The sequence below is a fragment of the Hydra viridissima genome, unplaced genomic scaffold, assembly GCF_058129835.1.
Source record: "Hydra viridissima isolate aposymbiotic clone 2 unplaced genomic scaffold, HvirCarnegie_v1 scaffold_13, whole genome shotgun sequence".
Lineage (NCBI taxonomy): Eukaryota > Metazoa > Cnidaria > Hydrozoa > Anthoathecata > Hydridae > Hydra > Hydra viridissima.
The window spans coordinates 11,197,309-11,260,214 of record NW_028324312.1 but is presented as its reverse complement, the minus strand read 5'-3'; the positions used below and the strand labels follow the sequence as shown (position 1 = coordinate 11,260,214).

The window sequence follows — 62,906 nt, the reverse complement described above, 5'->3', positions numbered from 1 at the left end:
AGGCACAAGGTAAAACTATGAAAGGTCCTGAATCGCCTATTCTTTTAGATTATCGTTTGAACAGTGATTTTGCTTTTGCTTATACAGGAGTTGACTTTGTTGGACCACTTTACATAAAGAACATCTATTCAGACACCAACACGTTGCATAAAGCCTTTCTGCTTTTATTTACAGATGCAATTACAAGAAATGTACACCTGGAATTGACCCCAAGTATGGATGTCCCTACTGTTATTTTTGCACTTAAACGATATTTTGCCAGAAGAGGATATATCAAAATGTTTATTAATGACAGTTTTTCTACATTTGAATGAAGCAACTATAGAAATTTTTATGTGATAAAATTATAAATTGTAAACTTATTTTGCTGTTTTCCCTATGGTGGGCAGGGTTTTACGAGAGGTTAATACGTATAATTAAAGGAACCTTAAGAAAAATATTGGGGAAAACCCGACTGACATTTGATCAACTAAACACAGAATTAGCTGAAGTAGAAACGATTGTAAATAGCCAACCTTTGTGTTATGTGTCTGATGAACATGACGTGGAACCATTGATCCCTTCACATTTGGTTGTCGGGAGAAGGCTTCTTAGTCAAGCAGGGTCGGTTTATACAGAAGATCCTGACCTGATTGAAATTAATGCGCTGGAACCTTTTGAACATTTGAAGACCTCAATTGAATATTTTAAAACAAGATTTTAAAAGGAATACTTAAATGAACTACGGGAACACTGTTTATAATCGTCGGAAATATGATGTTATAAATAATATTCAAATAAATGATATGATAAAATAACAGGAAGCGATGGAAAGGTTCGGGAGGCTTTACTACGCGTAATTGGAAAGGATGGGATTACCATTAAGATGAAGCCTGACTTAAAGCGCTTGTTTCAGCAGAGTCAAAGATGAAGCAGACCAACCAATGAGCTCTAAGGTGGCGAGTGTAGAAACTATGTAAATAAGACTAGGACCTAATTAGAATGGAGGAGCGTGCGAGCACGTTTAATAGTTTTAGAGTTCGTAGTTTAATAATGGCGTAATGTTTATATTATTCAAGAAATATATTAAGGTTTACACTTGTTCATTATTGATATGATTGTCATTTATTAAAGTCCATAAACGTGGATTTTAAATATGTGTCACATTTTATCTTCACAATATTTATATCAGTCACATAATGTGACTGATATAAAGTTTAATATTTAAATGAAATGAATTTAAATAAATTCGAACTTAAAAAGGTTAATTTTCTAAACTTACCAAAGTTCTTCTCGGTAATTATTCAAAAAAAACTATCAAAGAAATAGGTATATAAAGATTTTGTAATTTGCAAAAATGTGAACTTCTTATTTACTTTTTGATCCTTCGCCGCATAACTAAAAATTTAAAATCAAGAACTGAAGAACTAAAAAATGTTTAACGCATTGCTTTAAAGTATACGCACTTATGATTGTTTCAAAAAAGAATAAAATCAACAACCCGTAATTACAAACCTCCTGGGAATTTAAAAATGAGTCAAGTAATAATGAGAAGATTTTCATCAAAGAGTTGTAAATGAATCAAAATTTGACAGCTTTACTTTTACATATTAGGTTTTTACTGAAACAAAGAGTTTCAACACATGATAGAATAAAAAATATTTTAAAAATAAGAAACAAACGTTTATGAATTTTTGCATATTTATGATCTGAAATACGACAATGCGATACGTCTCAAAAATAGTTGCATTTTAATATCTACTTAAATGTTGTAATACTTTCAGTAAATCTTTCTTTATAAATCAATTTAAAAAAGAACATGAAGTATAAAAATATTGCTAAAAGTAATAAGTAAAAAAACAACCATTCAAATACCGAAATACCTGTATTTAAGCCTTTTAAATACCGCTATTCTTAACTTGACAAAATCGACCGAAATCCCGGTATTCGGTATTGCAGTATACCGGTATTGGATTCCCTAGTTTGATATGAACGTTCAAGAGTTGTCAAAATAACGTCCCCATAACGCCTGCAGTGAAGGTAAAAGCAACGTTCGCTGTCTGTTAATTGAACGTTCGATGCGAACGTTCAAGAACTGTAAGTCGTGGTTCACAAAAGTTGATTCACATTACGTTTGCAGCGAACATTAAACGAACCTAAACGAACGTTATGACAACGTTTCCTGAACGTTAATTGTAAACTGGGTTCTGCCATCAATTGAGCATATTTCTGTCCGAACCAATTGTTAAAAATCAAATAGAGTAGATTTTTCAAACTCTCAGCGCAAACCATTGATTTTTTTTGATTTTCAAAAATTGCAAGGTTTGGTGGCGGATTGCTGTATTCAGCTAAAACACTATGTGGAGGCGAAAATTATTTAAACAACTGGAAAAAATGAAAAGTTATGTAAATATTTAGAAACAAAAGCTCCACTTCAGTTGGATGCGCAATTCGGACATATGAAGTAGCTGGTCAATGTTGTAACTCACCTGGCATTAACTTCTCGACCGCATGTGTCACAACTTCGTGAATTCAGGTGAAGATATCAAACAGTATTTTCTTCTGCTTCATCCAGCTTTGATCTTTATGCTACCTGTTGTGCCGATGATGTTCTTTTGTTTGCTGGTGTTTCATTTCTTTCTAATTGACGTTTTTTTGATTGAATTTGCTCTTTCCTTCAAGTTGTCCAATGTTTTGAGTATAACATCATGCTTTTTACGCCTGACGTACATATTTTCAGGCAACGTTTAAACAAAGAATTTTTGACCGCGAATAGATTTTCTGGCTGGTGCTTCCATCTCCAGTGGCGCAACTTATTTCAGTGCATCACATAGACATGATATTGATGTGCCAAACTCACCATGCTTCCTGATGAACTGGGTATTGGAGAAAACTCAGATGTGATGACATTTTCATGCGCAGCAGTTGAGCTCACTAAATCTTGATCTGTTAAAACAGATACGGCGCTGGCTTTTCAGATCTTATTCTTCATTGCCAAATAGATTTTCGCCACTTAATTCGGCATCTATATGATCACTTTTGGATAAAACATTTGGATTAAATCCATAATTATATTCGCAGCTTGTTTGGGCGTTTTCTTCCAACGAAGGTGGATTTTTGACGCCGATCTTTTTAGCATATTCATATACCAAAACCCTTTGTTGCTCAAATCATAATAAAGCGAGCAGACATGCAGAAAATATTTCACCAGTTCCTTTTCTTGTTGAGTATTCAATTCCTGATTCAGAAACATAAACAAAAATAAATTATTTTTTCATAAAAAAAACTATACGTCAAAACATGTTTCAAGTAAGAAAAAAAAAAAACAATTGAAAAAAAATTAATGCTGACTGGTTTTGGAGCAATTGCAGAAAAATCAAACATAATATTCTTCGCCAAATGGTCATTTTCTTTTGAAACATCATCATTTGCTTAATCGATTTTACTCCAGTATCTTAAGGTGGATACCGGAATTCCATCTTCCATGATTTTTTCTCACTTTGATTGCCTCCGACTTTTGGTCGAGGTCAATTGTTTATTCTTATTTTGCTTTATGTGAAATATCAAAAAAATTGAAACGAAAAAAAAAAAATAATAATAATAATAAAAGATTAATAAGAAAACCACAGATTATGTCATTATTTTATAATATACACTTCTGTACACAAAAAGTGATCCACCACCATAACGTACAGAAAATCCGCCATCATACCTTACAAGCTAGTGTTGCTAACATGTGATGTCACTTTCATGCGGTGCGATTCGGAAAAACTTAAAATCAGCAAAAATGTTCTTGAAGGCTTGAATATACCTTCCATAGATTTATCTGATTTATTTTTTAAAAACCTTCACTCTGGCGCTGCAAACACCGATATCCAATGTAACTTTTTATGTTCTTTTTTTTTTCACTTCCTTTTTATTCTAAATTAGAAAAAGTTACAAAGCACACGTCAAATGATGCGATTGCTGCATTATGGCTGTGGGTAAAAAAATAACTGGAATTTGTTTATAAATTAAAAACTTTTTATTCATTTTTCTAAATTCATTTCATTTCCCTCAGTAGTCCCCACCGAATGCAATACGCTTGTGCTAAGGTTTTTTCTATTTTCAAAATATGTTGCAAACTCTTCATTCCGTGTATAGCCTTCAATTCCTCCTTCGTTTCGGTTTCTTTCTCTTCTAACAATTCTAAACGGTGTCCACGGAGCGGTTTCTTGACTTTAGCAAATAGCCAGAAGTCACTTGGTGCTAAGTCAGGCAAATACATTTGTTGCGTAAAAATATGGGTAGGGTTTGCGGCAAAACAATCACGATTTAGGAGAGCAGTGTGAGAATGTGCATTATCGTGATCATAGCAGCCAAGAAAAATTTCGGGCCCCGGGGAAGTGTTCTTAAGGGGCCCTCATTATGATCAATTATAAACCCAGGACCAAAAGAAGCTTGCTCTGGTCATTGAAAATTAAAAATAAAAGTTAATTAAATCTTTTAAAAACGGTTTGTACACGCACGGGGCCCATGGGAACCTTTCCCGTCTACCCCCCCTCCCTCTGGGCGATCATGATCGTGATGCAAACACCAAGAATTGACTCTCCGCAAATCCAATCTTTTTTGACAAAGAGCATTACGCAAACAGCGTATAACACCTAACATATATTCTTTGTTAACAGTTTGGCTGGTTCGAAGGAATTCATTTTTAATTGATTATCCACCACACTAGGATAATCAATTAAAACTGTCAATATTATCTTGATTTTTGACTTGCTTTGATATGGTTTTTTCAGTCTAAGCTAACTTTATTCACCTATTTCAGTCTTGGCTCACGTAATTCACCCAACTTATTGGTTTTTTCATGGTCGTAAACGTAGATCCAAGTCTCATATTCAGTTATGATGCGTTTCATTTTGTCTTGATAGTCGGAAAGCATTGTTTCACTCACTTTAACGCGGCGCTGTTTTTCCGTGAGTTGTGCGTTTTTGGCATGAACCAAGACTTCACTTTTCTGAGACCCAAATGGTCAAAATGGTTTTCACTGATCCTTCTGATATTCCGACCAGGTAAGTACGGTCTCGAACTTTCAATCGACGACTTTGGAGCACTAACTATTTGATTTTGTTGATGTGTAACTCATCATTTGATGTTAATGGTCGTACTGACCGTGCCTTGTCTTCAACGCTTTCCCGACCCTCTTTGAACATTTTTTACCATTCATAAACTCTTGTTTTCGATGGAGCTTGGTCACCGAAGGCCTTTTACAACATTTTCAACATTTCGGCAGCAGAAATTTCATTCCGCCCACAAAATGTTATGGAACTGCGATGTTGAATATTTTCAGACATTATTATAACGAATAATTCAGTTTTCGCTGTTTACAAAGGGGCGCTTATCTCAAACACTAATGAATATTTTGAGGAGTAATTTGGAAAAGATGTTGGTGACAGTTGTGCCAACTTAAAAATAAAAACATTTGTCCCAATCGGAATCAAAAAAAAAATTTAATTCAAGTTTCTCGTTATTTTTTGCTATCAGTAGTTTAGTGTCATTACCATAAAAGACATCGACTATAGTGATATGGCGCGTCTCAGACTTCGTTATATGTGAGATTTAACTAGTCCGCTCTCAATCCTTACATCCACCATAACTTACATTCCCCAAATCAAAATAGCGCTAAAAAAATTTACAGTTAAAAGTTAAATGTTTGCTTCATAGATTATTTTTATTTACTTTGAAAATAATTTCAATTGGACTTTACATGTTTCCGGTTTGATGAACTTCTCAGGTTTCATAATTTTCTCGGAATTGGTGCAATAGAGTCTTACAGATTATTTATTCTGCAAAAACATGCTTTATTTGACAACTGCAACTTTATTTTTCTAAAAAATTTAAAAAGTGTTGCTTTTAAGAAGATTTTTGAAAATCTTGTTGACTTCTGCCTTTAGGCATAAATTTTATTTATATAAAAATCAATTAAAGATGATGGGAAAATTAAAATTGACAATCATTTTGGTTTTTTTAAAAATGGTGTATTCTTTTGAGCCTATTACATTGTCCGCGGTTGGTTTACTTGGTGCTGGTGCTGTTTACACAGGTGGTATGTAAATTAATGTTCGTTGTTGCACAAAATTATCAAAACATTTGATGTTTTTTTTTTACATAAAACTAAGGGAACAAAACCTTCACATTGATTTGGTAGTCAAATTCCTAAATTAGCGTTATGTACTCAAGGCGCTAGACTAAAGTAGTTACTAATTTAACTTAATTACTTAAAATTACGGATACAGCTAATGGACGTCAGTCAAAAACAAAATTAAACAAATTCTAAACAGTAAAAAGAAAAAAAAAAACAAATGACTTACATAACCTTGCTTAAAATGTAGGCCTGGGATAAATGCTCTATAGTAATTCTGGAACTATTATCATTTTGTAAATAGCTTGAGAGAATTAGTTCAAGCCAGGATTGGTACCCAAAAACCCAACCCAAAACCCAAACCAAAAAACCAAATGCAAAAACTCACCCAAAAACCCAAATGCGAATACTAACCAAAAACCCGACTTACTGGGCATTTGCTTTCAAAACTTTTATTTAAAACTTTTTTTTTTATAAATTAGTTTATTAATACAAAAGATTAGCGTTTACTGTTACATATTTCAGAACTGAGACATTTCTTAAATTTGGAGCAGTATTTTAAATTTAGAGCAGTATTCAAAAAAACTTAAAACATTGTCATCAAACAATTTAATCATCAGTAATTGTGTATCTTTATCTTAAATGTCTACTAATTCGTGCATTTCAACTTTCTCTCTTCCAATTTCTTAATTTGCTCCAAATAATGACAAAAGATGAGAGAAGTCTTTCAATGGATCCAGAACTAGCTGGACAAGTGTGTTAAAACTTTTACAATTGCCCTAAAAGTTTTAACAAATTGGGCATTATCGAGATTAATACCACCATTTAGAGGGAACATTGATGCCTCTGCATCTCAAGAGCCTAACGGACCCTCCGATCAAATTTTTTTTTTCTCGAAGAGTTTTGGTTTTCTCCCAGTTAATTTTTTTCTTAACGCGATTTACTAAGTGTGACAATGGCACACTGATGATGTTTGCCCTAGTTTAAGCTTTTTTGATGTTGTTGGTTTCGAGTCCTAATTTGTAACTTTGTTTCGCTAATGTATTTTTTTAGGCAAATACATTCAATTAGATAAGTTCAAGGTTGGCTGTCTCGTGGTAATTTAAATTAGCTTTTAAATGTTAGCGGTGATCTTAAATTAGGATTAGATTTAAAAACTACTCTGAATAGAGGGCGTCATACTTGGATTGTATTTTATTGTTCTTTATAGACAGTTTTTTACTAAATTGATTTGCAATATTTATCAGTAGGCTATTGTCGTAACCATTTTCATTGAATATTTGAAATAGAAAAGTATTCTCATTTCGTAAATGTAAATCACTGCATATGGAGTAAATTCTGTAGACGTAACAATTAAATATTGGGCTTAAAATTTTGGGACGTGATTTGAGTGAAGTTTAGTTTTAATATAACTTATTTAACTATATAGAGATGATGGCCTCTGCTGCTCCCATAATATCAGCGGCCTTCAATCAGAATAAATAAAGAAAAATAAACATTTTAAAAAGTTAACATTTTTTAAGACGAATTCAACCTTAGCATTACAAATAGATCTAATTTAAAAATTGTAAACCTCCTTGATGTCACAGATTATCTTCCTGTCAACACTCTTTTACCTTTAAGAAAATCAGAAGATGACCGTTTGTTATTAAACGTCCATTTCAACCAAGCATTAAATATTGTCAAATTGATACCAAAAATGATTACTAATCGCTTCAGTAATATATCTTTAAAAATATTTGATAGAGTCGTACCTTTTTATAATAAAGCTCTCAGTTCATTAAGGTTTTAAGAAAAAATCGCTTGCAATCAGGATACCTCAAAACGTAAGACAGAATCTCAAAAACGAAACGGTATATGGTTAAACCCTCCATTTGCACTGAAGATAAGAACAAACGTAGCAAAAAATAAATGTTTAGGTTTAATTAATAAATACTTAAATGCCCCTAAACAACATGAATTTCACCAAGTTTTTGACCGGAACAGCTTAAAGGTTAATTACAGCAGCCTTCCAAGCATCAAGAAAATTATTACTGCTCATATCAAAAAATTATTATCTAATATTACTGACTATTATAGCCAATTATACAATTGCCAACAAACAAATTCATGTCAAATAAATAGGAAATACCTTAGAAAAAACTTATTTAAATTTACAATGTAAAAAATTATCAGCAAGAAAAGGGGCATTATTATTTCGGGCTAACTGAGAAAACCTTCAAAGATAAATGCTATTAATACAAAAATTCCATTCTTTATGAAAGTTATGCCAACACCAATGGACATTCGAAATTTGTATGTGTGTTTAAAAGTAATGGCTTGTGAGCCGCTACACCATCTTGCTGATGCACTCAATGGCTAAAAAAAACATGGTTGGTGTAATTTTAAGTTATTGGTAAAACGTTCCTCATTTAAACTTTTTGATTGTCGTTCTTTTGTCTAAGATGATCAATTACGTTTTTCCTTCCAAACTTGCACCTAACAATACTGAAACAGCTTTTACATCGGCTTCTCATCGATTTATAGACCCTATTCTTTGCTTTACATATAAAAAATGTTGTGTACATGGAATATCTTCACGTCAGAAAACGAATTTTACAATATTTCTTCTTTTCGGAAAAAGCTTTGCACCAAATTAGCTAAGAAAACTCAATCAGCATTATGGCATTACTGTGTGTGCAAACTGACCTCTTAAAGATGTAAAGTGAAGCCTGGGATTGAGGGCTTACACGGAACTTTATAGTTATTATTAACATTAATAATTGCTCGCGAAGTTAGTTTCTAAATAAAGTATAATCATTTTCAATATTAAAGGCAACAAAGTGCCCAAAAATGTTTAGTTACTAACTGTAGTCATAATTACAATAGACAAAAAAAGAAAAAATTATCCAACTTTCTTCTGAAAAAGAAGATTGTAATTGTTGAGTGAATGCTATTTCATGAAAAAAGTTGTTTGCCTTTTGTCAATTTACATGTGGATATTCAACATTTACCAAAAATTGATCATGAAACCCTTAATAAGCTGCAATCGGGTTTCAATTTACCAAACCTAGTTTAGCACCTTTTTTCCACCACTTTTGATAACAAGCTTTAAAGCAATTTATCTGTTTAAGATTATGCCTAATCAACTTGGTTTCTCTTTAGCTGCTGATAGGATTACATGCTTTAGATCGTTACATCAGAAGTCACAAAAAAAAATATCGAATAAAACTTGATATTATTCTGATAAACAGTGGTTGATCATTCTATCAATTGGCCTTGAAGAAAACTCTTTTATTGTCAGATTTATACTTAAGATGAACGACGATTAACAATCAGGATTTAGTGGAATGCAAGTATTGCATCTCTCTAAAAACAGGATTTTTGTAATCTATTCTTGCTCAAAATTACTAGAAACTCATAATATTTACGTAACTTAACTTTTAAGTAACCCTAACGAAAGGCAGTAAAACGATGAACTTTTTGCAACACATCTGTGACATAAGCTCTAATGAAATTTATTTGAAACTATACTGCACAGAAACTCAGCGCAAAGCAATTAGAAGTAAAACAAGAACAATATCAATAGGTCCTCAAATGTTAAATAGATATGAAAAATTTTCCAATAGAAAGAATTTATCACGAATTGAAAGAAAAATAAACGATAATGTGTAAATAGTCTACAATTTGATTGTATTTCTCTTTGAAGATGAAATCAATAAAGATTAATGCATTAAAGTTTAAAAGTGAAATTTGTTTTTTCAAAGCTTGAAAATAAAAAGCAAAAAAAAAGCTTTTAAATAATGAAGTTTACATGAAATAACCTCTCACTTTACATCCCGGTTCAGTCATTTTAAAAATAAGTAAAACCAGAGTCTTTATTAACTACTGTTTATAGTATGTTGGTGTCATTATGGAGGCCCAATTTAGCTTTGCGGTATTTCACCAGTTTTTGAGGTATGTGCTAAACTTCTGTTTAAACATACTTAAATTGTTTTAGACTAAAGATAGCTGGAGGGATGCTGTTGCATAAAATTCCAAAATTTTCTTTACAAATCCAGGGCTATTTGAAAAGTTTGATTATGTTAATGTATAGTTAATCAAATAAAATATGTTCTTATTTTATGACTGTGGATGTACTTAAACCTCATCGTAATAGCTGGATCACAAAGAAAAGTAACTTACTTTAAGAATATGGTGGGAAAACTAAAAATACATTTCGGGTTAATATCTTAAGGTTGTTAAGAGTAAAAGAAAAAAACAGAGTTAAACTGTCTAAACTAACAAGTGCATATGTTGCGTCAAAATCTATTGAAAAGCAAGTGTCAACTTACCTACTTGTTTTGAAAAAATTCAACTGCTCAAAATCAATACAAAAGGATCATATGCTGATATATCTGCAGATACTTAGTTTTAATGCTAATGATATATTTAAAAATTTCCTTACGCTAGAGATGTGTGTTTAAGAAGATAAAAAAACCAGAATTAGTATATATAACTTCATATTAAGTTAAAAAGCAAAAAGAAGCTACTATTTGTAAAGAAGAATTTGGTGATTATACTACAAAAAAAGTTTTTAGAGGTTTGAAATTTACAAATGATAATCCTTGTCAGTAGACTATTTCCTCTTATATTTTCTTTCATGAAAATGTTTATGAAGTCTTCCGAAGACACTCGAACGTTGCTAACGTTGATCCAATAGCCATAGAGCATTAATGCGGAAAAAAAAAATGCTACTTCACTTTCAAACATATTTAAAAGAGCTATGATAACCTATATACATCGAGGTTGTCTAAAGCAACACAACAAAATTGAAACTTTAAAAGTTAACCAATCAATTTTTTTACTTTTGGTAGCCATGTAGGGTTAAGTAGGGTAATTTCGGCAGGCAGAAAATTTCAGCACCCCTTCTAAAGACACCTAAAAATATTTATTTATAGGAATATTAATATCATAGTTGGGTATTGTAGCAAGATAAATAATTTTCCTAAAAATATTACTTTAAGCTTTTATTTTTACATTACAGGTACGCTAATTTATGGTTATTAGCTTTTTCTTAACATTTTTACCTATTTGAAAATGTAGGATAAATGATTTTTTCTCGGAAATTTTTACCAAAAGTTGTTATTTATTTTATTCAAAAATATAAACTGAATAAAATTTAAGCAACAATAAGATGAAACTTAAAATATGTTACAAGATATAAAAGTTTCCCCAAGGACTGCTCTAAGGAGATGATTTCGGGTTATAAATAGTTTTTAATTTCGGCAGTGCCAAATTTGCCGACCTGTGCTTTCTCTGAAATCAAAATGGAAATAAGCGTTTGAAATATCATGTAAAGAAGAAGTTGATTTTAATAATTCAGATCGAAATAAGATAATAACGAGTTAGTAAAAAATTGAATTCGTTAGTGCCACTCTGAAATTTAATAAATTAATAAGTTCCCCACAATATAAATTAAGTTTATGTCAAATATAATAATACAGTTTTAGTTGATGGTTGCTCGAAATATTCTGCTGCTAAACAATGTAAAATATCAAGGCAAACACTACATGACTATATAAAACGAGCGTCTGTTGATAATTGTGTTAAAAAACAAGTGGATTTCACCCAACGACACTCTCAGCTTTTCAAGAAAAAGAACTTGTTGAAGTTCTTCTGACTATGTCAAAAAGATTATTTGGTCTGTTTCCAAAAGATCTGAAACAAATGGTATTCCAGTTTTGTGAAGAAAATGGGGTTATTTACAAGTTTAATAGTGCAACTAAGTCAGCAGTAAAAGAATGGTTTGGGGTTTTTTTGAAAAGTCATAATAAACTCTCTGTAAGAGTTGCTGAATCAACATCATTGCATCGAGCAATTTGTTTTAATAGAATAAAAGTTAATTGTTTTTATGATGAACTAGAAAAAATAATGTTTAATGCTTATGAAATGCAGGTTATTCCACCATTAAACTTATTTAAAGTAGACGATTCTGGATTGTCTATATGCCATAAACCACGAAAAATTGTTGCCCTGAAGGGAAAACATAGTGTTGGTGGCTTAACAAGCTCTGTAAGAGGAAAAACAATCACAATAGTTTGTTGCCAATCAGCAGGCGGATTTTTTGTCCCTTCAATGTTGATTTATCCACATATTCGAGTAAGACCTGAATTTTTAGATAAAGCCCCAATCGGTTCAGTTTCTGGTGGCAGCAAAAATGGGTGGATAACAACTAATTTGTTTGAAAAATGGTTTGATCATTTTTTACAAGCAGTCCAGCCACAGTCGAGAAACCAACCAGTTCTTCTAATTTCAGATGGACATTCAAGTCATAAAAAAAATCTTAGTGTTATTATAAAAGCTCGTGAGACAAATGTTGTTATATTATCACTTCCGTCCCACTGCACGCACAAACTGCAACCACTTGATGTTTCATTTTTTAAAAGTCTCAAAACTTCTATGATCAAGAAGTTGGTACTTGGCTTCGTCGCCATCCAGGTCGTCCTGTAACGGAATTAGAGGTTGTGAATTATTTGGAATAGCTTATGGGAAAGCTGCAACTGTTCAAAATTGTTAGTCAGAGTTTAAAAGATGTGGAATATATTCATTTGATAAAAATGTGTTTACTGAAGCAGACTTTGCTGCAGCTAACGCTACTGATCACTCGTATGTTGTATCAAAAACTTCAAAACCAAATATTACCTCTGAAATGCACCCAACTCTCGACAATAGGTTAGACTCTGCTAAAGATTTAGATCATATTGATTTTGTCACAGAATGTGTAGTTGCTTCTCAGAAAGGTAAATCATTTTAAAAGATGTATTATTTTTACCATCTTCTACAATTTATTTAAAACACAAATATAGTTTTTTTTTTTAAATTAAGCAAAATAATAACTTATCTGTTGTTTTATTAACCTAAAAAAAAGTTTCTTAAAAAAATAGTTCAAATTTTTTAAAATTTACATTTAATTCTATTCACCTTTTTTAGTTAAATATTTTTATTTAGAATCTTATTCACCATCTCTCATCATTTACACTTCTGATTCACATACAACTCATCATTTACACTTCAGAAGTCATAAGAATTAGCCACATCTGATGAAACCTCACAACCTCATGGCATTACATTCGGATCACTAGCTGGACTTGACATTAAAAATACAAAACGAACAGGTATAAAAAAGAGGCTAAATCATGCAGAAAAAAGTTACTGGATCACCATATAAATCTCAGCTAGAGGAATCTTTAACTTTGAAATATAAGAACAGGTAGCCACGTAAAAAGTGCATTAAAGAATATATATCTAAACATCAAAACACGTGTTTGAATAACCTTGATGCTAAAGGTGCAATTAATAAACAACTTTTTGCAATATGTCAAAAAAGTTATTGGGATCCTGTTGATCCATATTTAAAGGATAATTGGGATAAATCCCATAAATGCTGTAGATGGTCGTATGAAACATGTGCTGCTATATGTGGTGTTTATGCTAAAAAAGTATTTACTTGTGGTGACTATATGAAACACTATTTCTTTAAAAAAAGTTTTATGTTATATATTGATAAACTGTTTTTTAACTTTCTGAAATAAATCTCTTTTTACAAAGTTTTCTTTGAATTTTGTATTTTATTTTTTTATGTTTAACTATTGAAGTTATGTAAAATATTATTTTATGAACTACTTATGAGCTTGTAGACATGAATTCTTATTTGAACAGAATTTAGAAGTAATCATCGAAATCATAGAAATTAGTAATCATTTTATTTACAATTTTACTTTGAAAGCACATTTTTCTAATAAGGTCTCTGTTTTGGGTGATGTATTTATACTTTACTAAAATAGTTTGTTCAAAAAATATGAATCTTTGCAATTGCAACCCCCTTAATTAAATGCCAATTAGGTGTAACAAAATTCCATTTAAGAGACAATTACTTTATACAACGCAGATTTATAGCTGTTTATAATATTTTAATTATACTAATGCGTTTTCAACGAACGTCTTAACTTTCTTAAATAAGCCGATTTTACTGTATCATTGTGCCGAAATTACCATGCTAGGTCGCTAATTTCGTCATTTTTGAGTATTTTGTAAAATAAATTTTACATAAAACTTTGTAATTTTGAAACAATTTTTTAATTATTATTTAACAGATATATCTGCAGGACATCGATATGCATGATTTTTCAACGTTATAAAAGCAACCATTGTCTATAAACAACAAAATAGCTTAATACGCCGAAATTACCCTACTTTACCCTAATACTTCTATTTTCTTTTATGTTACCTATGTTACTTTAACATATAGCTTTGACATACAGGGAATATTTTTTCAACCTTGTTAAAAACCTATTTTACTTACTCTTTAAGAGAATAAATTCAAACTACGTTTTGTTAAAGCATCATTACAGGAAAACAATATCGAGGGAATGGTTTTTATTATGGATACCCAGTTATGTTTCTAATATATTCTCTGTATATGTTCAATCTATTGTTGCATGACTTTAAAATAAATTTAGCTTCTACTTCCTTGCGAATGTTTATTTCGCAGAGCCGCACAGTGACTCATAACCACCAAAAAATGGCAATAAGCCCCTCACATTTCTTTTGTAAATGTAGTGCCCTTTTTTTAATAATATTAAATTAAAATCATTGTTTGTTTAAAAAGTGAACAGTTTTTTCATAAAATTTATATTTTATAATTTATGGTTAAAATAAGTTAAAAATTTTAATAATATTTTCAAAGAAATCTAAAAAAGAAGAGATTTAGTAAAAATGTAGAGTTTTTAATCTAAATAAATGCCTACATTTTCTTTTTAGATAATCTTTTAACTTGATATATTTCAAATGTATTGAAAAAAAAAAATTGCAATTCATTATTTTTGTTAAAATTAAAATATATATACTATTTTTTTTAAAATATCAGCTTAAAAAATTTTCCACCGAGTTCCAAAGAAATATGCATTTTTTTTTTAGTTAATTAACACTTTTACTTCCAGAAAATAACGGGATTGCTGCGGTCACCTGCGGTGTTGGGAGTTTTTAAAGATATACAAATATCAGTAAATCCATAAAAACCTTGTTTTCCAGCATTTTTTAACGGTAGTTTATTATATCAAAACAAATGAAAATAACGGAAAACAAGGTTTTTATGGACTTATTGACATATGCATTTATTGAATTTAAGTTTTTTTTACTTTTATTACTTGTTTTAATATATCAAATATAGTTTCAAGAAACATAGTTTTGTGATCATATGCTGCTTAAACGTTTCTTAAAATGTTTATTGTTAAGTTTAAATGAGGATTTATTATTCGATTAGTAATGCGTATTTGAAAGAGCTTTACTTAACAATTTCAGTGTTTCCTGTAATATACAAGTAACATTATTTACTTAAAAGTTACAGAAAACTTAATGAGATAATTGTCAAAGAAATAATAGCATAAAACGTGAAACAGTGTAGAGTGAAAAAATATATAAAGTACTTAAAAATGTTTCTGATATTTATTAATAATATTACTAACTAGGCAATTCTTTAGAACAATAACAACAAAAGGATTAGATCTTATCCCGAATATACGTGAATTAGAAGTGGATAAATTATGATTATGGAAGAATTAAATTAACGAAATCAAATAAAACTGAAGAAATTAGCAAAGAGAACATAAATAAAGTAAAGGAAAAAACTTAAACAATGTGGTAGAAATTATGATTCATTTATAGAAAACAAATATCAACCTAGCAAACAAAAAGATATTTAAAATACATCTAATATGCATCTAAGAAATGGTCTAAAGATGTCTGAAATCACGTCATGAATGAACGCTTAATAGACGTCTATCTTATAGACATCTTTTAGATGCATTTTATTCGATAAAAAAAATAAATAAAATAGACGTATATTGCACATCTTTTATGCATCAAAAATAATGCATCTTTATCAAATAAAATGCATCTAAAAGACATCTATAAGATAGACATCTATTTAGCATTTATTCACGACGTGAATTCAGACATCTTTTAGATTATTTTTCACATGCATATTATATGGTATTTAGATATCATTTTGCCGACTGAGTTAAGTTTAAAAAGTCTTTTTCATAAGTAAATTTCACTCGGCTTGTTGCCAAACTTTCCAAAAACATCAAAGGTATAACGCGTTTTTCTATGCCTGCATTTTGAAACCATTTTGTTCTTCTTATTCAATAAGGTACCTTCATAAAACATAATAATCATTTACTTCTCATGCAGGCATAGCATGCAACATTTTGTGGCCGTGTTGTACGGCTTGCAATGTTTGATAATCTTCCACTTAACAATAGGTGTGAAATGCTCTTCTTTTATTTTCCATATTTCTTTCGATAATTCTGTGTCGTTCTAGTATTTTTCAATGATAAAGGATTTTTGGTGGTTTGCGTATCTTAGTTTGAAAGATATTTCGCTGATGCCGTAATATGTTTTTTCTTTCATTACGGGGTTGCTGGAGGAGATGATAGCTTGGTAGACTATGTTTTTTGTAAGGCAATTCTGATGTAAAGGACACTTATTTTTATCGATGAAATTACAGGTTTTTTCTCTAATATAGGGGTTTATTTGTTGGTTTTTTTGCAGAATGTTTTGGTTGTGGGAATTTATGTTTGGCATGCAGCTGTAGCTCACTTTAATGTAATTTCTATTGAAATTCTTGGATTTTGTGGTTTACTGGAAAATGTTTGCCGACCAGGTTTAAAAACCGCTTTCCTATATTTGTGCAAACATTTTTGCTGCAAGGAGGATTGAACCAGATAATTTTTAGCTATCGGATTTTAATGTTAACAGGTTGTAAATTGGGGATGTATTTAAGCTTTTGGTTGTAACCTAATTTTTTTTAAGGCTTCCTTGTACATATAAGAAGAATTTCTGAAAATTTTTTCACTAGATGAATCGGCCGACAAGCGCAGCTCAATGGAATGTAGGATCTGCTTTAAAATGTTAGGTGGATGGTTGAATTCAGCATGAATATAACTTAAAACATTCTCAGGTTTACTATAAGGCCGGAAAGAGTAGTCATTGAGGTTTAAACTGACGTCAAAATAATTGACTATTTTCAAATTACATTGGATGGAAATAAGTAAGTCATTGTCTTTGAAGATTTCATCGAAATGCTTTTTTATTTTTTACATTTGTGTGCCGCTGGTGTTTTTAAATATAGCTAAACCGTCGTCTCAGTATAATCCAAAATCAGTTTTGTTACAATATTGCGATAGTTGGAAAAGTAGGAAAATACCAACAAGTTCATAAATCTCGGCACCGTCAAAAGCATCCATGGCAACATCAAACAAACCGCTTTTCTTTTAAACCCAAACTTAATCATTATTGAAGAGTAACGATTTTCTTGCGTGTTTGATAATCTTTTTTTTTACATAGTTGTTGTTTCTTCGTTTTATAAATATATATATATATATATATATATATATATATATATATATATATATATATATATATATATATATATATATATATATATATATATATATATATATATATATATATATATTAAACTCAAAGTCAACTACTCAAAATTAAACTGGTTAAAAACCGGTTAAAACTAAACGGAAAGCAAAATCTTTAAACTGCATTGGATGAGGCTTTTACCATATCGATTTACCCAGTAAAGCGGTGAAAATTTTGGCACAGTTTATTTATTAGTTTTCAAATCATAAAAAAATTGCATTAAAATTTAGAAAATGGTAGATATTTTATTAGGTCCAAAGTTCGTAATGCTGAGAAATAAAACAAACTTCGCAGAGAGCCAATAAGGCAGTTGATTTTTTCATACTTATTATCAAACTTAACAAAATAAATTAACAAAAAGTCATTGAATTTTAGTTAACTTAATATTCATCTCGTTTATTGGTATAATAAAGTCTGTGGTTTCCCTTAATTTTACATCAGTTTAATGAATTTTTTACTTATAATTTTTTTTATTTGCAAAAACTACCACTCTTTTCTAATTTAATTAAAGTTTTCTGTATATTATAGTTTTACTTAATGAGTTATTGTTGAATATGGGAAGAAATGTTTAGTAACTTCCCCCAAACTCTACAAAAATCTTTTTTGTATATCGACTGGAGTAAACGAAAACTTCTAAACCGGTTTACATAATATTTTTCTGGATTTAATTGTTTTAAGATCTTGTAACTTTTGGAAGTATTATTATAAAGCTGCTTATAAATATTTTTAAGCAAGTTTATAATAATACTTGCAAAAGACATAGGAAGCTTTATTCTATCTTTATCCAAATATAGATCAAAGTTTTATTCTTTTTTTAAAGGTAAAGTCTACTGTCATTTAAAAGAATGTTGCGATGAAAACTGGTTAAAGTATGATATCACTGGTATTAATAATAGTTTAGAAAACGAATTATTTGGGCAGCATTTAGTTAAAGGAATTGTTGCAAATGCTGTGAAACTTCACTCCGAACAAACAAATCCAAAAAAGCCATTAGTTATGTCTTTTCATGGATGGACAGGTAGTGGTAAAAACTTAGTTTCTGATATTATTGCAAAACATTTGTTCAAAAAAGGGCTTGATAGTAAATTTATTATCAAGAAAATTGCAACACATGATTATAAATATCCTGATAAGTTGCAAGCATACCAAGCAGATTTAAAAAAATTGGTTGAATCATCTACAAAGAAATGCGATCGCTCATTATTCATATTTGATGAAGTAGATAAAATGCCTGAGGGTCTTGCAGATGTTTTAAAACCCTACTTAGATTACCACCATTCAGTCGATGGCACAAACTATCGTAAGAATATTTTCATTTTTCTGAGTAACACTGTTGGTAACAAGATAAACAATTTTGCTGTAAATCATTTTGCTAAGGGTAGACCCAGAGAAGATATCAAAAGGGTTGAGATGGATAAACTTTTATCCGTTGGTGCATTTAACGTAGATGGCGGTTTGAAAAATTCTGATATTGTCTTAGCAGCCTTGATAGACTTTTATGTACCATTTTTACCACTGGAACGTAAACATATAAAGCAATGTGCAGCAGCAGAACTTAGAAGACGTGGTAAGTTTTATAATGACGAAATTCTTGAAAAGGTTGCTGATGAACTGCAATATATTCCAGAAAAAGAAAGGCTTTTTTCTGCTGATGGCTGCAAAAAAATTTCAAAGAAAGTAGACTTATTTTTATCTTAAAACATTTAGAGAGTTTTTGTCTGTTAGCTATGAATATGCGTTAATTGATTATTGAATTTCAAATAAGATAGAAAATTAATTTTATATAAAATGTGTGCTTTGTAGCAGCAAACATTAGGTACAGCTATTTTTTTTAGTAAACCCCGTTTATCAAAAACATTTATTGTACTAAACTTTAAAAAAATTAGTTAAGTTTTTAGCCAGTTTCCAACTTATTTCCTTATTTAATCATAAGTTTATTCTCTTTCAATAGGGTGCTTTGATTAGAAATTTAATTCACTTAAAGTCTGTTGGATTCGAAGAAAATTTTTGCTCTTGCCTAAAGATAACAGCAATACAACCAAGTTTTAAGCTGAATTTTGTATAGATAGACATTCAACATTTTAAGAAATAATGCGGATGATGAAAGCAAATTGAGATCATTTACTTGACTAATACATGTATAACTTGAGATATAATAAATAATACAAAATATTAACTCGTTTTGTAGCTAATTGGAGCGCAATGGTTCCATGTTTAGTGAACTGCTCTATCTTCTATATTGCTGCAATGTTCAAGTTTATGAATATTACAGAATTTTCTTCGATGCTAAACAATAAGTTGCATGAACATCTCTTATATGTCCATGCTTTAATTCCTTCCTTAATTCCGTCTTAAATTACGTCTTTATATCCAACTGCGGAAGATAAATAAATTTTTTTAATGAAAGTAAAATTTTCGTTAAAAAGTGGAGGGTAAAAATATGTCAGCATCAAGAAAACAATTTTTAAGGAATTGAAGAAAATTAAATAAATCAGTTTTAGTAGAAGTTCGAGACAAAAATACGGATGAACTTCAACAAAACTGTGCACAACTTAAACAAGAAGCAGTTAGGGATTCTTTTAATATAAGCAGTGAGAGTTGTAGTCGTTTATCTGTGGAAGAAAATATAAAAGTGGAGTCAAAGAATTCGCTTGAATACTAATCCGACAGTTCTGGCAACAGAGAGTCTTTTAATCCACCAACCAGTAAAGAAAACCTCTCAGGAGAGCTAGCATCCTGGTGTCTAAAGTTTAATTGTTCCCAAGCAGTCATGAATAGTTTACTCGATATAGTTAGAAGACATGGTAGCACGATACCGAAAGATGCAAGAACACTTTTGAAAGAACTACAAGAAGTTAAGTGTTCTCCAAAATGTGGTGGTACTATTTTGGATTTGAATTAAAAATTAAAAACAACTTTACGGGGTCCAAAAGAGAAATATGACTTAGTTTCAGTATTGATGGGCTACCCTTATTTAATCAACCAATTCTAAAATGTGGTCGATTCTTTGTGAAATTAGTGGCAGAAAGACTTTAATTGTGGCGTTATATACAGGGTTAAGTAAACCACCCAATTTGGATGTGTTTTTAGATGATTTTTAAGTATGTTAGATTGTTCGCTAATAATTGATTTCTACATGGATAGAGAGAGACGGAAAAAGAAGTTTTAAAGAAACCGACTTTTATAAATATCTAGTTGGTAAGTGTCTTCTAACGCTGCTCATATCAAAAGGAATTCGAGAACACACTAGGGTTGTTCGCCGTAAAAAAAAACTTGCGAAAATTTCGCATTTTCATCTTCCGTATTTTAAGTTGCTATTGCGGAATTTGTTCTTGCGCAAATTCACCTTCCGTAATGCGTTATACGAAAAAAATAAATAATAATTATTCCGTAATAACTCTTTACGAAAAGAAACTTGCGAGACAAATCATTTCGAAAGAATACTTGCGAAACAGTTCCTTACGAAAGGAGCGTTTCGGAATGTGCGCTTACGGAATAGACTCGAAAGCATTCATTAAACTGTTATACACAAAAATATTATTATTTATTATCTAAATAATGTTGTTAAATGATTCTTCAATAGTTTTTACATATATATCTGTGTATATTATATATATATATATATATATATATATATATATATATATATATATATATATATATATATATATATACATGTATATATATATATATATATATGTATATATATATATATATATATATATATATATATATATATGTATATATATATATATATATATATATATATATATATATATATGTGTGTGTGTATATATATATATATATATATATATATATATATATATATATATATATATATATATATATATATATATATATATATGTATATATACATACAGTGACCTAGAAGGATTAAGAACGTTAGGACGGGGTGGCGGTGCTGAAACAGAATATAAGGGGGCCTGACGCAGCTAAAAATTTTAAATTTTAGCTGCGTTAGGCCCACTTATAATCTATTATTAAATATATTAAATGTATTATAATAATTAGTATTTTAGTTATCTAGTTAATTATACGTATTTGATTCATAAAACGTAATTAAGTATTTAAAATTAGCCGCGTTTCGTAAGTGTTTTTCTGTTAAGAACCGTTTCGCGAGTTGCGGTGCGAATGAATTTCGTTTCGAAAGAAATTAGGTTTTTTATCATTATTTCAAAAAATAAAACCTTAAAATGTTCATATGTTGCAATACTGAAAATAAAATTTGATTATAAACATTTTGGTATACAAAAATTCTATTTTTTACAATTATATCCGTTTGACCAACAAAATTTTGTTATAGACTTCAAAAGGTCGTTTAGCGAAAGAGCTCGTTCCGCAAGTGCGGCTTCCGTAAGCGCTACTTTCGTATGTAGCAAAATAGTTTTATTTCGAAATTCAACTTGCGAACGGCGACATTTCGTAAGTAGCATTTGCGAAATGAACATCGGCGGTTTTTTTTGTTTCGTAAAATTCGGTACGAAAAAAAAAATTTTCTGAATCTCAATATCCTTTCGCAAGAATTTTATTTTTCCGGAATTGTACAAAATATTCCGGTTGACAACTCTAGAACACACTCCATAAGTTTATTCAGGGTATTTTAAAAAACGCACCAGCATCACGAAAGTCAATAAAAATATAACCATGTTCTCTTTTTTGTGGCTGCCGTGAATTAAATTTCTATAACAAATTATGTCACTTTCTTCAGGTGATTGCATCACACCTTTTTATATTCTGTCACTACCTTCCAGTCTCCTTCCAATACAGTATTATAATACAAATTTATGATGTTATCTAATTTTCCTTTTTTCAATAGTTCATTAAAAGCCTAAACAAGAAATAAATTATTTATGAATACATTAAACCTAATCTAAAGCTAATCCAAAATCCTATAGAAAGCCACGTTTTCGGTGACAATTTGTTCTACTTATATTAAACCTTCCATTGTTTTTCTCTTACAATTACAATATTTTCGATAATGATAATCTTAATTTAAATGTGTTGATATATTTTTTTCAATTCTTTTGAAATAATTATTTATTTTGAAGAATTACATTTCATTTTTTGTTGACATATTTGAGGTTATTTGTAAAGTATAAATTGGTGGGGAATTTTTTGAAAAGTAGTGTTTTTAATGAGTAAAAAAAGATTTTAAATTGCTACGTGCTGTTTGTACAAATTAATGTGTATTATTAAATAAATCATCATTAACAAGCAAATGTTTTTTTAGAAAAACTAAAAACAATAAAAAATTAAAACTCATACTGAAAAATTAACTTACCCAAAAGTAGCTAAAGTTGTTGAACCAAATATCTATGTTAAATTTTATATCAATATTGCTAAAATTACAAACTGCAGCCAAGAGACCATATGTAAGTTCCATAAAATTTAACCCTTACATTAACAAATGTTTTAAAAGTGAAAACATCAGGACTCATTACTTAGGACATAGACTTAGTTAGGACTCGAATCTTCAATATTCGTTTTTCCCATAGTATATTTACAGTAACATTGATGAAGATGTGATACAATGATTAATTTGTATATCTGATCAGATGAAAGTCAGTGGTGCAAGCACTCTCAAATAAGTTTTGTAAATTCTATGCTTGCACATAAATTAAGAATTTTATTTATTGATTTTTACTAAATTTTATTAAAAAAGAATATAAGCACTAATAAGCATTTGAATTTAACTATTTGATCACAAGATACTGATCACAAGATAATTTAACTATTTGATCAAAAGATAGGACAAATGAAAATTATTTGCGAAATTGTCAGTCAAAGCCTTTTCATTATTAGTCTGACAGTTTCTTTCAAAGTAACACTTCCTTGAAGATCAAGATATTGTCTATGAAAGTAATGTATAACTTAAAATTTACAGAATAAATAATTTAAATTTGTCACAAGAACAAAAAACGTACTGATTGCAAATTGTCCAACACTGACTGTTGCAATTTATTTTCAAAACTTTTCATCTGTTCAAACGCTTGCAATATTTTTCAAATTACATTTTCAGGCGATTTGGATTAACTGTTGCAAGTTGTAAATCAAGGTGCTTTAAATCAGCATTTTGTTATTGCGAAATACGATGAATTTGATTCTTTATGTTATTATTCTGTTTTTTGGCTTCCATCAGAAACTCAACTATATTATCTAAATCACACTTTGTTTTCCAGTTTGAATTAAATCACATCTAAGTTAAAAGTTTGAATGCATCTTTTTTGTACATTTCTACATTTCATTCTGCGCTCAATTTTCAACATACTTATCTTTACCATTTTAATAATTAAATAATAAATTTAAGTATGTTGATCAAACCAGAATGCAAACCTAATCAAAATTGCCTACAATATTTGTATACAAGTTGTGTTATAACTTTATTACATAATTTATTACATAATTTTAACTTTATTACATAATTTATTACATAATTTTAACTTTATTACATAATTTATTACATAATTTTAACTTTATTACATAATTTATTACATAGTTTTAACTTTATTACATAATTTATTACATAATCTTAACTTTATTACATAATTTATTACATAATTTTAACTTTATTACATAATTTATTACATAATTTTAACTTTATTACATAATTTATTACATAATTTTAACTTTATTACATAATTTATTACATAATTTTAACTTTATTACATAATTTATTACATAATTTTAACTTTATTACATAATTTATTACATAATTTTAACTTTATTACATAATTTATTACATAATTTTAACTTTATTACATAATTTATTACATAGTTTTAACTTTATTACATAATTTATTACATAATCTTAACTTTATTACATAATTTATTACATAATTTTAACTTTATTACATAATTTATTACATAATTTTAACTTTATTACATAATTTATTACATAATTTTAACTTTATTACATAATTTATTACATAATTTTAACTTTATTACATAATTTATTACATAATTTTAACTTTATTACATAATTTATTACATAATTTTAACTTTATTACATAATTTATTACATAATTTTAACTTTATTACATAGTTTTTATTAAATTTTTTGACTTAATATATTTTATTTTAATGACATGCCAGAAATTGCTTGTTCATTGTGTAGCTAGTAGCTGTTTTCAATGGTTTTACATAATGTCATGAAACTCGAGACAAAGTTCCCATCATTCTACTTGATAAAATAAGATCTTGTGACTCTTTGATTTTGATTCGAATCTAATTGGTCTGTTGTCATTTCTTTACGCAATAGAGAAGTTATATCACATTACATTTGTTTCTGCAAATATGACCTATTAACTGAAAAAGACTTTGCCAATATTCCTTGTCAAGCAAAGTTGGATTGTAAAAAATTGGAATGCATAGATGAATGTTGCATTACTTAATTAACAACAGACAGAGATCTTGAAGTATTAGAAGGTTATTTATGCTGTCCCTTTTATATCCCTTTTCACTGTCGGACGTAGCTGCATCTACTCAGATATAATCTCAGTTTTCTTGGACATTTTTCTTACAGTTTCATAATTATCCTAAAATAATATACACTATACTGTCTTATTTTCAAAAGAAACTTAGTTTTCTCATTTCTATTCATTTTGTTGTACAAAAACATTATATAGACACTAACAATATTCCTTATTATGTTAATAGTTAACATCGTATTCATTTATTATTTATATATCAGAAAAAGCAGTAATAAAGAATGTCTTTTGGATATAAATTCCTAATGTAAATACATTCAAATATTTAAATCATTTTGAAAATACAATTTTATATTTTAATGCAAGAATATTTCACGAAGGTTTTTGTTCTCAATATAGTATGTATCTTTTTATGATCCCCGATAAATACCATTGTTAACTTAATAAACAGCTTTGAAAAATAACAATCTGAAACAACAACAAAATTAAAGTATGAACACAGTAGAGTGCAAATAAAGTTATAAGGTCAAATAAATTTGAATTTACGAGGAAAAAATTAGCCGCTAAATCTTATATTATGTAGTATAATATACAATTGACATTTGTCCGGGTAGTCTGTTACAGTAACTTTTCCCTAAAATGTCATTATCTTCAATAGTATTTGACATTACCACAACAGATAGCAGGCTTGTTTTAAAGAGTTTCATTTACTCATTTTACGTCCGAGTTTTGTAAGTTTGTGTTTAAAAATTCATTTATTGTTTTACTAAAAAGTTAACAAAAGAAACTTTAAAAAAAAAGAAAAAAATCAATAAAAAAAAATGTATATATTAAAATTTAAGCCAAAAAAACATTCCATAACATTTTTGCATAGTAACATTTCTGCATTTTTTGTAGTCAATATTTTAATTAAACTAATTTGAATTAGTTAAGTTGATTGTGATAGTTCAAAAAACATTACATTGATTTTATTTATAAAAAATTAATTTTATTCATAAATACCATTACGCTTATGCATTACAGATTTTTTATTGATATCCAGGCATGAGATAGGTGTCAACATAGAACAATTAACTAAGTAACAAAGTAAAATAAATGATTAAAATGGCAGAGAAAGTATACTAGCAATAAATTCTAAGACACTTTACAGTAAACTGCAATCAATCTGTTCCTGCCATTCAAAGCTACTTGATGGTTTTTTAATATTACGAATTGTGCTGATTTAGGTGTCAAAGTACAATATGTTCAGCGTAAGCCATGAAAATGCCACTGCATTCACTTTTTTCCCATTACTTACATAAAAAACAACCAGTGCATACTAAAAAAATCCTAAAATCTACTTAGTGTACTTACAGTAATTGGTACTTCACCAACAATTAAAAATCTAAACAAGCATAAAAATATTACCAAAAATCAATAAACAATGTGATAATACATAATGATAATAAACAATATGATAATAAAACCTCTTGCAAAATACTAGTTAAAAATTGTACAGGTGGCATATATCCAGCATAACAGCCAATTTTACTAACCTACATTAAAAAAATCAGATAAATGTTTATATATGTTAGATACACATTCTGTAAGTTCTTATAAATATAATAATATATCTTATGATAATATATCTTATAATAATATATCGTATAATAATATAAATTATCCGTAATCAAATATTTTATCACTCCTTAACAAGCAATAGAGTAAGAAAAGGAATTGCAGCTATGGAATTTTTTCCACTAGACAAACATACTGTGTTCTTTTTGCGGTATGCAGTATTTTTTATTTGTTGACACCAAAGGTTTTCTATTATAACGTCTTTCCTCAAAACCCTTTTCAACCTATTGTAAAATAAACGATGATTTAGGAACAAACTTTTTCAAAGAACCGATCTTTTTTTCGAATGGAAAGGTGGACAACTCATTCAGTAGACCAAAGTTCTTTACATCATCAGGCAAATGAATCAAACCATGAACAATGTCTACAACCATGCCTGCATCATATAAAACCTTCATACTTTCTACAGATACCACGAGAAACTGTTTTTCATAAACTAAATACTTTCGACAATACTTTGGAGATGCAAGAATAGTAATTGCTACAGACAAAAAATGGAACTTTTTGTACAAATTTTCAGGTAAAACACCACGTAATACAATAAGACTAGTAAAAAAAAGGAATTGTCTGAGCACTAACACTTTTACGAATCTTTAATCAACAGAGTAAAAGTCTGCGAACTACTCCTAAGCTTACAAAATGCAAGTAATCACAGGGAAAATCTGATATTATGCTGATAGGTAATAATCAAAGTGGTGAAAACGCTAATTGATGAAATTCATATACTGGCTTGTCAATGGTACTTTTAAATCCTGAAATGTTAACTTTCCGTTCCATTATCCTTCAAGTTTGCATTTATCACAGCTTTACATTTGTTCATGGTTCGGGCAGGGGTATCACATACAAAACTGTACAAGTTAGTCAGTCATGGTATGTTAAGTGCAGGTGTACATCAACTTCATGATGTACACCTTCAATTAACATACCATGACTGACTAACTTGTTACACTCTATTACAAAATATTCAAAAAAATTATTTACACTCACTGGCTTGCTATTGCCACAGTACGCACCTACAACAGAAGGCTTCCTTTTTTCAAATTGACTTAAAATGCATTAAAATAGGTTACAAACAGAAAATTATTAGCTTTGTTTGTTTTTTTTGGTTTTTCTCGCAATACTGTTTATGGATTGACCTTATTGAAAAATCTTTCATTAAAATACTTATTTAAATTTTATGATTTTCAAAGATGGAAAAATGTTTATGTTTGGGACTCTTAGTCAATGTGGTAATTCTTGTAAAGGCTCCTTTGTCTCTAGCTATAGTATGTAAAGATGGATTGTGTCATTTTAGTAGCCTTATATAATAATTTATAAACAGTTTCGCAACAAAAATTAGAAAATCAACTTTGTAGTGACATTTGTTATGTTCAAGTAAAGTTCTAACACAACTTAGCAACTACGTTACTACAATATACCACGTAAGTAAGGTAAGAAAGTAAATACTGAACTATGATTTTTTTTACTGTGAATGCATTAAAAAGCGATGACCATTAAGCAACCATCAACACATGAAACAAATTTTCAAGCATTATATTTACAAAGATATTTTATTTTTGTTAAATAATATACCATTAATTGACGCAGAATGTCAAACAAATAGATAACCAAAATCTATCCATGATTTATATGAGTCTAGATAGCAAAACCATATTGTTAAAGACTCTTTATTCCTTATAAAATGTTCCAGCTATGTCTTCACTAATATAGTCTTTAACTTTTTGTGACTAAAATCTTTAACTTTTTATGACTGGAGTAGTAGTTTACACTACAGATATAGGAAAACCTTTCCAGCCCATCTGGTTGTTTACCTCTGTTCAAAGATAGATTTTTTCTTGCTTATTCTTACTCTATCACCAATTGAAAACTTTGGTTTTGGTTTATTTCTGCTATCTAAAACTTTTGTTGGTACAAATTTATCTACACTGTACTTTTATTCTTCTTGAAGCAGACTTCAAGAGGAGTCATTTTAATCGAAGAATGAAGTATTATTATTGTAAAATACTAGTTTTATATTCTTTGAGTTGCTCATCCAAAACGTTTATATATACTCATGAGATGAGTTAGTGTTAAAGTACTTCCACATTTTTTATTTCATCCCACGGTTCCATTGTTTTACTACATCAGAGTAAATCTCAACAATATTTTGTACATCACTACAATACAACTCTTTACTTTAATCAACCCAAGTTTTACATTTCTTTTGTTGAATAAAGTATTAACTGCTTTTGCTAAAATCTTACCAGTTTTATCATTTAGAGGGATTAACTAGCCATATCTTTAAAATATATAATCCTTCACCAGATCCTTCAGATAAATATAGCGGGTCTCTACATTTTTCTGTGTTTTTTTTTTTTTTTTCAATTTTTTTGAATATATGTTCATTCCCATTCCAAACATCATTGTTCAAATGATTCTTTTCACAATACACTTATCTAATTTTTTTTAACAAAAGACTATCAATATTATCCATTCCTTCCAACATTTGTTTATTACATGCATCATTGCAAATGGATGTATTTTTATTTAGTAAACAACATACATCATAATAATATGTAGCATAGTTAACTCAATTTATAGGTTTGCTCCCTTCTTTTGGTGTAAGATCCTAAATCATTCTTTCATCTAGTTTTGTACCAATATGACCGGGTATATGGATTTCAAAAGGTAGCTTTTTAATGATAGAGTTTAATATTGATCTACCTTTAGCCTTTAAAGAAATAAGTCATTTAAGTCATTTGATGATCATCAGTCGCATACTTAAATCTCCTTTACAAAAAGAAAAATAATAAATTATTCCAAATAATGATTTTATCTTTCAAAAGGAAAGATAATTTCATTATTTGGAATAAAAAGTTTCTTGTATGGAAAATTCTGAAAATTTATGACTAATATGGCCAAATACTACTGCGGGGGTAATTCTTTTCTAACTTTTTTCATTTTAGTCTCATTTTTTTGTTTTCCCAATAATTAACATAGGAATTAACGAGAAAAGTTGAACTTCGAACAAAAGTTGTTTTCACTCCACCCCAATATACATATCTATGTTATTTATGTTCAAAAATATATCCTTTGATTAGCTTTTTTTTGCATCCATTTCTTATTTTTCTTTAGAAATGTCAATCTTTAAATCAATTTCTGTTGAAAATGTATTTTATACATAAATATGTAACAATTGTTAGCGCTTCGCGCCATGGATCCTTCGAATCTCGCTCTGATAGAGCCTAAGTGTGCAGCACTACAGGTTGAGCAAAGTTTGTGTGCTTTAACGATATATGTTTTTCGTTGATCACTAAATCACGGTTCATACTTTTGTAACAATTAATCTTACGTTATATATTTCTACAACATCTTCAGGTAAATTATCAAGAAAAAAAAAATCAAGTTTATCTAACCAAAAAACACCACCCAATACTTTTTCAGTCATTCTAAAAAAGTTTAAAGTGTTATTGTGAAAATTATTTATTCTATTAATTTTATGTTCATTTTGAAGTTCATCATTTAATCTTGTCATAGACTCTTTTATTTATTAGAATATATTGTAATATAGTTAATCATCTCATCTAAACATACAATTTTATCTTCAGTGATTAATAGTGATCGACCGGAATTCGGTTCGGATCGGGTTTCCGGCCAAAATTACTGCCGGAACCGAGATTCCGGTTCTGGTTCTGGGTATATTTAAGATTTCAGTTCCGGCCGGATTTCCGGTTCAAATGCTACTGAAAATATATATTATAAAGCTTTATTTAGCATAATACAGTTATTATCATTTTGATAAAAATGATTAAAAAATTTTTAAAATTAGTAGTTAAGCTTGAGAATTAATGTAAATAAAACTTGGCTTTGTTTGAAACTAATTAATTTTCTTGTTAAAATAAATTTTAAATTAATATTCATATCTTGTAATGTTTTTATAGCTATTATTTGAGCTGAACTTATACCATTCTGATTCTTACCATCTCATTTTCTTAAACATATTATCATGACCCAAATGGACAATTTTGAACCTCCTAAAGATCAATATGCTCCTGCAGGTCAAAGTCTGACGACAACGAAAAAAAATTCCATCTTTTTCGCACATTGTAAATATTATTGCGCAATCTCGAACAGGGCAAAATGATTAATGTGCATTTTGACAATCCAAAAAATCAATTAAGTGTTAAATGATTTTTTGCATTGTGTAATTGCTTCTCTACGCCTTGGGTTTCAGAAAAACTAAAAAAAAAAAAAATAAAATTTTAATTATTTTTACTACATTAATTTTTGTTTAAATTAGAACTAACTTTTTCAAAATATATTTCTTATTTTCGGTTCCGGTTTCTGTTCCTGCTCCGGTTAGGATTTATTTTCGGTTCCGGTTCCGGTTAGGTATATTAATAATCTGTTTCCGGTTTTGACAAAACACAGAGTTGCGGAGTTAAGTACCACGTATGGCGTCCCATGCTGAGAAGCAAAGCATTTCCAATATTCTTACTAACTTTTCTCACTGCATAGGCTGTCTGGATAGCTTTCAAATCATTGTAGGGAGCCAGAAATCCTAAAAATCTTTTTAAAAACCATGGAACATAGCAAATTGCAATGAACAAATTTGCATCCTTCAACTGCAGCACTTTTTTTTCTGTCAAGATATTACTGATATCTTTAGTCATATAAAGAGTCAGGATGTAGATCGCATCTGCTAAAAACCTTGCCTCATGGCAGGCGCCAGGTTGATGGAACTTAAAATCTTGTACTTCCACTCCAAGGAAGAAGGAGGCAAGCTTATACAAACTATACCATAATCATTCCTTGAAAACACTATATCAGTAGTTGCATTAGTCAAAAATGTCTTAGCTTCCTCTGCAACAGTGCGAAGAACAGAGCCAATCTTCAGATCATCTCTTTGCCAGTCCATTTCACATAAATTTTTTACTTCATTCACTTTCTCACAGATTTCAGGCCACTTGTTCTTTAGCTTGACATAAAGAGCTCTTCTTGGACCTTTAGTTTTCTCACCAGTAAGGGCAGCCATATAGTGAGATACATGTACTTCATATATGTGTCTCCTACACATTATCCACAAAATTGGTAATTTCAAAATATCTGTAAGAATTTGGACTGCTCCATTTACTCCGCCTGTATTGCTTGCAGTTGTATCACAGTATATACCAATGATCTGCTCTGTACATCCGTAATATTCTAAAAGATTGTGCACTTGTTCTGCTTGGTCAACTCCCTTTGAAGAGGGACATTGAACAACACCTAAAAGATGGTCTTCCATGGTATCGTCATCCGGGGAACTCACTGAGACTGCAAGTCGCTCAATTTTTTGGATAATGTTAAGCCCAGTGGTAATTTGTTCCAACAGTTTGGTATCAAAATGAAGAATAAGCCGTCGGCCTTTAAGATGATTAGATATTGAAATCCACTCCGCGTCTCCTTCAAGTTCTACATATTTGAACTTTTTTCTATAAAGTGTGCTTCTTGAAAGCGGTATATCATTAATTTCTATAACTCCAGCTTTAAATACTTCACTTAAAATTGCCAGATGAGGTCGTACACCAACATTGAACCTTGTTGCTGGAACAGCAGTACATTCAATGAGCTTTTCAACATTCACTGCTAGATTTATCGTATCTCCAGAATTGTACCTAGGTATCATTTTACAATATTTTTCTACCTATTTATAATTATATACTTTTCAATAAAACAGCTTTAGCTTGTAAAAATTACAACTATGTTATTAAAATAATACTATACCTGCGTTTCCGACCGTTACCCAGGAAATCATCTTCCTCGCTGATTTCACAGTCCTCGTTTGACTTTTCTTCCTCACTGTTGAATTGAATCTCTTCTGTCATGGAGTCATGTGACAACGAAACATCATTGATATCTTCTAAGTTTTTCTGTCTCTCTAATTCTTTCTCTCTCAACTTATCTAGCTTGTTCTTTCTCCTGTTTGCATCCAGTACTCTTCTACTGTAGTCTTCATCGACTTTTGTTTCCATATATTCTTTCCTATGTAACTTCTGGTCTTCATAAAAACTAAGAAATATTTAAATCTATAAAGCCATTTATAAATAAATTAATAATTGTTCTAGTTTTTCTTGGAAGATGACCAAACCATGTAAAGAGTTAAACGTAAATATTTTAAAGGAAATAATATGCTATTACTTAAGTTACTTTTAATTGGAAAAAAAATCTCACTACTAAAAAAAGTGTTATTTAATGAACTTACTTTATATCTTCAAGCTTGGCATCATCTGTTCTCAATCTATCAGCAAAAATATCTTTTTTAAAACTCTTAGTCGAGATGTCAAAAAGCTGATAGGATTCTGTGAGAAAATCTTTCTCTAACTTTGATTGCTTATCAAGACTGCTGTTCCAGTTTAGAGAAGATAATTTAATCAATTTCTTGTATTTTAAATTAAGTTTAATGATTTTAGTCTTTATATTGTACCCACAAATCACAAATTTCTTGCCAAACCCAGCATTATCCCAAATTTTTTTAATCCTAGATACCAAGCAAGAACTATCAGGATTTGTACAAACACCATTTTCACAAACAAGATCCTTGGATTTCGATTTCAATTTGCAACCAACATTAGTAGAAGTGGGTTTGTATTTAACTTGTGACTCGCGAAGGATAAATTGATAGTATCTAAGAATATCACCATTAGATGGAAGCTGTCTTTGAGGTAACTCCCTCAGTGGGTACTTCAATAGGTAAATATACCTCAACCTTTCTGTATTTTTCCGTTTTATCTTATTCTGTTCAATCATCTTCTTTTTTTTAGCTGTTCTACCCATTTTTATATGAATTTCGAAATAATCAGTTTTTTAACTAAATTTATACTAAATGTTACACTTGCATCAAAAATCTATGAAGTCGTTATTCCCTCTCGTATAATATTTTATCTAAGTTTACCGTTACGGCTTTTATAACCGTTTACACGAGAATTTCTTCGTGCACAAATAATTCCATTTAGAAATTTTTTCCTTCAAAAAAAGTTTCTAAATGGAGTTATTTGTGAACCAATCCATGGGGAATTATACGAACTAATAATATTGTCCAGAGGGAAAAATATCAATCTCTAACAATGTTCATAGGGAATGATCCTATTCTTTAATAATATTCTATGGGAATTATTTGGGTACTAATTATTACATCATATTAAAACATATTGAAATACTAGATAGCGCTGTTTTTTAGTAAATACACATAAGTGTACAAAACCGTAAAACTCAGAATTTACATCTATCACTTCTAATCATTAAAAAATTAAAAAAAAGATTTTGGTAGCTATTTAGGACGTATAGAATGGGGATCAGTTGAGAGCACATTGAAATTTTAAAAACAGTGTGTTTTTGGGACACCCTAATAACTATATATATATAACTATATATTCAATACAGCTGATATTCTTAATCCTAGAAAGTTATCATCAGAAAATAAAAGTCTTGTCATATATCATAAAATGTAATTAGAGGAACAAAATAAGTGTTGGGGTCATTATCCTCGTGGAAGACATAGAAACATGCTTTTTATCTACGTCACTATGTTTTCTTGCACAAAATTATTTGAAACTTCCAAGACTTTCGATAGGTAAGAATGCAAATTTTATTTGCCTCTTTTTACTTGATGCAATAAATTTAAACTAAATCTTCTTATGATTATGTTAGACAATACATATCAATCAAAAAGCAATATAGATCATGTTTATAAAGTAGCAAATGAAAAGCAGATGTAGATTTGATATTTTTTACTTTCTAAAATTTTGTTTTTCTGAGCAGAGTTAGCTCCAAAGGATTCTTGCGCAAAGCGGTAGATCTGAAGGATCAAGTGTGTTTTAAAAAACTTTTTCATACAAAACTGAAAAGTTTTAAACTATTGGAAGTATTTGGAGAAAAAAAAACTTATAAATGATGAATTCGTATCAGACAAAACTATTTGCATACAAAAGTATGCAAATAGTATTGTCTGATAACAAGATACAATTCAGTACTAGATTTAATCATCTATTAAAACTAGAGCAGAATGAAAAGTATAAATCTGTATTGATTAACAAAGAAACGAATTACTCATTTCCAAACAATCACTCTGCAAATAACAACTTTAAGCATTTTTTCAACTTGTAAAATATCATGGTTTTCATACCAGAAGGTAGTTATGAGTTGCAATCTATTGGTAGTGTAGCAGAAAATAAATGGAGGAATGATGGATAATAATTATCAATTTAATAGAAAAAACAAATGGAAACAACTTTTTAAATAACAATTAAAAAAAAATTTAAATTACAAAATTGAGAATAGTTATTTGAAAACTCACGAAAAAATAAACAATAATATTACCGATATAAAATTTATCAACTTTCTAATTTAAAACAATTACCAATTTATAAATGTTTATAGCTAAAACGGGCTGAAAATTTTGACGTTACAATGCGTCTATTTTGTTTGCAATTGTTTTACAACCTGTTGCTGAGAAAAGCTTTTCTTCATTTGGGAAATAAATCATTTCAGATGCAATCCTTTCAAGGATTTTATCATTAAATGAAATTCTACGCCTAGCAAATTCTGCTTTCGCACATTTTTTTATGTGTTTACGTTCCAGAGGTAGAAATGGTATGTAATGGTCTATTGATCCTGATGCGAAAATATCATTTTCTTTCAAACCACCATGCATGTTATATACAGCGACGGATAAAAATTTAAAGTCTTCATATTTAATATCTTCTCTGGGTTTACCCTCTTTATAAAGTTGTAAAACAAACTCGTTTATCTTATCACCACCAGCGTTACTCAGTAAAACGAAAATACTCTTGCGAAAATCTATACCTTTGATTAAAGAATGATGATCTAAATAGGGCTTTAAAACATTTAAAAGCCCCTTAGGCATTTTATCTACTTCATCAAATATGAATAATGAGCGTTCACAATTCTTCGCAGATGTCTCAATAAATTCTTGTAATTCAACTTCATATTCCTTCAACTTACTACTAAATCGATAATGTAATGATGAAACCTTTTTATGAACACATTTACTTTTTGGTCCCTTTTTGAACATATGTTTTGCAATAATATCAGAAACAAAACTTTTACCAGTCCCCGTCCATCCATGAAAAGACAAAGCTAATGGTTTTTTTGGATCTTTGTTTAAGATGAAAGATGGAACAGCTTTCCCAACAATTTGATTGACTATATGCTGCCCAAATAGCTCTTCTTCGAAACTGTTTTTAACAAGTTTGACATTTTCTCTCGAATACTTTTCATCGAAACATTCGTGAAAATAACAGTATGCTTTGAAAAAAGTTAATGACTTTATTTAATTATTGCATTTATATCATTTCGCAAAAACTCTAAAATAGTTCACAGTTAATTCATAATCTATATTTATATAATCTTCAATTAGCAAAAATGAATTCATACTGAATTTGGAGACAACTCCTGTCATATTCAACAAAATGATTATGAAAAATTTTCAACAAATCGAATAATTTAATTTAAAGAGAAAGAAAGAAGATGAAACTAAATAACAATAATAACAAAAAAACATATTACATTATTGGAAATAAATTTACAGTTATTCAAATTTTTGTAACTTTTTAATTAGTTAAACTGGAGTTTTAAGTTAATTAGAATGTAATGAAATTCTTTTAGTTGTTGCTTATTAAATTTGAAAATAAACTTTATAACTGTCTACTGAGCTTGATTAATAACTGTCTACTGAGCTTGATGAATAGCTGTCTACTGAGCTTGATTAATAACTGTCTACTGAGCTTGATTTAACTTATTAGCATAACAATCTTTTTACCGGAAAAACTGCGAACCCTTGGTTTATGAAGCCTCTTAAGTTTTTAAAACAAATTAGTAAACAGTGCCACAAAGTTCATCACCGTTTTTGGGCAAATTGTTTGATGTTGTATAAGTCTGATATTGTGTAGTTTTAAAAAATCATGTTCTGTTTGTTTTCAACCGTTTATTTTAATGCTTAGTTTTAAGTGGTTAACTCTCATTTTAATTGAAATTTCAGAACATCTTAATTATAAAACGAAAGTATGCTTAGCATTTTGGACATAATTATCATGAAAAAATTAGGTTAACGCTATTTACCCAAAAAAGGTTAGTTCAAGTGAAATTATGAAAATGTACACTGAATGATATTCACGAAGCTTAATTCTTTGAACATTCTAAAAGAATGTTATTTAACTTTTAAAATGAATTTGATAATGGATATAGAATTTCTCAACTGAAGTTAATCGATTTTTTTTTTTTTTTTACATTTTATGCAATTTTGGCATGAAATATTCTCAGCAATGAAAGTTGATTAGTTAGCAACCTAAAAAATTAAATAAAAAAGGTTTTGTCAATAACATAAAAAAAAAGTGTTAAGCAATCATACAAAAGTTAAATGAGATACCTAAAAAATAAATATGGACCATACATTTGCGGCAACTGTTACGCTGCCCATTAGAATGATGGAGCAGTATTTGCGATGATATTGTCCAAAATATACCTTTAAGAAATCTTTACCTTTAAGAAAAATTTCAAATTCCTTAGTTTTAACATATAGCACTCGATACCGGAAGTAATTAAAGATAAGCAACGAGATAGATTAAACCGCTGGCGAGATTTTGTGATTTATTGTATGTTTTTTTAAAATTCAATTTTAGATTTTGTGCACATGACATTGATTATGACACTTATGTTTTCATACTATCGTATATCATTAAAAACTTCTTAATCATCCGTCTTTGCCTTTAGGTCTGATCTTAAATGGGTCCACCAACAGTGCCATGACTAAATTTTAAATAAAACTGTTAACAGGAATTGAAGAAAATAAGCAGAATCAGAAAATACACACAAGAGTGCTTCATTGTATTAGAAGACAGCATGGTACAGTTAATAGTGGAAAAGCTATCAACAAGTTTTCTGTAGGCCTAACTCTGCCTTTCACAAAGTTTAACAATCCGAACACAGCTAAAGAAATACTAAAGGATAAAGTCAACAAAGATACCATGGTATGTTACATTTTTTATAAAATGCTCATTAGTGTTCCAATACACATTTTATTGTAATATTTTGTTGCTCATATCAAACATGTTGTTCATAAGCAATTTTAATATCAGAAAACATTGTAAATGTGAATGTTATTATCAGCAACGTAGTTGATTAGTCTAATTGTTTTTGTTTTGTTTTGTTTTCAAATTGCTTGTAGATTAATGTGCTTCTTGACGATGGAAGCAGCGATCTTTCAGATTTTGTGAAATGTAACATGAAATTATTATTTGATCCAGGTTAAGTTAGAAACTATAACCTCACTGGAATGTCTACAAAAAGAAAACATGGTTTTAGTGATTGGTTTAATGATTGGTCAAAATAGGAGCAGAAACAATAGAAAAACTCTGCAATTTGTAGCGTCTGCAACAATGAGCATGTACAGCTGCCTCTTGATTTCACTACAGTCGGCAGTAAATTGTGTTCAAACAATTTTTTAGTTATTTAAGTGTATGCTAATGATTTTTTGTTTCTTACATAATGATGTTTCCTGGCCCAGATGGTCTTGTAATATTAGTTTTGGTGGCTTACTTGGCTCTTGTTTTTTACAGCCATTAGTTTAGCATATAAATTTTTAGTTTAAACATTTGTTTACATGAACTGCATATTGCTTGCACAGCCTTGAGGTGTTGCTGATTTTTTCATGATATCGACTTTTTGAATTTAATTTTGATTACAGCATGTGATTTTTGTACATTTAGTTTATTATCTAATACTTGCATTTAAAATTGTTGATTTTTACAAAGTTGTTTAAAATCACTTTGTTTGCTATAATTTTAAAATAGCAGACTAACATTTAGACTACTGATTTTGCTGTTATAACTGTACCAGTACATATTGTTCCAGTTTTGTATAAGATTATATGACAACTGACCGATATAAAATAAAATCATTTCTATTAAAACTGTGAGTAATTTTTTAATCCTCAGCTTTTAAAAAAAAGCAGAAAAAAAATAATTAAAGATTGGCAGAAATGTAAACTGGAACCCAATTGGGAAATTTGATTTGTTGATATTTGGGTCCCGAAAAAAAATCGCATAAAGAGAAATTGAATAAGATCTCTGAAGTAACCATTAGATAAAAACCTCTGGAATCCTAAATGGTTCATCGTTGTAATAATAGAACATAAGTCTGTATCATTTCTCAGCAAAACATTTTACCCTAACTGCCATGTGCTAGTTTATTTGTGGCTTATTAGCTGCAGATAAGTTTTTTCACGGAGTTTTGAAGACCTACTACTTATTTTTTCAATTTAGTACCATTTTGTTTAATTTCACTTTTGACTAATGTATAATCTATAATCTATAATATAATTGCTACAGAAATGTTTAACGTTTAACGTTTAACGTCGTTTCGTCATTAGTTACTAGGCTTTGAAAGAACGCGTTCTTTAAATGCACGCGGTCATTGAAGGAAGATATCTTAACCGAGTGAAAAGCTTTTTCCTTTTGGAACTTAATTATTAGCTTAGATATATTACATAAAGAACAGAGTGGCCAGCCAACTGGAAATCAGGGCAATCAGGGAAAAGTCAGGGAAAAGCATTTTAGTCAGTGAAATCAGGGAAAAGTCAGGGGTTTTTACTTTTTTTGTTAAAAGTCAGGGAAAATTAAATTTAAAAATAAATGAGTAGCCTCCTTGACTGAAATGGCCCCCTTGGCCTTGAAGAGGTGAATAATACAAGGAAAGAAAAATTTAATTTATTTTAATATTTTTTTTGTTATTGTAGTTACAACCCTCTTAAATTCTGATAAAAATAGTAAATATGATTGCTATTATATTATTATCTAAAGTTTGAAACTTATTTTTAAAATAAATTTCTTTTATATTCAATTTATTTAACTGTGTGCTTCTATATGAGTTAAATATATTATATCTATATAATATATTTTATAACTGTATGTTTATGTAGTGTAGATTTTTTCCAGGTAAATAGTTAAAAAATAATAACAATAATGTCTAAACTAACTTATTTTGACAATGACTGGATCAATCATGAATTCCATCCATCATGGGGTTGGCTAAAGAGAACCAATGATAAAACAAAGGCTTAGTGTATGAAAAAGGTGTAGTGTATGTGAAAAACATTTTCTTTAAGTAATGTGGGTATAATGGCAGTTAGAAGACATGAAAAAAGTGGCAAGCATTTAAAAAATATATCTTTAAAAAGTCAACCAAAAGTACTAGATTATTTTAACAGTAAAATGTCACAGAAAAATACAGCATCAAAAGCATCTGCTTCATCAATTTCATTAGTTACTGATTCATTTCTAAAATCTTCTCAACTAGCTTCTGGAAATTTTCTAAAATTTAGTATCCCAATAGATTTTTACTTGCGGAATCCAAGAAGAGCACTCTCAAGACTTGATTGTCTCAGGAAACGCCTCGTTTATCCAATTTTGTTCAAAATTATTGACTTGTAAAATCATGATTTTTGGAGGTAAAATGAAGGCTGTGGTCCAAAATCCTGAATAAAAAGTTTAGTTGTATATTATTATTTTATCTTAGGTCTACTGAAAAAAATTAGATTCATGAATTGTCTCTCTAATACTTGATCAAAATTTGCGTTTAAAAATTGTGTCTTTACAGAAAAATTTAAATTTTGTCACAAAAGCAAATGAAATGTTTTTTAAAACATTTATTTGAATAAAACATCAGATAGTGTTATTTATTGACTAGTTCAGGATGTTTATAGTCATAGGCCAAGGAGGGCCAGCGGGTCTCTGACCAATTCTGCCCCTCTTCCCCCCAATCTCCCCGGGTTTTTTTTTTTTTTAATGCATTGAATGATATGATAATAAATAATAGTTAAAGTTCAATTTAAAAACGTAATTTTATTTTAGTGTAAGCTTTAGAAACAATTATTTTTTCATTATTTACCTCTTATTTTAAAGTAAGCACTCAAAACTAAGATTTTTTCACGGTTTTAAACTTTTTATTCAGGATTTTGGGCCACAGCCTTCATTTTACCTCCAAAAATCATGATTTTACAAGTCAATAATTTTGAACAAAATTGGATAAACGAGGCGTTTCCTGAGACAATCAAGTCTTGAGAGTGCTCTTCTTGGATTCCGCAAGTAAAAATCTATTGGGATACTAAATTTTAGGAAATTTCCAGAAGCCATTATAAAGATACTATATGTCAAAGTTGCTTTGTAGTCTCTTCAGAAAATCACTAAAATGCTGAGTCAGCATTACTTTAACTGACGATATCTCTGGAACCCAAGTGTATTTTAACTAAAATTTTCGCAGTTATAATTTTTTTAATATGGACTACAAGTGAGGTAAAAATGAACAAATTCTGAGACGTAAGGGTGTCGAAAATGTGCTTTTTTGGATGATTTGATATCGATTTATCCTATCACAATTATAAACTTTCAGTTAGATTATTTTTTCTTCACTCTTTTATAGAGTGAAGAAAAAACTCTTTGAGCAATATGTTATTGATGTGCAGGTTAAAATTGAAGGCCAGCGCTTTGCTTTCATCAGAAATAACCAAAACAAACTGAAAAGCGAGCAGTATAATGTCTTACAAGAACATGTAAACAATTAAATGCAATTGATAGGTTATTAAAAGATATTTGCAACAACTAAATTCCGTTCGGAAGAAAAATCGTTCTTTTAGATGGTGACTTTAGGCAAATTCTGCCTGTTGTAAAATGAGGACAACCAGCTGAAATAGTAGAATTGTGTATAAAATGTTCTTTGCTTTGGCAATGGGTGAAGATGTTTGCATAAACCGAAAACATGAAAGAACAAGATGGGGAAGGTGAATTTTCACAATGGCTAATAAAACTTGGGAATGGAACATTACCTGTCATAGAGGAGGATCCTTTTAAAGAATGCATTGAAATACCAAATAAGTGGATTATTAGAGAAAATGAATCTATTGTTGAAAAGATTTTTGGAGATGCTCATCAAAATGATTATTCTAATCACGTGATTTTTAACACCAACTAATGTTGATTTATTATCAATCAATGAAGAAATGCTTGAATGTCTGGCGGGTGAGGTCAAAATTTATTTAAGTGCTGATCAAGTTGATACTGATGACCTTAATGAAAGAAATAACTTTCCTGTTGAGTTTTTGAACAGCTTAACTCCTTTAGGTATGCCACCTCATTGCTTAAAATTGAAAACTGGTTGTGTAATTATGCTACTTAGAAATTTAGATCTCAAAGCTGGGTTATGCAATAGTACTCGAATGAAAGTTTGTGCTCTTTAAAATAATTTTATTTATGCAGAGGTTTTAACAGGTGTTTCTGGTGGTAAACAGGTTTATGTTCCTCGAATTCAGTTGGCTCCATCAGATTCTAATTTACCTTTGTTCTGAAAAGTCGTCAGTTTCCTGTCATATTGGCTTATTCAATGACAATTAACAAAAGTCATGGTCAAACATTTAATGGAGGTATAAACATTTAATGGGGTATATCTCAAAAAACCGTGTTTCTCTCATGGTCAACTATATGTTGCATGTTCAAGAAATAGAGCATTTGATAGTTTGTTTTTCGAAATTGATAAACATCTCATTCAAGGTATGGAAGGTGAAAAGTGTGACGCAATGATATATTGGGTTGTCCGATAATTTCTTGCCGTTTTTTTAAATCAAAAAATTTGCGATCGAAATGAAATTTTTTAGTATAATGTTTTGTGTTATTCGAAAGAGAATTTTTCGCTCTACAAGAAAGTCTGTTTGGTTTTTTTTGTTTTGATTCATTTTCGTTAATTTTCAGAGCATTTAAATGGAGTGTCAAGTCGACAAAAACGAGCATTTTCGACACCACCTTCTTTTTGCGTTTAACCGAAGTGCCAAAGCCATGGAAGCTGCTAGAGAGATTTGTGCCGTATACGGAAAGGGTGCCATAGCTGAAAGAACTGTTCGATATTGGTTTGCGAAGTTCAAAAGTGGCAATTTCGACCTCAAGGATGCATCTCGTTCCGGGCGACCAAGTGAGTTTGATGAAGAGCGTTTGAATCAACTTCTGCACGAAGACGCTCGTCAAACAACCAGAGGATTGGCAGAGCGTATAGGATCCAATAAATCAACAGTAGCAAAACATCTCCACTCAATGGGAAAGATTCAAAAACTTGGAGCTTGGGTGCCGCACGTATTGAGCGAAACCAATAAGAATCAACGATCCACCATTGCTGCCAGTTTGCTTGCTCGTCATCTCTCAACTCATGAACGTAAGCAAAGATTTCTTTATCGCATTGTCACTGGTGACGAAAAATGGTGTCTTTACATCAACATAAAGCAGCGCAAAGAATGGTTAAGCCCCAAACAACAAGCGACCCCGCGAGCGAAGCAAGCTCTTCATCCAGGGAAGACAATGTTGGGTGTATGGTGGGACTGGGAAGGCATTATCTACTGGGAATTGCTTGATCGCAACCCAACAGTCAATGCGGAACTATATGTTGTACAGATGCAACGATTAAACAACGCCATCCAGCAAAAACGATCTGATAGGCAATATGGCGTTCTTCTGCAACACGACAATGCCCGTCCCCACATTGCCATTATGACCAAGGAGACGATTCAAACGCTTGGTTGGGAATTGCTGCCACATCCTCCATACTCTCCAGACTTAGCGCCATTGGATTTCCATCTCCTTCGATCTCTGTCAAACGCTTTGCGAGGCGTTTCGTTCAATAATGACGTCGAATTACGGGCGTGGTTAGAAGAAGTTTTCGAATCGAGGCCGGGCGATTTCTACCGAAGAGGAATCGAAAAAATCGTTGAACGTTAGGAGCAAGTCGTAACAAGCAACGGAGAATACATTACTGATTAGATTGTTGTTATTTTACGTTAAAAAATAAAGTTATATCAAATTTAGAAAAACGGCAAGAACTTATCGGACAACCCAATATTTTGTAATGTTCATAATTTATAGTCTTAAGATTTTTATTTCGAAAATTTACTGTTTGTAGGTTGTGAGGACATTTTGTATGTATAACTTTATTTATTTATTTATTTATTTATTTATTTATTTTTCATAGTTTTTTATATGTATTCCTGTCATTTAGTATTGTTATAAAATGTATTTATAAGTGTTATATAAAACCATATTTGTTTATGTTGTATATATGTTTAAATTATGTTGTTTCCGTGTTTTCAAAGTGGTGTGACTTGGGATTATGTTGAGCAAGATTGATAACCTTGCCAGCCAAGCGGTGTACTTATAGCAGAGGTGTAACTTGGCAGCATTTAGTGCCGGGCGGTGTTACTGCTTTAGAGCTAGGTTGTGTTGTCTAGCCTTTTTTAATTATTCTGGAAACACAATAATGTCTGTTAATGTTTAGCGTAATGTGTATGAGAGAGTATACAGCCTTGATCTTCAATTATATGGTGTTTTAATGTCCTAAATTTGAAGTAATTGAATAACTAATATTGAATATAAAAACAAATATACTTTTATGTATTTATATGTTTAGTGAAAAGATAAATATAGTTAACTTTAAATTGGTTTTCTAATTTTGTCTTTCGTATTTTAATTTAGTTTGTTATTTTTGCTGGATTTTAGGATCAAGGGTGTAAATATTCTATTGCTATGTGTTATTGTTGTAATGTTTTGTGCTGATATTCCTTTTTAACAATAGACACCTTCACGTTTGGTTACTATTGTTAAAAATGAATAATAAATTGTTTCATTACGAGAACTTACTTTTTTTTTTTATTTACTAAAAGTCAAGATAACTTTATGCTAAAATTGCAATTTATATCTTAATTTGATTTATATATATATATATATATATATATATATATATATATATATATATATATATATATATATATATATATATATATATATATATATATATATATATTAGTATTGTTAATCCTTTTGTACTTTGAAACAGATTTTATAGTTAGATTTTCGATAAATGTTTATATTAATTGCCATGTCAAAATAGGTTACTATAAATAGGTAAATTGATTTTCAGTTTTTATGTGGTGTTTTTTTTTTTTTCGTTTGTTATGATATCATAATTCCTTTTTTTTTTCTTTAAGATTACCTCTAATTGTATACTTTTGTCAGTTAAAATGATATAAATATATTCAATTAGTTAAATTTTTTAAAAATTTTTTCAATTTTATGCCTAATAATTTGTAGAACGTAGCTTAGGGGATCTTTTTAAACGGGGGGTGAATATTGCAGTTTTGCGCATTTGTCCAATTTCGAGTTAATTAAATTTTATAAGGTGTTTAACTAATAAATTAGCTTAGTTTACATTTGCAACACTTTTGAGGAAAGAAAAAATTCTTATATATGTTAAATTCTTATATATGTTAAAAAGAAAAAATTTCTTATACATGAAAATCATTGTTTTACATTTTATTATTCTCGTAAAAGGTCTTCATCAAAAACTTGATTCTTTTAATAAAGATAACTCTATTCTCCTGGCCACCATTATGGCAAAAACGGGAAAGGGAGGTCCTTTTTTAGTGTCAAATTATTTAAGAGAATTTAATTTCGAGTAACAATAGGAATTTTTAGTAAATGGTAGCAAATTACCGTTTACTAAAAACTATTTAAACAAAGAGGCCATATATAAAAATGGTCAGATTAGTGCCATATATAGCAATGGTCCGATACTTTTAATAAATTTATTTAGTTGTGAGCATTTAACGTTTTAAAGACAATTTCCTTTTTTAAAGAAACATGTATCAAGGGGATACCAAAAATTTAATAACTCATGTATAATTTACGTTCGCTTTATATTAATCTTATTAATTAAAGTTCATGTTTTAAAAATAACAAGAATTTCGCTTTACTTTTTCGTCAATTTAAAGCATGACAAAGTGTTATTATTTTGTGTCAGTAACTGAAAACGTATTGTTTTGAACTTAGTAATGTCGAGGAAAATGGTTCCGTTTTAAACTGATATGACTTATGTCAATTGTAAATTACTCAAATAATGTTGAATAATTGATAAATTATTTTACCTCCGCAAATTTTTTGATTTTACCGATGGTTTAATTTTTTTAATTTGAAGGCGTTTTTCTAAAACGGTATTAGTTAAGGTTTCGCAACTTTAAATTGTGGAAAACAGCTACTATAAATGAACAAACCGACTATAACCCGTATTACGGGTTGCTTTTTGCTAGTATAATTAAATTGGCTCCGTAAATTTAAGAAAATAAACTAATTGCATTCCTGCTTCAGCTTTACTCCGTTGTTTGCACCAGGCCTATAAAAAGGTGATCGTAGAATTGGCTACCGAACCAATATACTTTATTATAAAAATTTACAATCAAGCCCGCAAAACAATTTACTTACTGATTCCATAAACAATACCAGCACCAATCACACCAATAGTTGCTGTAATTGGCTAAAAGGAATTAACCAGCTTCAAAGAAACCAATATGATTATCAATTTTAATTTAGCTAACATCTTGAGTTTAGTCGTTTGTTTGTAAAAAAATAAAATAAAGCAACATTACTGTTGTCGAATGTAGCATGTTATTGCAGAGTAAATAATAAATAAGAGCCTTTACTCAAGTTCCAAGAAATTTATTGAAAGCAAACCGCAAACACATGACGAACTTATTCTTAGAAAAAGAATATAATTTCTTAGAAAGAAGTCAATAAACTTTATATGTTAATTTTTCTGACGCTATTATCTTTTTTTTTTAAACTTATGCGACTGTGTTTTTGTGGAGCTGCGTTGTTTTTAAGTGTAAATTCCCATTGAAGAGCTTTTTTCAACAGAAGCAAAGTCTACTTTTGCCAAAAAAGTTTTAGTTACTTTCAGATGCTTTAGTGTAAACGGCAGAAATCTAACTATGTTAATAGTATCTTTAAGTTAAATTCCATATTATAAACAAGTTGTTTCTGCGAGGACAATAAACGAGAGAATCTATTAATATAATCTTTACTTTTTATTCAACTCAAACAAATTATATTCTGTCGAGGAAAAGTGTGAGACAGCAGAAAAACAAGGTGGACACCAAAACAGAAATAATCTGTGGGACCGCAATGGATTACCCACAAAATTCAATTCATGACCCACAAAATTGAAACCTCTTGGAACCTTATGGGGCCCTACAGTTCAATCATGGCTCCCATGGATTTAAATTCATGGGTTATGTTTCGCACCATGTGTTTCATGGTTAACTTATGGGCTCTTCAAGGTTACCCCATAGGTCCCTTTTGTCAACTCATGAGTCCCAATTGATTAGTTCATAGGTTCAATTGGTTGCACCATAGGGTTTGATTGTTAAAATCGTGGTACCATATTTATAGTCACGTAGTACCATGTGTCTAATTAAATATCAAATAAGGTCCTATATATGGATTTATGCATGCATGTATGAAGCTTTGTGGTTAATTCAATCAGCAACTGTTGCCATAAAACATTGATATTAGTCAAATTTATGATAAATATTAAGTCACCTTATTGGTGAAATTGTTACCAAAGTTTCGTTAACTTGTATTTTTGTTGTATTTTTTCTAATGCGTGGCTTATGTCCATTTCAAAAATGTTTATGACTTTAATACTGGAAACAAAATAAATGAAATAGTGTCCTCCCATCTTATATTAGATGAACTCGTGCCTAAATGGCACGAGTTTTAGAATCCTGAAGCAATCAAAACTTAGTTTCAGAAAAAAATTTATATCATCTTTTCTTTGCCAAGGTACGCTACCTGTATCAAATTTCTTTAAAAAGTCTGATTTAAGGTGTTACCATCGCAAACGATAAAACGAAATGATCACCTGCTGTTTTTATAGCAGATAAAGTGAAACTAGTTTGTTCAAAAAGACAATTTGAATCAAAATTATACATAGGAAAAATTTTGCATAAAATTTTGGGTTCATCAAACAAAGTTACTATCATAAAACAAAAAGCAGCATTTGCAAGAGCACTAGACAAGTTAACTGCTTTTCACAAAACTTTTTGCTCATAGTGCTAAAACATAGTCTTAATATAAACCTCCTCTAGTAAAAGAAGTTAGAAAGTACATTTTGTAAATAAATATTCACAAGAATAGATTTAATGTTTGATGCTTTTCTTGTCAATTTTGTAATGGTTCAAAGTCTTCTCTGGGACTATTTTATGTGGCATATGACATCGCAATGTACTAAAATGGTACCTTTGTTTCAACAATGAAAAGAGTATTATGGTACTTTTTATTAATAGTAAAGTGTACGCATTTTTTCAATGACAAGCTAATCACTCTTTGAAAAGTATTACTATTAAATTAATTATTTTTACTGTTAAATTCATAAGTATTTAAAAGCTTAACTACTTCTGCAATAAGTCAAATGTATAGTAGAAACTCATAAAAATTCAATTTTTTGAGAGTCTTTAAAATTACTCTTATTGAAAATTATTTATTTTAAAAAAAAACAATGGTAAAATAGTTTTATAGAAGAACTCTAATGATTGAATCAGTACTTGATTTTCTGTTTTGCAATTAAATAATATATTTACTCTATTAAAGTTGTAGTCTCTTGTATATATTTTTAGATCATTAAATGAACTCATAACAACTTTTAAATTGAAAGAAGAAAACTAGTTGATAACTTATTTTTTTAATCATTTTGTTTTGTTTTGCACTTTCCTCTTTTAAAACATATGAATAACTCAATTGAGCATTTTATTTGAAATTTTGAATTTACTTATGTTTATCTAATAAATGATAAATTCTGCCCACGGAAGCACGAGCTGGAGATGTTCTCCATTAATCCTTTATACTTGAGTTATCAAACCTCTTGAAATTTTGTGACAATGCTTTTGGTCATCCTCTTTTTGACTTATCCATGAAAAACATACTCGATGTTCTTGACAACAGTCCAAAAAACTAAGTTTACTTATCTATTCTTTATACAGTAAATAAAAAAGAGCTGCAAGTAGAGTCAGTTGCACTCCACCTATACGTATGCAAAAAAAAAATTTTTGTTTTAAATTAAATTATCTTTATAAAGAGTAAAGAAAAATGTTGAACTACTTTTAAAAAAATCAGTGGACAGGTTTAAGTTCAAGCTTCACAGCGATATTATTTTTTAAAACCATTTCCTTAAGTGTAGAGAAGGATTTATGTATAAACTTTGCAATAGAAATTTAAGAACGCGATAAGAAATAATTTTACTGGTTCGGCTTCTTATTTTGAACAATTTTCTTGGTTAAAGTTGTATGCTGAAATTTCCATTTAAGTGTAAAATGGCTTTCTTGAGGTACCAAAGTTTCCCATATCAGTATACGAAGGAGTACTATGCCAGTATTCTTGACTGTTGAGTAAGTAATGTAAATGAAACTGATGAGTTTAAAAAAAATGAACCCTTTTTTTAATTTAATAAAATTTATATTATATTTAATAAAATTAATGTTATATTTAATAAAATTTATATTATATTTAATAAAGTTTATATTATATTTAATAAAATTTATGTTATATTTAATAAAATTTATATTATATTTAATAAAATTTATATTATATTTAATAAAATTTATATTATATTTAATTAATAAAAATGTTTTGCTATTTAATCTTTGTCTTACTTCTGGAATCATAGAATGTCCTAAATATTTGTCTTAAAATACAATTGTGAAGGTTATATATTGGTGCGAAGGTTATATATTGGTGCGAAGGTTATATATCTTTTGCGTCTTTTAACAAGTATATATTTGAAATTAGTTATAGCTACTTGCATGCATTACAGGTTGTTAATACAGTATCTCGTACGACAATATGTGACGAGAAGTGATCACACCTAAACTTCATTAATGTATTCAATTTTTGTAACTTAATATTTAAACATTTTATCATAATAAAATTTATATCATATCTTAATAAAGATAGATTAAGAGAAGTGATAAATGGCATTATTAACTGCTCTTTGTTTTTTGACCTTCTCTTTCTTCTTCGCTTTCAGCTGTTTGTAACTAACGTCAATTCCTTCTTTAGATTTTTGCCCATGTGCTTTAAGCGTGCTATCAAAAAATTTCCTAACAACTTTTATGTTATACAGTAACTATGGAAAAGAACTTGGGACTTGGGAACAGCTTTCTGTTCATAGATTTTTTTAAAAAATTTTAACTAAATTCAAACTTAGTTTATTTGATATTTTAGTTTGTTTTGATATTTTTAAATATTGTCAATACATTTACCCAGTCAGTTTTTCCTGTATTTCGTCAATAAGACTTTCACTATAAATCCACCACCATGCTTGATATAGTAGCCTCTAACCATGTTTTGATAAGTGCTTCATCAGTTCTCCACCAATCAAACTGCCGTCCGTTGCTTTGAAATTAGTGAAATTTGCATTCTTTGGTTCATAGCATCTTTTTCCAATTATTTTTTTTGCCAATTTTGTTGATCCTCGGCAAAATGTTGTCTTTTATTTTTATTTCTTTTGCGCAAAAGTGGTTTTCTTACAGCAACACAGTTTCAGAGTAGGAATTTATCAAATATCATTTAACTCTTAAGAAAGATTTTATGGTACCTGGTCCCCTTCCTAGATTTTGAAATAGTTCTTGCTGACTGTTATATAACGGCGCAAAAAACTCTACTTCGCTTTTTGGGTCAACCAGAATTTTCATTTTCGATTGAATCACCTGTTTCAGGGAACTGTTTAACTATTTTTTTTAGCTATTTAGGCTTGATTGTAGCATTGATGGCGTTGAACAATAATATTTCTGTTCAACAACAAAATCTCAGCATTTCAATTGGTTCAAGTTTTTTTTTTCAATAAAAAATAAAAATTGAATTTAAAAAATTCAGCATATAAAAATCTCACGAGTCCATTAAAACGGCTACACGGTGTGATGATGTGTATACAGAGTATGAAAACGTGCAAGCAACCGTCCGCACCTTTCTGATTGGTTGAAATTCATCACGTGATCATGACGTCATTTGTTCGTTCCAATCACATCATCGATGACGTCATCATATCGTCACGTTCCAATTGCATCATCGATGACGTCAACATATCGTCACGTATGGACGTGACAATCACGTTGTGTCGTCGTGCAAGCACGACTCCCCAACATGATTGTCACGTCCATACGTGACGATATGTTGACGTCATCGATGATGCAATTGGAACGTGACGATATGATGACGTCATCGATGATGTGATTGGAACGAACAAATGACGTCATGATCACGTGATGAATTTCAACCAATCAGAAAGGTGCGGACGGTTGCTTGCACGTTTGCATCCTCTGTATACAAATGTGTGAATAGAGAATTGCTGAAAAATAAATACATCTGAAACAGCATCCAATATAGAAAAAAATACAAAAAATAAAATGTGTATAACTAATATATGTATAAAATATATAATTAAAAACACCGTTTAAAAACGTAAAAAACACCGTGTAAAATAATGAAAAAAACACCGTTAAAATATACTAAAAATGCTCACTTTACTAGTTCCCAGTCTCCAAATATACTAAACCGCGCATTTTAACAAATAAAGAAAAAATAAAACGAATAACAAAGTCACCTTCCTTCGACGCCATTTTGGAAAAAAATTGTGTATAGCTTCGCCGTCTGATCTCCTTTGGGGCTTTCGCCCAAATGACAGATTAACGTTCGCACCGGTATATATAGAGAAAACGGCCCTTAAGTAAACAAACGACGGCCCTTAAGTAAACAAACCGTTGCGGGGGTCCCAAACCGACCAATCAGATTGCAGAGAAAAGTAAACAAAAAAATCAACCGACCAATCAGATTACAGAGAAAAGTAAACAAAAAAGTAAACCGGGGGTAAAACAAATCGAAGACGGGTGTAATGATCAAAAAATGGAAAAAACTCTGCAGTATATATAGCATTTTTTTTTAGGGAAATTCCCTGGGAAATTCTCATAATAAAATATACCGTGTAAAATAACGAAAAAAATACCGTTTAAAACGAATAAAAAAAATAAATGTGTTGTTGCTGGAAGAGTTTGAGTTATATGACAATATAAACATAAAGTTATTCAATTGTCACACAAAAATCGCTTGTGATGTATACATATTCTTCCGATCCGTATTCGTTGAATTCGAAACGTTCCTCTAGAATATCTTTTTCAATATCGACAAGGGTTTTATAATCGTTGTATTTTGCAATATAAACATGTTCGTTTTTTGACAAAGTGATAAATATTAAACGATTTCCATCGCGATCGTAGTCGATTTCAGTTAGAGCTGATTTAAATAAAATAGCGTGTTCTAGTGTTAACCAAAAACGATCTAACTCATCAGCATTTGGAAGTTGATCGAGTTCGAGAAACGACGGTTTGCAGTGTGTTCGATATTTCGAAAAATAGATAACACGAACCATTTTATTATTAATCTATAATAAGTTTAATTGAAGAAATAAACACCGTTCAAAATAGATAAAATAATGATGCTAAATAATAAATAAAGTTATAATATATATTAGTTAATAGAATAAATTTCGAAATAAAAAATGAGCGGAAGAAGATACATGCCTCCTTATCCTTATCGTGGAAACGGATTAAACAATAGAACAACGAAAAAAAAAAAAGCGACAAAAAGAAAAAGACAGAGAGGAGGAGGTGAATTAACCAACAAAGCTGTTGAAATATTATCACCTCTTCCATTGGCGTTTACCGAAAGTGCTAGTAGATATTTGGTGAAGAAAGCTTTGGACAAATTATCGCCTAGTAAAAAAAAGTTTGTAGTGATACCAAGTTCTAATACAACAACAAACGTTTTACCGATCAATACATCGAGATATGACGATTAAAAATACATTTAAAAGATTAAGAAGATGGTGGAAAAAGATGAAAGAGAAAAAACGAATAAATAGAATAAAACCTGTTCATTACGAATATTGGTTTATAAAGATAAAGGTACAACAAAGAAAACAGCGTTTTATCAACGTTGCTGTCTTAACAATGAGACGAGTTTAATAAATGCGAATTGAATAACGATAAATCGATCAGCGAATCGTTGTCATCTTCGTTTTGGTGAACTACTCGATGTTTACGCTCGCAACTACAGCATAAAGAAATTTGACAAGTATCACATTTTGTTGTGTAAACAGAGCTTTTTTGCATTCGTTAGGCGGGATAGGAATCGGTGACGGAAACGGAGGGTTTAAAAAACAAATGAACGAAATCGCAAAAGAAACGTGGAAAAAATTGGAAGTGTTGTTCGTCGACGAAATAAGCATGCTAGACGGAAGTTATTTCGATCGTTTAAACGGTTCGGTGAAAGCGGCGAGAGGAAACGATAAACCGTTTGGAGGAGTGCAACTGATCGTGAGCGGAGATTTTTTTCAAATATCGCCGGTAAGCGGAAAATATTGTTTTGAAAGCGAAACTTGGAAAGAAGCGAACTTTGTAAAAGTGGAATTGAAAACGTCGAGACGACAAAAAGACGAAACGTTTGCAAAAGCGCTTAGCGAAATTCGCGTCGGAACGGTGTCGAGCAAAACCCTGTGGTTTTTCAATTCGCGTTACGAAGAGGAATTGCCTTTGAACGTGCCTCGACTTTATTTTAAAAACGCCGAATGCAACGTTCACAATCGATACATGTTGAGTTTGATCAAAAACGAAAAAACTCACGTGTTTACGAGCAGCGATTACAACGCTCGAGGTTATTCTTTTCAGTTACCTCAAAAATTGGAAGTAAAAGTGGGAGCCATGGTGATGTTGGTTAAAAATTTGAACGAACGCTTGCACAACGGTTCGTTGGGAACGATAACTAAAATAGACGAACGTTGCGTGTACGTTAGATTCGACAACGAAAATCAAACGAGCGCAATCGAAAAAATCGAAGAAAGACATTACGAAGGCGAAACGGTGGTTTCTAGTCGAACAAACTATCCGCTTATTTTAGCTTATGCGATGACCGTTCACAAAGCTCAAGGTTGTACGTTTGACAAATTGGTGGTGTTTTCCTCGTATCAATTTGCGCCGGGACAATTGTATACAGCTTTGTCGCACGTTAGAGATATAAAAGGATTGTATTTAGGAAACGCGATCGGTTATCCGCAACAAAATCGTAAAGTGATGGATTTTTACAAAAACTGTTGATTTTTTTTTTTGTTGTTTTTTTTTATTGCAATGTATTGGTTTTTTTTTTTTCAGAGAAATAAAAAAAAAACAATGAAAATCAAAAGAAAAGAGTTTAAAAACGAGGACGTGTTAAACAGAATGGTGCACGAATCGAAACGCGTTTTTGTAGACGGCGAAATAGTCAACGAAGCCGTTATCGACGAAGCTTCTGAAACGATCGATTCGATCGAAAAAAAAATAAAGGACATGATCAAAACGTTTTACGAAAAGACTTTTTTGGAACCGAATCGTTTGTCGTGTTTTAACAAAACGTATTACGTCGAATACAACGTTACGATGGCTTATTGTTTGGGTGTGGAATACGACGTGGACGACGAATATTATCAGATTCGTTTGCAAGAATACAAAAGTCCCGTGTATTTGGTAAACGTGTTGTCGTACGATATTTCGATGAAAAATCATCAAAAAAAAATGTTGGAAAAAAGCGCCGTATCGATGGGAATGAAAAAGAGCGGTTGGAGCGTGTTGTGCATGCTTCGTTTCGAAGCCGTGTCTTATGTTCGTCAGCAACAACAACAACAACAACGAATGAAAGTGATGAAACAGCTGACGACGATCGGCGGTTTAAAAAGAGCGCATCAAATGAGCGAAGAAGAACTGAAAATCAAAAGGGAAAAAGACAACGAAAGAAAACGAAACAAAAGACGAAAAGACAAAGAAACCTCGACCGAAGAAGAGCTGAAAACGAAAAGGGAAAAAGACAACGAAAGACAGCGAAACAAAAGACGAAAAGACAAAGAAACGATGACCGAAGAAGAACTGAAAACGAAAAGAGAAAAAAAGAACGAAAGACAGCGAAACAAAAGACGAAAAGACAAAGAAACCTCGACCGAAGAAGAAGAGACGAAAAACAAAAGGGAAAAACGAAACGAAAGAGCGCGACAAAAGAGATGCGAAAAAAACGTCGCACTCGAAGCGGAACAAAATCGATGGGAAATTGTCGGACCGTGGCAACGCGGTGGCGGTGGTGGTAACGCTTCTGCTGACGTTCCCGCTACCGCCGCCGCTACCGTAAAGACGCGTCGATTTTACAACAAGAACAACGAATTTGACGCGTGGAAAAAAGAGCAAACTTTTTTGGACTATTCGCCGTTGTTCGGAGAAGGATTGTGTTTTTACGCCGCGATGGTCGTTTCGTTAACGTTGAGCAAGCTGAACGTGGATTCGTTAGAAAAGTGGAAAGCGTTTTTAAAAACGCGTTACGCTTCGACCGTTGTCGGCGGTGATGAAGACGGTATCGACGACGACGAAATCGAAAACTGCGACATTGAAGAAGAAAGCGAATTTTACGAGCTGTTGGAAGAAGGACTGACCGAAAAGCAAATCGAAGTTCAAAGAGCGGCGTTGGCGAAGCTCAAAACACCGTTCGTGAGTTTGGAAACGTTGCGCGAAACGTGTATGGATTTCGCGTACGACGCATATTTTCACGATCGCAACGTGCAAGTGTGGACGTATCGCGAAAAAAACAACAACGCGATTTATTACATGAAGAGTTTCAAGAGAAAAGGCGTCAGAAAAACGAAAGCCTTTATCAAGTGCTTGTTCGAAAGCAGAAAGTGTCTTTCCGAAGAACGAGACAAACACAAAAGGTTTTCGACGCGAGAAGAACGAGAGGCGGCCAACGTTCGTTTGCAAAACAGAAACACGTTGAAGATTTTTTTGAGAGAAGAAGAAGAAGACCGTTGCACGCACCGAACCACGATGCACGCTTGTTCCATGCTGACGCTGCGACACTGTTTTTATTACGAAAAGTCGACCGCTCGTTTGCAAAAGATGCAGCAGTGCGAAAAGTGTTCGTTGTTTTTCACTCATTTGAGCAATCACTCGCCGCTGTGCGAAGGGTTTTACGCCAAGACTCAGTTCGCTTTTTCAAAACACGGCTACTACGGAGAAAGCGAGTCTTTTCTGGGCAGCTCCAGAGCGGCTCCTCCGTTTTTCATGACGTTCGACACGGAAACGGAACTGGTGAAAAGCTCGCGCGAAAAAACGACTCCCACCACGAGAGAGTTGGGTTCTCAAAAGTATTTTTGTCACACGTTTTCGCTGTTTTGCACCCATCCGCCTTTGGCTCGATCGTTGTTTGGCGAACGTCGCACGGTGGTGACTTGGTATTACGAAAACACCGAAGAGAGCATGTCTCGTTGCCCGTTGAGCAAACTGCCTGCGGAGATGCGTCATCCTTGGTTGAGACTCGAACGACGAGCCGCGTTCGAAGAGTGTCTTTACGAAAAAGGAGGCGACTTTTCCGATTTGAGATGCTTCGACATGGTGACGATCGCCAAGAGCGTGCAGCGATACATGATCGACGTGTTGAAACCGCTTCACACCGAGCTGAGAATGAGCGCCGAAGAACGACGCTCGCTGCGGAACGACGAAAAGCTGAACAAACGTTGCACCGTGTGCAGACAAGAACTGGATTTGAACGTTCGTCGAAAGAAATCGCCTCTGTTTCCCGCTCCCGCTGCTGCTGCTGGCGATGAAGGTGCTGCCTTGGGATCGGAGGCGGCGGCGGCGGCGGCGGGCGGCGGCGGCATGGGGCCAGCAGGCCCCACCTCCGGGTCGCTTCGCGACCCGGAGGCGGATCCGTCGATCGATATTACCCACGACGCGGATGCTAGCGACCTCAACAACAACATCGTCGTCAAAAGAGAAAACGTCAAACGATGGTTGTTCAAAGGCGTGACTCGCATGGACATGACGAGCGATCTGCTGCCGAGCACTCAAAAATGGTTGGTGGGCAAAGATTACGAATCGACGAAAGAGGCTTTGTTCGAACCGGCACGATTGTATCGTTGTTTGAGCGTGTTGGAAGAGTGTTTTGAAGAAAAAGCAGACGCCACGGACGCGGAGGTGTTCGATCTCGAACTTTTCGCCGACGAACCCCGAAACCCCGAAAAAACGTGGAACCTTTTGATGCCGTTTTACGAACGGATGACCAACGAACGTTTGGAAAACGACGGCGAAGACTGCAGTAGTAACGGGAGTCGTTTGAAGACGATTTACGAAAGCTTGAAAAAAAGAAGACACCCTTGGATCGAAATGGTAAAAGCGTACGGCGACTCGCGACCCGAATACAACGTTTTTTTCAACGTGATGCTGAGCAGAGCTTATCAACTGTGCGGGGACGGTAGAAAACCGGGAACGAGAGAAATAATGTACGGCGGTAACGAAGCGCTGAGCAAAGCGTACGCCGCCCAACACGACAAGCTGATGAGATTGTTCGAAGATCACGTCGTGGTGGATCACTGTCATTGGACGGGGAAAACGATCGGTTTGGCTCACAACAGCTGCAACATGAGTTACGGCGCTCGAATCGAGCTGGATCCCGTTATAAACGTGTACGCGCACAATTCGTGGTTCGACAATCAAGTGTTGAACTTGAACTGTTCGTTCGGCAGCTGTTTTAGCTTTTTTAAAATGCCTCGCGGTGACGAAGAAGACGACGAAAACAACAACAACAGCCGCAACAACAACAACAACAACAACAACAGCAAGAGCAAAAAAGAAGAAGACGCAGAAGAAGAAGAAAAATACAAAGAGACGTGTCGACACGTTTCGTTGGAAGACAAACTGTTTGCGATCGCCAAGAGCTCTTCGAAAATCTCGCTTTATTCGTTCGACAACACGGTGCGAGTGTTGGACAGTTTGAAAATATTGAACCAATCTTTGGATTCCGCCACTTCCATGCTCGGAGAAACGTTGCAAGGCGAAGTGCGAGAAAACATGATGGCGTTTTTGAAAGAAGAAGAAAACCTTCTTCCGGACGATTTGAACGAAAACGAAACGAAAGAACTGCGCTCGTTGTTGAACAAAAAAACGGTGTTTCCCTATCAACACATTAACGACGAACGTTTGGATCTCGAATACGAACGCTGTCCGTCGTTAGACGCGTTTGTGGAAAACTATTTGAGCAAAAGCAAAACGAAAGAAGACGAAATGAAAAGAATAGAACCCGCTTACGTCAACGCGAAACGAATGTGGGAACTTTTAAAGCTGAAAACGTTGAGACCTCTGTTGAAATTGTACGCCGCGATGGACACTACGAGTTTGGGAGCCGTGCTGATCGATTTTGACAACAAGATGTTCGAAAACACGGGCTATCACATGATGAAGGTGGTTTCCGTTTTTAAATTTGCCAGCCTGTTCAATTCTGTCAACAGCGGAATTTCCATTCGTTTTCCTCAATCGCTCGAACATCACGAAACGATCGAAAAAATGCTCAAAGGCGGAATGGCGACCAACGGAATATGCAAATATGCTGCCGACACGGACGATTATCCGATCGCCAAACTGCCTTCGTATCGACAATGCGTGAAAATGTACGACGAAAACGGACAATACGCACGAGCGCAGTTGCAACCCCTGATATTTCAAGCGGGCGAAATGGATTATTCGTGCGCGACGTTGGAGCAGATAAAAGCGAAATACGGCGATTTTTCTCAAAACGGATTCGGCAAAACGTGTTTGGTGTACGCCAACGTGGAGATGAAAGAAGAATACCAAGACGCGATGGGAGGTTATTCGCCCATGATCGAAAAGCGCGAAACCGTTCCCGAAGAATTGAGTCCTTACGAAATCGAAAGAACGAGAAAAAAGTTGAGAAACGGAACGTACACGTTGCCTTTGAACAAAACGCCCAAGTTGGTTTTTCGTTTGTCGGCGCACGACACGGTGGAATATTTTCCGTGCTTGTTGGACTTGATCGAACGTTGGGGTTGCAGATTGAACAAAATTTATTACGTGGTGCCGTGTTGGACTTTTCCGTTGGCGAGAGACATGGTGAAAAACAACATTGCTCGCAGACAAGAAGCCATTTTGCGAGGAGACAAGATTACGGCCGAAAATTGCAAGCTCTGCACCAACGGACATTACGGTTGGCTTTGTCAAGACGCCGCTAAACACAACACTAGCATGCACGTGAACCATCAAGAAAAAACGTTGCAACGAACGATAGCTCGCACGCGAAGAGTGATCGAAATGCTGTGCGACGATAGCGAAGGATTTACGACGAAAGAAGCGACGGAAATGATCGACCCGCGATTCTTGTATTTGTTCGTAGACGACAGTGGCGATTTCATTCGCGAACCTGTCGAAAAATACAAAATGGATACTTTTGCTCATCGCGTGCGTTTAGACGGAACGTACGTCACTCCCGATTACACTTACGACGATTATTACAAAGAATATTTGAGAGAATGCCTCGTTCGCGACAGCAAATCGATCGTTTGTTTGGCTCCGCCTTATCGTTGTCGTAGCGGCGGCACCGACGACGATGAAGAAGAAGAAAAACACGTGTTGGAATGGGTGTTTGGAGAAGAGGACGGCAATTTGAACGAATGCGTTTTTTTGGTCGTTCGCGAAAAGAGAAAACAAAAAATGAAGTCTTTGAGATTGACAGCCGCTACCGTTTTGTCGTTGGCCAAAAATCAAATCAATCGTTTTCGTTGGAGTTTTCAACAAGCGTTGCCCGAATGCGACGTTCAATTGTTATTGGCCGATACGGATTCGTACGGTGTGGCTGTTAACCATTATTCGTACGTCAACGATGCGGAACGATTTAGAGACTATATAGACAGACGTCTTTACGAAAATCCCGATACTAGACGATGGTTAGACTACAGCAATTTGGACAAGAACGATTATCGTTACGACGACAGTCATGCCAAAGAAGCCGATTATTTTCAAGAAGAAGTGCCTTCGCCGTGGTACATACAAGAAGCCGTGGCTTCAGCTCCCAAGTGTTATTCTTTAAAAAAAATCAATTTTAAAACTCGCGACAAAAGCGAAAAAATTACGGCCAAAGGCATGAACAAAACGGCGCTTTGTTTCGAAGATTACGTTTGCAAAATCGATGACAGCGACGGCGATGGGAACGGTGCGGAAAAAAAAAAGAGAGTGTTGCAAAATCGCATGCAAAGCAACGTAAACGGAATTCGCATTATAGAAAACACGCTCGACTTTGCTAAAAACATCAACAGCAAACTTTACATTTTTAACGACGGCGTGATGGGAGAAATACGCGATCATTATCGTTTAAAACCCGTTCGAGATTTGAACAAGAGTTGCAAAGGCGATTTGCAAAAAATGTGTAGCGACGAACACATCGCGACGTTAAAAGCGTGCGAAGAAAAGATCGTAAACGAATGGTTAGTTTATCGAAATAGACGCACGATGATCGAACAGCACACCCTTCCTCATTTTAAAAGAAACAAACGTTTGTAAAGAAAATAAAAGAAACGTTGTTTTTTTTTTAATTTTTATATATATATATAACGACGTGTGTAATATAGATTATTTTTTTAAAAAAAAAAAAAAAAATGATGAACGAAATGACTCTTGAAATGATTCGTAGAATAAAAGAAAGAGAAAATTATTTTGAAAATCGACATGGTGAAGAAGAAGATGAACAACAGCGACAACAACAACAACAACAACAACAACAACAACAACAAGAAGACGAAAATGAAAATGAACGACTGCAAGAAGAAGAAGAAGAAGAGGAAGAAGAAGAAGAAGAAGAAAATGATAAAAAAAAAAAAGATTTTTTGTTTCGTTTGTTAAAAGAGAAAGGTTTTGAACCGTGTTATACCGAACGAAGCGATGGATCGTTGGAAAATAAACAAAAGGCCAAACATCTCATATTCGAACCTCGTTTAGACGTTTATCCTGAAAACACCATTTTGTTGGGTCCTACCAATTGCGGAAAAACGACTTTGGCTTTGAACCTGATCAAATCTGGTAAATATCCTCACGCGGAAATGCTTTTTGTTTTGCAAAGCAGACAAACTTCGCCGTCTCAACTCGAAGCTTGGCGTTCCATCGCGAGTTCCGATTTCAATCGCATTCGAGCCGTGTATTTGACCATCGTAGACAGCGTGGAACGATTAGATCAAGAAATATTGCGAATTTCTTCTTTGAGTTTGGAAGCGTTCGGAGTGCAAAACAACAAAAAAAGACACATCAAAACGTTGATTCTTTTTGACGATATAAGTCCTTTGTGTGTAAAAAGCGAACAATATTTAACGCTGTGTTCTAGCGGTTCGCATCACGGTTTAGGCACCATGACTGTTTTTCATAGCGTTCCCAATCATTCGATTCATTGGCAAAATTTACAAGTTCATTATAAATTGGTCATCGCGTTTAACGCGTGTTCGGCTATTCACGCCATGTTTCGTAACGAGTTTCCGTCTGGCGGAAGCAGATTGAAACATCCCATAGTCGATTTGTTAGACGATAAAACAAAAGAGGGAAAACATTTGGCTTTTTTTCGAAAAAATAGCAGCGTGGCCCGATTGAGAAGTTCGTTAGACAATCCTGCGCGACAAGAAGTGTTTGTACCCGTAGACGCTAAAGGTGAATGCGATTTCGATTATTCGAGCATGAGCGTCGCTAAAAAACTAGTTTCTTTTCAATTGATGAGCGAAGAAGAAAAACGAATGTTTGCTAAATGTTTTAAAGAAAACGTCGCATCGTCGATAAAAGAATTTATAAAAACGCATTTGTATCCGTATCCCGACGAATACGCGTTTTCGGGAAGGAAACAAAAGGACAAAAACGAATCGATAAAAGCGTTTGTTTGCGAAAACATAACGGTGTTAAAAGAATATTTCAATTCAAACGATTTCCATAAATACTTGCAACAAATAAACGTTCACGCAACCAAGTACATGTCGTGTCTTGCGAAGAAAAAAAAAACTTGTATTATAGATTTGTTAAGATTAAAATTTGATATCGATTATATGAAATAAAAAAAAAAAAATGAACTTAAATTCCGTTTTTGATTTGTTAAAAAACATGAGAGAAAACGTGTGGCAAAGACAGCGTCTTTTTGTAAAAGACGCGGATGCTAACGATAACGACAACGATAAAGATGGAGTTGAAAATAACAACGAAGATCGAGAACGAAAACGAGAGGAAAATCAAATCGCGTTTGAAAATTTACCTTCAAAACTTTTGTTTCAAAATTTAAACCAAGATCCTTTTACTTATCGCATGAGAAACGAACAAGAATACAATCGCATGGCGATGTCAGACATGAAATTGCAAAACGTAATGCAAAACGAAACCGTAGCCGTGAGCGATAACGCTTTATGGGAAACGTGGGAACAAACGGGAAGAAACGGCAGTTTGTTTGGTCAACTTGTAAAACGCAATTACACCAACGCGTTTTCGGATCGTGTGAGACAAATGGAATTGTCTCGTTTGCTTCGTTCGCAAAGAGGTACGAATTATCGTTTAACGAGTTCGAGCTTGAGCGGTATAAGCGAGACCGTGTCGAATTATTCCCCTTCGGTGCAAAAAAAAGCGCGTGTAGAAGAAGAAGAAGAAAAAACAAAATTTATCGATCAAATGCACAAAGACAAATATTTGTTACGATTTAGCGAATTTAAAGGTCGTTTGCTGTTTCCCGACTCGCGTTACGAACACGAATACGAACGTGAGTTTTTAAAACGAATGTGTCAAACTCCGGTCACTATAGGATGGGACGATTTATACAGCTTCACCATGGAAGTTCGTCATCCTAAAGAAACAACTCAACCTCGATTAAACGATTTGAATATTTACATCGTATACGGCAACAACGTGCGAAAGACAAGCGAAAATTTAAAAAAGCTATACGATCATCTTACTAACAAAGACAAACCAAACGAAACTAAACTCGAAGACAGAGATAAAATTTCGTTTTATCAAAACGTGATTCGTTCGGTTACGGGAGGAATATCGCTTGTCGACGATTCGTTTTCGTTTTCGAAAATTTGGAAGATGGAAATAAAAGCTGACAACGTTAACTTTAAAAAAAGCAACGTCGAACTGGAACACGTTACAGTTCAAAGAGATTTGCAAGTCGATCCTTATTATCCTATCATGCGCGGTTTGCTCGACAAATCGTGGCTCGGCGAATCGCCTACTCAAACGGGAACAATAGCCAAACGTTTTTTTAAGAACGTAGAAACGAATTTGAGAAAATGGGAACGCTCGTTATTAACTCGTTACGCCAAATTTGATCATCAATCGAAAAAGTTAACAACGATAATGAGCGAGTTTGTAGCAAAGCAACAAGAGTACGTTATAAAAGAACACGCGCCGTTGTTAAAGGCTATCGAGAATTTTTCGTTTTTTGCAAAGGAAAACGAATGGGACGAATTTTTACCGTTGATTTATCAGAGTTTTGTATTTAAAAAAGAGTTGCCGTTCAGAACTGATG

General features: G+C 31.8%; 2 protein-coding genes and 3 pseudogenes across 3 annotated transcripts; 3 read left to right on the top strand and 2 right to left on the bottom strand.

Annotated features, from left to right (window-relative positions):
* Positions 1-5,828: 5,828 nt before the first annotated feature.
* LOC149880504 (torsin-1A-like) lies at positions 5,829-19,730 on the top strand. The gene is made up of 2 exons (XM_090069893.1): positions 5,829-6,067; positions 18,378-19,730. The coding sequence occupies exons 1-2, from the start codon at positions 5,950-5,952 to the stop codon at positions 19,253-19,255; spliced, it is 996 nt and encodes a 331-aa protein (XP_089926019.1). The 5' UTR covers positions 5,829-5,949; the 3' UTR covers positions 19,256-19,730.
* Positions 19,731-19,997: 267 nt separating this feature from the next.
* On the top strand, positions 19,998-20,658 carry LOC149880503 (uncharacterized; annotated as a pseudogene).
* Positions 20,659-30,614: 9,956 nt separating this feature from the next.
* LOC149880502 (uncharacterized) lies at positions 30,615-33,414 on the bottom strand (annotated as a pseudogene).
* A 1,450-nt stretch (positions 33,415-34,864) lies between these two features.
* Positions 34,865-51,936, bottom strand: LOC149880501 (torsin-1A pseudogene; annotated as a pseudogene). The gene is made up of 3 exons (XR_016446131.1): positions 51,628-51,936; positions 45,942-45,993; positions 34,865-35,904 (listed from the first exon to the last, which is right to left on the bottom strand). The product of XR_016446131.1 is annotated as a torsin-1A pseudogene (transcript).
* Positions 51,937-52,729: 793 nt separating this feature from the next.
* LOC149880500 (ATP-dependent DNA helicase PIF1-like) lies at positions 52,730-53,659 on the top strand. The gene has a single exon (XM_090070063.1). It carries the CDS (start codon positions 52,730-52,732, stop codon positions 53,657-53,659), a length of 930 nt encoding a protein of 309 aa, XP_089926189.1.
* Positions 53,660-62,906: the final 9,247 nt, after the last annotated feature.

Coding starts and splice junctions, on each gene's coding strand:
- LOC149880504 (XM_090069893.1), top strand. CDS start 5,950: ATGATGGGAAAATTAAAATTGACAATCATTTTGGTTTTTTTAAAAATG. Junction 6,068..18,377: donor TGGTGCTGTTTACACAGGTG/GTATGTAAATTA, acceptor CTTTTTTTAAAG/GTAAAGTCTACTGTCATTTA.
- LOC149880500 (XM_090070063.1), top strand. CDS start 52,730: ATGAACGAAATCGCAAAAGAAACGTGGAAAAAATTGGAAGTGTTGTTC.